Raw genomic sequence first — 65,864 nt, forward strand, 5'->3', positions numbered from 1 at the left:
AAATAAATAAGTGAGCATGATCCAATATTCCATGAGATGTATCCAACTAATAAAATTGAATTAACAATATGTGGTTTAGATTTTTTTTTTTTTTTTTTTTTTTTTTTTTGGAGAGGAATGTGGTTTAGGAATTAAATGCATAAAGTAAAATACAAAAACTAAGCTAAATAGTTAAATAACCGTATATAATAACACTTCATATAGAATTCTATTCATAATTTTTTAAGAAAACAATGAACAAAATCCAAAGCAACCAACTTGTTTCGTTGTTTCACATCAGTGTTGCTACTCTTTATATTTTAATAATATGTATGCTTTAAGTTGGCAATTGGCTGCCAAACACAAAATCTGCATGTACAAAAGAGAGTAGAAATAGACCTTTGCAAGAGTTCTGCTATATGCATGGAATGCCTCATTCTTGTCCCCTGGAGACAAATAGAAAAATAAAAGAATGCAATTTTACATTCCAAAAAACAATCATAATTATAATAAGAAAATGACAATACAAATCAAATAGTTGGCGTGCAATACTCAACCCAGTTTGGAGTATTCATTAAATTAGAAAGTTAACATTGACACCCAAACCAATAGATATGAAAATTTGAAGAAAAAAAAATGACACCAAAATCAAAAGGAATTAAAAACAAATGATAAAATAAAAATTAAAAAAAAAACTAAATACAATTCAGAGAATGAAATCCATTCAAATAAGAAGAAGAAGAAGAAAAGAACATTACATAGGATGACAACCAAACCATGTTTAAGCAAAGAAAATTCCTTGTTTCTTGGCAATACCTTCAATGGCTGTCAATTCTAAGCTAAATGGGTTTCAAACGTCTTTGATCATGCCCTTTCTTTCTTTGTCATTCAACCTTAATCAAAACCAATAACACAAATACCTAAATTAATAAAAATCAATCCAAAATAACAAAACCTAAATCATATTTAATACCAATTTTTATTGTTTAAAGATACCTCTATTAGTAGTGGTTCAGGCAATATATATTGGTGGCAAGAGACTAGGTTGAAGGTGGGAGATAGTCTGACATAGTGGTGGTCCTCAATCTCTCCTTCATAGTGCCTTACGTCTCTCTCCCTCCCGTCTCTTGTGAAATCAGTGATTTCATCGGGTATAAAAATAGCCTATTTGCCAATCGGGAAAAAAGAAGAAGAGGAATAGCTTCTTTGGTTTCCACGTTTGACAACAAAATCAAGAAAAAACTTAATTAGCACAGTAGCTCACTTGACTCGATATATTGAAGTGGTTTTAATGAGAATAGGCTCACATACATTTAGCTGAGCAAAAATGAACTTCAATTTCATATTTTAATTGAACAATTGGAAGGATAATTATGAGGTGCTCTTCTCATAAATGTAGACACATGACACAAAATTGTAACTATAATTTGAAATTTCAATTTGAGTTTATCTCAGTTTCACCTACTATTATTATTATTATTATTATTATTATTATTAGATTCGAAACATCAAAAAATACACATGAAAAGAACTTAACGCAATACTAATACAATATTATATAATATTTTAAATAATTTTTCAAAAGGAAATTTCTACACATATTTCTCTCCTAGGAGTAAACAAGAAAAAACAAAAACGTCTCTATCATTTGTCACTTTCTCCTTCCCAAAAAAAAAAAAAAATGTTACTTTCTCAAGGCAGACAATAAGGACACATCACCTTATTGATTGCTTTCAATGTCCATTAATAATTTTTTCACAAAAATTAAATCTAATTATATATATATATATATTAATAGCAGTCATAAATATTTTGTATTTAGGGGAATATATATGACATCTAACTTTAAATTGTGATTTGTTGCAATTTAATTTTAATTTATCTTATCAAATTTCCTAACTATTCACCTTTAAACGATTATCATGAAAACTTTGCTAAAAATACATTAATTGGTTGTTGTGTTATTGTGCTAACAAAATAAATTCAAAAAGTCAAAGAATACATATGAAAATAACTTAATGCATTACTAATATAAAATTATAAGGTAAACCATGTATTTGCTATTTGGTCTCTATTATTTATACCATATTTTAATCTGGTCTCTACTTCAACTGGAGCTACCTCAACATGTTCTTCTTAATAACTGGATGCATCTCTTGCGGCAATCAAGAAGTATTTTTCTGCTCCAATTAGTTTCACTCTTCTCGATAACATAAGATCGCACTTTGTGGAGCTTTGCAAACATCTTTTACACCACATTCGAGAGCAAAACATGAGTAAATTGTCTATTGAATTTATTCTTGAGTACTATTGGTGCTGCGACGCACAAGTTTATTAAAGCCGAAAGCATGTAGAAAAAGGTGGACAAACTTATTTTTTATCAGAAGTTGTAAAATGCCGACCTTCTCATCATAGATCCCAGCTTCAGAAAGCAACCTAATGTTGCAGGTAGAGAGGGCCCCTCAAACTTTTGAAGCTCTTTCCAGATTGGAAGAAGAAATTGCATTGCTTTAAAGATGAAATCACATTGCCATGACAGACAATACATGGCTGAAGCTAATTGGGAGTGCTTGAAAGAGTCTTTTGAAAATTTCAAGCTTAAATACACAAAGTGGTATTATTGTATATATTTTTATATTGAGTAGGCCTATGTTTGAAGCGTCTTTATTGTATATACATCACTGTTAATTTCTTTAAAATCTTCTCCTCTTTCAATTTGCGTGTGTTAAAATAATTAGTATTCTCAACAACCAAAAAAAAAAAATCTTGAACTATGTTTAAAGCCATCAAACTCTATTTTACTTGGAGCCGTTATTTAGGCTTACTCAAGATTATTTTTTATTCATTGTCTAGTTAACGGAATAACCACCATTTGGTTTCTACAGTTGATGACTGTCTTAATATTTTGTGTGCTTGTAAGCCAATTCATTCATACTTTGACATGTATAATTTTAAGAACTTTCCATCGATAGATCTAGCATGTTCATTACCGTTAATATCCGTTAGTTTGTATTTAATTCTGTCTTAAACCTCACTAATGAAGAATGATCTTTCCCACTTTGGTAGAAATTATACAATGCACTTAGAGGTGTTGGGCTCTAAATAATATTATCACCAATGTTACTAATCCCAAATAGCAATCACACGCAAAACACAAATATTTACATGAAAACTCCTTTTTCTTTGAAGGAAAAAAGTATGGGACAAACTCCGAATCAATTTCATTATTCTCAAATCAATTACAATATCTCTTGTGTATGTCTCACGGCTAAAGAAAAATCTCTCTTATTTTTCTTTTCTCTTACATACACTCTCTTTGTGTTTTACAACTAAAGAAAAATCTTCTTATTTTTCTTTGCTCTCACATGCACTCTCTTTGTGTCTCGAAGGCGGTAACACTTTACTCTCTCCTCCTTGGCTATCTCGTCGAAGGCGGCAATATTCCTTTGCTCTCTCCTCCTTGGCTATCTCCTCGAATGTGGCAATTCTTTACTCTCTCTTTCCTGCCTATCTCCTCGAAGGTGGCAACACTTTGCTCTCTCCTCCTTATCTATCTTCTCGAAGGCAATAACCCTCTGCTCTCTTCTCCTTCTTGCGTTCCTCCCAAGCAAAAATCCTTTTTTTTTTTTTTTCTCTCTTGATTTCACGCTCTATTTTCCCTCTCTCCATAGGGAGGATACTTGGGCCAAAACCATCAAATTCTTTGTATCTTTGTCTATTTATAAGACTCTTTTTTCTATTTCCTCTTGAATTAAGAATACATTACTTTTTTAACAAGGAACAGACTTTCCTTCCACACCAAAGAATAGTCTTTCCTTCCACACAAAGGAAACCTAAATTAATTTTTCCTTCTTCAATTAGAAAACCTAATTAACTTTTCAAGTCACAATTGGAATTTGAGGCAATTTTCTAACAATAGGACCATGTCACCTATGTCCATCGGTCCTCCAGGGTGACCCTTTTATCTTCCTAAATAAGAATCTTTATTTCCTAAGGGAAGAATGACTTTTCAAACCAAGTCTCCTATAGCAAAAGACTTTGGTTTTATCCATTAATCATAAGCTCTAGCCACCTTTTGCCTTTGAACAATTAAAAGAATTTAAAACAGAAACTTATGTCTAATCTAAATCATCTAATTCATCCATCATGGCATCATGGAAATCTATGTTACTTAAAATGGAATTTGTGGTCATTCAATGGTCCAAATGATATTCTTATCCTTGAGTGACTTGAAATTACTTTATTGTTAACTAAGTGTTCGACCCCAAAATGTGGTGTCTACAAAGTTATAGTTTATTATTTGTATACAATTTCAAAATTTTAAAATAGAAATGTAGAAAATAAAGAATCATGTGTTCTAAATACATTTTTTTAATTAAATCCTCGTACATAAACATAAATATAAATATACATACATACATATATATATATATATATGCTAAACAAATGTTATTTTTCTTCAAATGTAAAGATGAAAATATATTAAAATTTTTACATAAATATTTAGGTAATTTACACATAAAATTATATCCTTTATTTTTTTTATTTTTTTTTTTTTTTAAAGTGATTAACAAATGTTCAAATAAGGATTAGAACAAAACAAAATTTGGTCCAATAGTTTTAAGAATTGATTTTTTTTTTTTTTATTCACAAGAACCAAACAATTTTTTTAATTCACCCAACTTATTAACACAAATGATTTATAATAATAAATACTAAAATTTTTAATTCACCATATTCGTCAATATTTTAGAATTCTAAAAATACCAAATTACATCTAAAGGTATAACAATCATTGTGTCTTATATTCGTATTCCTACTTACTATGAATTTAATAGAATAACATGTGTAAATGAAGCTGTTCATGAAAAGCTTTCTCAAGTTTCTCTTCTATGTGTAAAATCCACACCATTTTTATTCAGTTTTAAGAACACTCAAAATAAATAAATTACTAATTGACAACATTTATTATTAAATAACCTACTAGGAAATAAATATTAAATTTAAATGATTTTTAATTTCACGTAATATCTATAGTAAAAATTAAATTTTGGAACTTAAGAATAAAAAGTTTAAAAATTATTGATACGAAAAATTCTAATACAATGTTAACAAAAATACCTATGAGGATATACACAACAAGATAAAGTTGAATTATCTTCATTCATTGAATTTGTTTTAAATTTTTTTTATAGGAATTTGTTTTAAATTGAAAACTCTAAATGTAAGGCCTAAAAAGAAAGTTAAGATAGTTGAATTATCCTAGTATATAGTTTATTTTTAGTATACAATTTGAAAAATCTTAAAGGGATATATATGTTGAAAATAAATAACTATGTGATTGGGATACAATAATGAGACAAAAATTTCATAATTATAAACGTAAACATAAACATTAATAATTTTTTGAACCTATAACAAATATATACTTTTCTTCAAATATAAAGATAAGTTGTAACCACCACATGCCATTGGTGCAATGGTCACTCCACAAGTATGTGTGGGGGGCAAGGGACGGGATTCAAGTCTTTAAGAGAGAGCTTCACACACATATACACTTAGATTAGGCTAGAATAGAATTCTATCTTGTAAAAAAAAAAAAGATAAGTTGTATTGATATACACCAAAATTTGAATTCATTAGGTTGTTTACACTCAATTTTTATTGCCTTTTAATGTATAAATGAACTACATACTATTTGTATGAAAGACAAAAAAACTTTAAGAGTTTCAATTGCATAAATGAATTATCTTCATGGACGATTATGTTTTAATCTGAAAACTCTAAATGAAAAGCATATAAATAAAAGTAAGATACAAAGATCTATGTGCATGTTCAAATGCCTTCTATTTTCTAATATGTATATTTTATGTTGTTATCATTTTTTTTTTTTTATATTACTAAATGAATATTAACATATAGTTTGTTAGTTACAGAATGCCCCTCATTGAGGATAGAGACTTTGTGTTAGGCATAGAGGAGAGTTGAATATAAGGCCAGGGTTAAAAATTGTAATGATTGTTTGATATATGTGTTGATGGGGTGTAGTACTATAATTAAATTTGAGCCTTGGTATGATCCTTGGCTGAATCTTTTTGGCTTGAGCTTGCATTAATCTTGGACTCAAAATTTTTCTGATCATTTACCATCCTCGAGACCAAGCCCCCTCCTGCATGAAGTGCGGTTTGATTTTAGAATCTTTATTCATGTCACAAGTAACATGCAATCACCAAAAACATGCAATATAATATACATATTAACCAAACCGAGGGGTAGATTCTATGGGCTTTTACAATATGGGTGAAAGGTAGCTTTAAGGTTCCCATGATTAGGACGTTATACATCTCAACTTGTGACATAAGGAATGTCATGTTGGTCTGAACGGTAAGGTTTGTCCTTTACAAACCATGACATGAGAAATGATCAAGTGATCATAGGGCGATGGGGTGATAGGTTGGCCACAAGAGACACGAATCTAAGGCAAACTGCGATCCACAGCTACTACTACCTTGGTTTTCGGGCAACACAAAAAATAAAATAAATCTCCGAGCACACAATATGATGCATGTCATGCAAAATATGACATTATGTAAAAAAATAATAAAAAACTATAAGCACACAAATACATGATGATTGGCCATCATATTCAATTTAAAATCTAGACCTCAATATAGCTAGTGGAGTCGCCACTATGAAAGACCACGACCTTGGCCCGCCAACCGGTTCCAATAGGGCTAAACTCATGCGAATGGGTGAGTTCGTGATAGTGTCCCCAAAATGAAAAGCCCACTTGAAAATATATTCCCCCCCTAAATCAAGAATTTTATAATTATGCTGCTTTTTAATTACATAAGCAGCAACTTCTTTTTTTAAAAAAAACCAAAAAAGAAGTTGCTGCTTATTTAATTAAATGAAAAATAAATAAATAAATAAAACCTTATGAATAATACATACTTCGTTAAGCTAGAATTTAATAGAGCGAGACAGCATGCTTTGATTGTCGTGATGCAAAAACTGTGGGGTTTGAACTGGGTAAAAGACAAAAAGTAGTAGTGGTAGTAGTACTGTAGTAGTAGGTTCAATAAAGTATTAGGTCTTATTAAAAAAAAGTAGAATTTAATGGAGCGAGACAGCATGCTTTGATTGTCCGATTGTCCTTGTTGCTCTCATTTCCTCACCTCCAATCACATCTTCCCTGCTTCTCAAAAAAAAAAAAAAAAAAAAAAAATCACATCTTCCCTCATCTTCTACTCAATAAGGTATGGTCTCCGTTTGGCTTCTGAGAAAATGTGTGGGAAAATATGAAATGACGAATGCTGAACCATTCAATCCATTGTTGACAATCTGGAACTGCATGTTTTTAATTTAGTTTGTGAAATATTCAGAAAGTATAATTTAGTATTCCATATCAGTCCAAAACCAATTTAAGGCCAAAATTTCAAATTAAGCACGGACTTGGACATGAATGCAATTCTCCCAAAATCTTAGAATTGGAGTGTCCATGATTCTTAGAATGAAATAGTGTTCAGTCTCTTGGAAATTCAATGAAAGACGCTCAGTTAGAAACTTAGAATTGGATTAACGATAAATGTTATGCTTATTTTCGTGTTGCATTCGTTTTAATTTCGATTTTGACGTCAGAATATATATATATATAAGTGAAGTAATTTTTATTATTATAAAAAAATAGTCTCCCAAGTATGCAGGAGTTCTTGTAATTTCTATTTTGTGCAGGATAAGAATAGAGGAGTTCTTATACTGCACAAGAACTCTTCAGCAGCTAAAGAGCCTCTGTCTGTAGCAGAAGCCTATACCCTTTGAAAATAACTAACTCAATCAATCATTCCAGGAATCAGTGATAAAGACACTCGATACTGTTGGGTGCTGACACCCACATGCCCAGCCCACTCTTTAGCCTAGCTCATTAAATGAGCTTGTTGGAAAAATTGCCAAGAAGTCAGCAAAGTTGATTGAGCTTGCTGGAGAAAGCTTTCCAGAAAGAAGAATTGAAGTGATCCTGTTTTTTCTCTATAATTATGTACGGAAGTCCAGAGCAACATTTATGAAGGGATGTACAAAAGTCAAGCCTAATAAGTGAAGTTGCGATGTTAAGCTTGTGAGACACGTTGAAGGAAGAAAAGAAGAAAAAGGTGAAGAAATAAAAGGAGAGGCAATTCCGCCATTTGGTGCGGAAGAGAAGAGTGAAGAGAAGTCCCAGAATGTGAGGACAGGTGCACTCTTGAAGAACTGCGTGAGTGAGAGAAAGTAAAAAGAAAAGAGAAAAATATAGAGAGAAAAAGAAAATTGTGAGAGATACTTCATCGTGAGGAAGAAAGCTGTGAGTGAAAAGAAAAAAGAGTTTTTTAAACAATTTATTGATAACATAGTTATTGATTTTTAATTTTTTAAAAATTTTGCAAACACGAAAGATGTAAGAAGAAAATATAATTTAATGGTGAATTTGTCAAAATTCACCTCTAATAAAACAATATTAAATTACAACTAATTTTATAACTAAAGTTTATCTTATTTTCAAATGAATGGCTGATAGTCCACTTAAAATTAATTATCCTTAATCCCACATGATTCAGCCTTAATTACATGGATGCATACAAACGGTTGAATTTTGATTCTACAATATCTTATGATCCGATCGAGGCCTATGACACGTTGTTTTAATAGTTGAATCCTCAAGATTCATTTTATGAAAGTAATCAAAGGTCTAAAGGTTAAAATTAGAATCTTGCCCGCAAGATATAAATGACTATTTGCCCCTAAGGTTAAAATAGAAGTTATAAAATGGGATATTTATAGGAAAAATGTAATTTAAAAGGAAGTATTTCAATTTCAATTTTTAGGTTAGATGCCTTGAATATGAAATAATATATATATATATATATATATATAATGAAATTTATGAAGGTATTTAATTAATATTAGTATATGGGTTGAAATGACATCCAGATTTTAAATAACTAGCGGTAAGTTGTTGTTTCAAATCCCTAACATCATAAGTGTTTTTCTTTTAGCAAAATCTATGAAGTTCACATCATCATGTGATATAATATTTATAATCAAACAATTTATACTACAATTATACTTCAAATCCTCAAATCTATATGCAACCTATAGTTTTATACCTATTACAAACTAAATTACACACTTTTAATTGTGTTGATTTAAATCCCATACTTTTGAAACCCTCAATCCCACTCTGTTAAAATTTGTTTTAATGGTGAGAAATGTGTTGTCAATACACATAAATATGGATATTGTCTTTTTCTGAAGACAATTGTGATGCTCTTTTTAAAGAGAGAGAGAATAATGATAGTTTCTTAATGAAATTGTCCTTTTGGTAATGTTTTTCTCTCTTTCTCTATGAGAAAATAATACAATGAGTCAGTACAGTTTATTTTTCCCTTCTCTTGCGTGAGTATTGGTGTCAAATTTATTGTTGAGGCAGAATTTAATGGAGTCAAACAAGATATTATGATTGTTCCAATTAATAGAACTAAAAGTATAAGGTTTAATAACTGTCCAATAAAACTATAGGAGCTTGGTGCCAAATTTCTTGTTGAGGTAGAATTTAAAGGAGCCGAGGGAGACAGCATGCTTTGATTGTCACAATACAAAAAATGTGAGGTTTAATTTTTTTTTTTTTTTTTTTTTAAAAGGGTAGTTGTAGGTTTAATGAAAGTAGGTTAACACTGCCAACTAGAATTAGTTCAATTGGTAAGGATCGAAGTTTGAACGTTTTACTCAAAAGGTCTAGGTTCGAGTCCCATTGCCAACAATCCACCGGTATGGAGTAGCCTCCCTTGCCTGATTTTTTTTTTTTAAATAATAATAATAATAAGGGTCATACTAACGAGTGCTCTTAAGGCAATGATTAACAATCCATTTTAGGAAAGTTTTAACGCCATTTTTATGGGAAATGAAAGTAGAATTTAATGGAGTTGAGCGAGACAGCATGCTTTGATTGTTACAATACAAAAAATGTGGGGTTTAAATTAAAAAAAGAAAAAGAAAAAGAAAAAGAAAAGTAGTTGTAGGTTTAATGAAAGTAGGTTGACACGGCCGACGAGAGTTAGTCCAATTGGTAAGGATTGAAGTATGAACGATTTATCCAAAAAGTCTAGGTTCGAGTTCCACCGCCAGCAATCCACTGGTATGGAGTAACCTCCCTCGCCTGAATTTTTTTAATAATAATAATAATAATAATGGTTATGCTAACGAGTGCCCTTAGGACAATAGTTAACAATTCATTTTAGGAAAGTTTTGACATCACTTTTATAGGAAATAAAAAAATAAAAATAAAAATTCAAAACATTAATTTTGTTTTTCTCTTTTCCTATAAAAACTTTCTTTAAATGAATCATTAACTATTACCCTAAGAGAATTCGTTAGCATTTCCCTAATAATAATAAAAGTAGGTGAATTGTCAACACAAAAACAAATGACGTCGTTGGCCATTTCGCCATTTGGTGCGGAAGAGAAGAGCAAAGAGAAGTCCCAGAGTGTGAGGACAGGTGCAATCTTGAAAAATTGCTTGAGTGAGAGCAAGCAAAAGAGAAGAGAAAAATATAGAGAGCAAAAGAAAATTGTGAGAGATACACCAAGAGGAAGAGAACATTGAGTGAAAAGAAAATTAGAATTTTTTAAACAATTTATTAATAACATAGCTATTTATCTTTAATTTTTTTTTAAATTTTGAAAACATGAAAGATATAAGAAGAAAATGTAATCTAATGGTGGATTTGTCAAAATTCACCTCTAATAAAACGATATTGAGTTACAACCAATTTTATAACTTTAAATTACAACCAATTTTATAGCTAAATTTTGTCTTATTTTCAAATGAATGGCTAATAGTCCACTTAAAATTAATTATCCTTAATCCCACATGATTCAGCCTTAATTACATGGATGCATACAAACGGTTGAATTTTGATTCTACAATATCTTATGATCCGATCGAGGCCTATGACACGTTGTTTTAATAGTTGAATCCTCAAGATTCATTTTATGAAAGTAATCAAAGGTCTAAAGGTTAAAATTAGAATCTTGCCCGCAAGATATAAATGACTATTTGCCCCTAAGGTTAAAATAGAAGTTATAAAATGGGATATTTATAGGAAAAATGTAATTTAAAAGGAAGTATTTCAATTTCAATTTTTAGGTTAGATGCATGCTTTGAATATGAAATTATATATATATATATATATATATAATGAAATTTATGAAGGTATTTAATCAATATTAGTATATGGGTTGAAATGACATCCAGATTTTAAATGACTAGGGGTAAGTTGTTGTTTCAAATCCCTAAAATTATAAGTGTTTTTCTTTTAACAAAATCTATGAAGTTCACATCACCATGTGATATAATATTTATAATCAAACAATTTATACTACAATTATACTTCAAATTCTCAAATCTATATGCAACCTATAGTTTTATACCTATTACAAACTAAATTACACACTTTTAATTGTGTTGATTTAAATCCCATACTTTTGAAACCCTCAATCCCACTCTGTTAAAATTTGTTTTAATGGCAAGAAATGTGTTGTCAATACACATAAATATGGATATTGTGTGCGTTTGTTTGCACTTTTAGGAGCTGAAAACGCGCATATTATAAAAAGTTGAAGAAAAATTGCGTTTGGCTCAGCCCAAAACGCAACTTTTTGATAAAAGTTGCATTTTAAGCTCAGGCAAAAATCATGTCCAAAACGCGCAAAATTTATGGACCTCCTAAGGTCCATAAATCCAAACGCGCATACTGTTACCGTTGGGCTGATGATGAATTACGAAAATACCCATAACAATTCTTCTCTCACGCTTGAAGCCTCACGCCCCTCATCTGATCTCTCTGCTCTCCCTTTGCATGAAGCTCCTCTCACGCCTCCCATCTCAAGCATAATCAAAATACAAACTCAAAAACATAATCTTAAAATTAATAAAACCACAACAATAAAAGCAAAAAAATTCTTGTTCTCATAAAACTGATATAATTTAAACAACAAATCTAAAATCAAAACAACAACAATAGCAGATCAAGAACAAAAAAAAAATTAGAACAACAATAAATGATCAAGAAAAAAAAGAAGAAGCCAATATGACCCCTGGTTGCATGCACTCTGCAGTGAGGAGGAGGAGCAGCGGTGGCAGTGTGGTGGAGCAAAGACAATTTCTCCTCTCTCCATGTGTGTCTGTGTTTGTGTGTGTTTGAACTTTGAAGATAATGACACCAAAAAGGCAAGCAAGATTATGGAATCAAGTATCACAGAGAGAGCTAGAGAATTTATGGAATCAAGTAGGAAAAGAAAAAAAGAGAGAGAGAGAGAGAGAGAAGAAAATGAGAGAGCCGGAGAGCTTCTGGAATCAAGTGGAAGTAAAGGAAAAAAAAAAAAAAAAAAAAAAGAATGAGGAGCTTCTGGAAAGTGGAAGTAAAGAAAAAGAAAAAGGAGAGGATGTGGACAATGGTATACATGTGTGGTGGACAAAATGCAAGAGAAAAAAAAAAAAAAAAAAAAGGAAAAGAAAACGTATGGATGAAAGAAAGGCAAAGAATTAGAAATCACAATTTAAAAATATTACCACAATATTTTCACAATAAATTTTAAGTAATTAGCCAATATTGATGAGTAAAAATATAATTTCAATGATAGGTTTAAATTAGAACTAGTAACAACTTTCCATATAAGATTTTGTTATGATTCTTGTGAAAGTATTGCAAAAAATATTGTGGATGTAACACTTTTTGTTGAAAAATATAATTGTTGAGAATGAATAGAAAAAGAATAAATAAATATTAAAAAAGAATAAATTTGATTACAAAATAAAAATTAAAAAAAATGGGTAGGCAAAAGATAAATGTCACTATTGATTGTCCAAATAGTACAAAAATTTGTCTAACTTGCTGGAGATGCTCTTATATATACATTGTCATTTTTGGTAATTTATCCCTCAAACTGCCACTTTTATAAGTGCTAGCCAAACACTCAACTTTTTCAAAAAGCACTTTTTAATAGATTTTACCAAACACTCAGCTTTTTGAAAATGCACTTTTTCATTATGCACTTTTTGAAAACTCCACTTTTTTATTATGCACTTTTACAAAAAGCTGAACCAAACTCACCTATTGTTTTTTTTTTTTAAGACAATTGTGATGTTCTTTTTAAAGAGAGAGAGAATAATGATAGTTTCTTAATGAAATTGTCCTTTTTTGGTAATGTTTTTCTCTCTTTCTCTATGAGAAAATAATACAATGAGTCAGTACAATTTATTTTTCCCTTCTCTTGCATGAGTATTGGTGTCAAATTTATTGTTGAGGCAGAATTTAATGGAGTCAAACAAGATATTATGATTGTTCCAATTAATAGAACTAAAAGTATAAGGCTTAATAATTGTCCCATAAAACTATAGGAGCTTGGTGCCAAATTTCTTGTTGAGGTAGAATTTAAAGCAGCCGAGCGAGACAGCATGCTTTGATTGATTGTCACAATACAAAAAATGTGGGGTTTAAATTAAAAATTAAAAAAAAAGAGTAGTTGTAGGTTTAATGAAAGTAGGTTAACACTGCCGACGAGAGTTAGTCTCATTGGTAAGGATCGAAGTTTGAACGCTTTACCCAAACGACGGCGTCGTATAAAAATTTGAACCAATAAATAAATTAATCAATCAGAGGAAAACACCCGCGTTAACGTGGGCCGTTTCCACCCTCACAAAAATCTCTCTCTCTCTCTCTCTCACGCATAAATTAAAACCACCACTCATATAAGTCAGTCATTTCACAGACTCGACGTATTCCTTTTCCATTTCCACTCTCATTCCTTTTCTTCTTTTGTTCCAGAACGATACTCCTCCCCAAAAAAAAAAAAAAAAAAAAAAATCCAAATCCACACTCTCACACCAAAAACTCAAATCCACCGAATTTCATTTCATTTCATTTCTAGAGCGAGAAAATCATAAATTTTTTTTAGAGAGAGAGAGGAAAAAAAATGGAAGAGACTTCAACTTCAATGGGCGCACTTGTCCCCTCAGTGAAAGCCGAGACTTCACTGGATCCCACCGCCGAACCGCCGCCACCACCACCGGAACAGCAACAAGCTCAACCGCCACCGGATCCTCCGCCGGAACCGTCGGCGGAAGTAGCGGCGGAGATAGTTGTAGGTGGTGGTGGTGGTGATGAGGTGGACAAGGAGATGTTGTGTCCGATATGCATGCAAATCATAAGGGACGCGTTTCTCACAGCGTGTGGACACAGCTTCTGCTACATGTGCATTGTGACGCACCTCACCAACAAGTCCGATTGTCCTTGTTGCTCTCATTTCCTCACCTCCAATCACATCTTCCCTAATTTCCTGCTCGATAAGGTATGGTCTCTCTGTTTGGCTTCTGAGAAAATATGTGTGGGAAAAATATATGAAATGACGAAATGCTGAACTGTTGAATTCGTTGTTGACGATCTGGAACTGCTATGTTTTATTTAGTTGTGTGAAGTATTCAGAAAGTATAATTTAATTTTCCATGTCAGTCCAAAACCAATTAAGGTCAAAATTCCAAATTCTATAAAGCACGGACTCGGACTCGGATGGTAAATTACCAATTCATCCCAAAAGTGAAATTTGTGAATTTAATCATTTAATCATAATTCTAAAAATAGAAAAATTTTGAAAAATTAGGGCACGACAAGTTGGGATATTACAATTGATTAATTAATTAATTAATTATTATATATTTTTAGGTATATTTTATTGATTTATAGGCATATTTTATGTTTATTTATAAGTTTTCAAAATAAATGACTATCAAAATCTTTAAAAGCTTTATTGTGCCAGTGCTTTACACCTTCATGGATCCATCCGGTGCGAACAGTAATTAGTCTCTTGTTGAAAGCCTTAAAGCCTTTAGGATACACTGTGCGAGAGCACCCAAAAAAAAAAAAAAAAAACTTTAAAAGCATATCTAAAATTAAAAGATATTCTTTTTAAATAAGAAAAAAATATTTTTTTCCCCAATATAATGAAGAAATGCATGCAAAAGTGTCCTAGGCATGTCCGACACGGATACGCCCGGGGCTTTTGAAGTGTCCATGCTTCTTAGAATGAAATAGTGTTCAGTCTCTTGGCATTTGATTGAAGACTTTCCGGTGTAAATGTTAATTTGATCAAGTTTAGAGAAATAAAGCTCAGTTAGAATTGGATTAACGTTAACTGTTATGCTTATTTTCGTGTTGCATATGTTTAAATTTTGATTTTGACGTCAGAATGTGGCTGTGATTGTTCTTATCAAAATTTAAGCTAAAATTGTTAGTTTGATTATGCTTGATTCCTTTCTTTTTATAAGTAAGGATATTATTATTAATATAACAAAAATAGTCTCCCAAGTATGCTGGAAGTATACAGCTGGGGACCATACAATCAATCACGCAAATTACATGAATCTATTAAATCAAAAGAAGAATATATAGAAAGATTGCGCAAAACTGACATCCAATCCAACAAGGTTCTAAAGAAAATTAATTTGAGATCAAGCATAACTCTCTTTGTGTCCTCAAAACACCAATAGTTTCTCTCCCTCCATATGCACCACTTTGAGCAATGGGCTGCCAACCACATATGACCATTCCGTTAATGGCGAAAATGACCTGCCAACACACTAACAACTCAACAACGGACTGCGGCATCGCCTAACAAACTCCAAATAAACCCAACTCCATGGACCATAATTTTTTAGCTATAGGATAGTGGAGTAAAAGATGGTCAATTGATTCCCTAGCATTTACACATATAACACCAATCCAAAAGCCACACATTCTCTTTCCGTAAATTGTCAATCATCAAAATTTTCCCCAATGCTGCTCTCCAAATAAAGAAAGTAACTCTATAAGGAATCTTTGACATCCATATACTCTTCCAAGGGAATGATTGGACACCATTGTCAAGAACCTTGTAATAACCACGGACCGTAAATCCCTTGTTCTTCTCAGGTTTCCAGCACAATTTATCCTGCCCACTTCCTTTCACTGATGCGCCATAGATCATATCCATAAAATTCGACAAAGACTCTAATTCCCAATCCTGCACGGCTCTTAAGAAATTAACATCCCAATGGAGTACCGTGTCTGTATATTGCATCAGATCTGCCACACTAGCCTCCTCATGACAAATCCTGAATAATTCCAGAAAGCACATTACAAGATAATTATCCCCACACCATCGATCCTACCAGAACTTTACTCTAGAACTATCCCCTACCTCAAACTGGAAGTAACTTGATAAAGTAGGCCAAGCCTCCATATTGCATCAGATCTACTGCACTATCCACCCCCCCCCCCCCCCCAAATCACGACCATATTTCACTTCAATCACCCTCCTCCATAACGCATCCCTCTCAAGCCCAAACCTCCACAGCCACTTCCCTAATAATGCTTGTTGAAGCGCCTCAAGCTCCTAATAGCCAAACCTCCAGATGGAAGAGGATCACAAACCTTAGCCCAAATCACCCGATGATATTGATTATGCTTGATTCCTACATGCCACTTTTTATTAATAGTTTGATTTAGGTATTGGAGTGATTTTGTCATAGTTTATTCCTTTATATTTCTCATCAGATGAAAGGACAGAATTAGTTCAATTATATCACTTCAAATAATTGTCCATAATCTTAGAAAATTTGGCTGGCATCTTATGATAACCACCATTTCAGAATCTCATTAACCATTAATAGAATCTCATTAAATATTATATTGTATGCTTTTGTCTATCATATCTATGGTATGTGCTCTTAAATTTTACCCTCTATATGGTGTACAATATCATAGCCCAAATTTTGATAGTGATTTTTTTCACTGTCTTGAGAGCCTTTAAGTCATAGCCAATAAAAACTTTGAACAGAAACTAACAAAAAAAATTTAGAGCTCGTGATATAACAGAAAGCATTTGGACATGCATTTTTTGCAAACAGAGAGAGAGGATATTATTGAGTAGGAAGTAGAACTGAGCTTCACTTATCTGACTGCTCGCTCTTATGTTTGAACATTATTAGTGTCTTACTATTTTGACATTGATAAATTCAAAGTACTGCTTGTTTACTGATCCATGTTGAACCTTGCAGTTATTGAAGAAAAATTCTTCTCGTCAGAAAGCAAAATCTGCATCCCCATTTGAACATCTTCGTCAGGGATTACAACAGGTCAGTTAATATATAGAAATTTTCCACGTTGCCTGCAGATTTTTTATCTTACTGGTTGGGACCTATTTTTTTCGTTTGTCAATTAAATTACTTGTCAGTTGTATCAATGGATGCATTATCACTAACATCTGTTTACATTCACTATAAAAATCTATTCTAACTACATAATTATGCTTGATTCATTATATTTTATTAACTTTTTCTTGTGATCTTAGACAGGGCTGCAAGGTGTCAATTAAGGAGCTAGATGGCCTGCTGTCTCTCCTCGCAGAAAAGAAGAGAAAAATGGAGCAAGAAGAAGCTGAGACAAACATGCAGATCTTGCTTGACTTCTTACATTCCCTGCGGAAACAGAAGCTTGAAGAGCTTAATGAGGTCTTTGCACTTGATTTTATTTATTTGTGCCTTAGTTTTATTTTATTTCCTATTTTTATGTCAATGTTTTCTAGTGGGAGTATCTGGTTGTGGAACCATAAGAGGCATGTGGAGTTGCCACTTGCAGATTGTACCTAATGGGTAATAATAGAGTCAAAGATTAGACCTCTTTGAATATCAGAAATCATCCGTTCTATTGTATATGAGTTTATGAGGCATTGGATTATAGTCAAGTGGAGCATGCTTGAAGAAGTCAGGTGCTTATTTTATTCTTTAAAAAAACTAAGGTATCTGGAACTTTGAATATCTGAACCTTGGGAAGAACCCTCTGAGTGCCATGTGCTGTGATTGTCTTAACTGCTCTTTCCTGCAGTCCCACAAGTGACTATTGCTTGTTTATTCAAGATGCATAAACTAGAATTCTACAGTCTATACATGTTTCCGGGAGGATTGGGGACCCTTTAGTTGTAATTGCTGCATACATGGCGTCAAACATTTTTGTTGTTTCATTGTTAGATGACTGCCATTGTATCATTTGTTGAATTTCGGTTCATGTTTAGTTTGTAAATTGATGGTCTTCTGATTATTGTGTAGATACAAGCCGATCTCCAATTTATAAAGGAGGATGTAAATGCTGTAGAGAGATTTAGAACAGAACTTTACAGGGCAAAAGAGAGATTCTCAGTAAAACTGTGGATGCTTAATGAGGAAACTATAGCAGAAAGAGCGCAGGGTTTGTTTACTGAGAAACAAGGAAGTGGCAGTAACTGCAGTGCTTACTCTTTACAAGGGCAGATGGGATCACAGGACAAGATAGCTGATGCAAAGGTTCAACTGAGCTCCCAATCACTCCAAAGAAAGGATGTTTACAGTGGTTTAGATTTGCAATCTGTTTCTCCATCAGCACCAGCTGTAGCAAGAAAAAGGCGGGTCCATTTACAGGTTAGTGATCTTACAGATATTTTTATATCTTCTAATTGGTACATTGAATTGAGTTATCCTATTATCCTGTCCTTTAGCATCTTACAGCAGTGGCAGCGCCACATTGGAAAAAAAATTACATATAATTTTTTTTAATTTTTTTGTTTTGACCACTTTAAAAATAAAAATTTGAACATTATAAAATAAGCCCAACAGCATCCTGTCAAAAAAAAAAAAAAAGCCCAACAACAAACCAATTCAACACCAACCTTTATCTTGGCCTTTGTAAACAAAAAGAAAAAAACCCAATAACAAACCAATTTGATCTCAAATCTGAAAAAAAAATTAGCAAGCCCAACAACAAAAATGAGTAATTTGTTGATCTTAAATCTCAGTAAATAAAATTAAGTGGACAGTAAAGTATAAACACTAAAAGACAATTAAGTATAATGTAGTGGAAGTGGAGCGTGGGATAGCGGGGAGTGAAGACAATTTTCCTTTTTTAATGATTGTATTGTTTTATTGAATTCTTAATAGAGTGATGCTAAAGATATAACAAATTTCTTCTTAATGAATTACAAAAGGTAATAAGTTGTCAAAGTTGAGTTTAATTGTTAAATAAAAGATATGAAAAGAATAAAAACAAAAATTAATAAATAATAAATTATAGTATTCTAAGTAATAATTAATTTTGGTTTCCAACAATAATTAATATCATTATACTAAGAAACAATATGATCAATGAACTTATAATTTATCCTATTTTCTCTTACTAATACTATGGTTAATATTTAGATAAGGAAATCACTCATACCACAAGATTTATCTCCTATCTAAGATTCATCTCTTAAGAAAACTTGTGTTGGCTTAAAAAATCTTCCTTCAAATCATGTGTTATGAGAAAATATTTTATCTTATCATCCTAATGATCAAGATGAAATAAGAAAATATTATTTACAAAAAGGTCATTGTCAACCTCTTCAACATGAATTTGAATAACCTGTTAGAAAATATTCTTGGAGCCGCCATTGTCTGACAGTGTAGTGGCTGTGGTCCATTAGACAAGATTTGGATTATTAATTTATTATATTCTATTGAATTTTGATGCCAGATGTAGGCTTTCTGTTCTTTCGGAGGGAAAGTCCCTTAAGCTGCTTTATTGATACATTCTGTTGGCCGAACACCCTAATTATACCTTCTAAGAATAGGATGCATGGATACTCGATTTTGCTCAAGTACCCATATCTGTACCCAATACTTTTGGGATATCTCTGCATGTGTCCCAGCATTTTTACTTTTTTAGTTTATTATTTTTTTTAAGTGTTGATACGTCCGGGATACGGCCTGGATATGGATAGTGAGAAATACCCAAACTTATGAGGATTTTTATTTTTTATATATTAGTTTCAATGTTGAACACTTATTTAGTTATCTTTTATTTACTCTTTACTCTTTTGGATCATGGTTTGTATTCTAAGTGTTTGTTTGAGAACAACTTATTTAGCTGAAACTGAAAGTTTTTTGCTAAAAATATTGTAGATAAAGCTAAAAGGTAGTTAAAATAGTACAGTGGGACCCATGAATAGTACAAAAAAGTGCAATGGGATCTATGAATAGTAACAAAAATAAGCTAAATAGTAAAAAAAAAAAAGTTGCCTTTTTAAGCCATGCCAAATGCGCACTAAACATCATTTAATGGCCATGGATTCACTTTATTATCCGTTATTATTCTTAAATTGATACATTCTTAACAATTTATTAAAAATAAACGCTTAGCAATATATAAAAATAAAAATAAAATTTAATAATTAGTTAATACATGTATTCCCACCATATCATATCCTAATATTTCACAAATTGCTATATCACCATATCCCGTATTGTATCATACCCGTACTTATGCTTCTTGAATAACTACTACTGAGACTAAGACTGCTTAGAAGTTGGCAGATGTTGCCTTGAGAATTTGTGTAAATTGATCTGTACTTTAGATGAATGGCCTAGTGACTTCAATATTACTATGATGGTTTAGATTTAATTTTATGCATGTAATTTACTCTTTCTACCCTCTCTTGCAACAGTTCAATGAGCTACAAGAGTGTTATTTGCAAAAGCGGCGAATTTGGAACGGACAATCAGACAAGCAGGAAGAAAGGGACCCAAATACCTTAAGTAGAGAAGGTTATAATCCTTCTCTTGATGATTTTCAGTCTGTGCTGTCCACCTTTACACGATACAGGTACCAACATTTTGTGGCATTGATTTTAGTTTTTGTATTCATTTCCTTGTTGGGAAACATTATTTTCTTTAGTTGCTTATATCACTTGTTTGTTGCTTGATATAGTCGATTAAGGGTCATTGCTGAACTTAGGCATGGTGACCTTTTTCATGCTGCCAATATTGTGTCAAGGTAAGTTGAATGCCTTATATATTGTACACTTTCATTCAAACCCTAGGGTCAGAAAATCTGCTCAGAGTGATTCTTCTTTATCATCTGAGGTTTGTAAACTATAACCATTAATTATATTTATATTACTTTGACGTATTTAAACATGAAGTTTTCATGGCCATAGTCATTTGTAAATGGAAATTTAAATGACCTACCAAATCATGCAAAAACTACAAAACAAGCAAACTGAGTTCTGGAATTTCTAGCTGTCAATGCAATGCAATGCAATGCAACCAAGTTCTTGTTATTTAGCGTCTCTTAACACTTTTAATTATTGAATTTCAAATCCCCACCATATTTGTTGCAGTATAGAATTTGATCGTGATGATGAGTTGTTTGCTACTGCTGGTGTTTCAAGGCGCATCAAGGTTTTTGAGTTTTCCTCAGTAAGTGTTGGACATTTTATTTTGGGTGTGTATGATAGGTCTGTTGTTTCTTTCAAACAGCACTCTAGGAAGTAATATGGAAAACAGTCTTCCATGCCATTTAGGCCTGTTGTTTCTTTCAGACAGCTCTCTAGGAAGGAATATGGAAAACAGTCTTGCATGCCATTTCTTTTACATATTTTTATTAACATTCTTAAATACATTGGCCTAGTTGATCTCAACTTTCTACTATCATGTTTTTGTTGCTTTCTTACGTTCTATAAAGCCATTGAGCTCTAGCTCAAATGGCATCTCCTCTCCTTGTAAAGCAAGGTGAAGGGTGAGGTTGTGGGTTTTAGCAATAAAAAAAATTATGTAAATTGATACAGCAGTATGTTGTTTATTTATCTTGCTGGGGAGATCATTTATTTTTCTATTTGGATTGATCAAATAGTCACTACCATTCATCTTGGGAATATTAATTATTGATTACTGTTGCGATCATCTAATTGCTTAAGCTTAACACTCTTGATTTAGGCTTCTTCGAATAGGGAGTTAGGCACTTTGAGCTGATGAGTACACCTCAAAAACAAGCTCCTTAATTATCATAAGTGGCACCTCCTCTCCTTGTAATGCAAGGTGTGCAAGGTGAAGGGTGAGGTCATGGGTTTTAGTGTTTTACCAATATAAAAACATACATTTTAATATGAAATGGATACAGCAGTATTTTGTTTATTTATCTTTTCTTGGTAGATCATTTATTTTTCTAATATGATTGATAAAAAAATCACTACCATTCATGTTGGGAATTTTCAGCATTTATTACTGTTGTGACTATCCAACTACCTAAGCTTAACATTCTTGATTTAGGCTTCTTCAAATAGGCACTGTGAGCTGCTGTTTACACCCCCAAAAAAATTCCTTAATTTGCACAAATTGTATTTTTATATTTATTTGGTTGATTTACTATTGCCTTTGTGATTGCTTCTAGGTGGTGAATGAACCAGCAGATGTCCACTGCCCTATTGTAGAGATGCCCACGCGATCCAAGCTGAGTTGCCTGAGCTGGAATAAGTACACTAAAAACCATATTGCTAGTAGTGATTATGATGGGATAGTGACTGTTTGGGACGTAACCACTCGACAGGTAGTAATGCTTCTCCTTTTCTCATTTAGTCACTATGTAACATATGATCTCAGTTATCCCAACAAATAAAATGCTCCTACAACTTGATCTGTGTACATGCATCATATAATTTGGGTCATCATTCCAAGCTTCTAGTTGTAGACCTTTTCTTTAACATGAATATTTTCCTTCCAGAGTGTGATGGAGTATGAGGAGCATGAAAAACGAGCTTGGAGTGTTGATTTTTCACGCACTGATCCCTCAATGCTTGTCTCAGGCAGTGATGACTGCAAGGTACTTCAAAATGGATAATTTGGAGTATATTGTGCTACTTGGTGAGCTGTATAGTAATATGTGTTTTAGATAAAGAGAGAGATTTGATAATTGATGAGTTATAGGTGTGCCATATTCAAGGTAGCATAGATGAAATAGAGATATAAATTTGATAATTGATGAGTTATAGGTGTGCCATGTTAAATGTGTGGACTGTCAGAATCAAATATTATTAATATATTCAAGGAAGTCTGGGAGGTTTCTTGAGTTCAAATAGCCTATTATTCAATCAAGGACAAAGGACGTTACAGAGATTTTTTTTTTTTTTTTTTTTGGGGGGGGTTGGGGGCGTGTAGGGGGAAGCAGTGTTGATACTGATGGACTGAATTGTTCCAACATATGATCTCAGTTATCCCAACAAATAAAATTCTCCTACAACTTGATCTGTGTACATGCATCATATAATATGGTCACAACTTCCTTTTAGATTAGAATTTAGTCAATCCACTTGCATTATCTTCATGGAAAGAGTCCAATGCTTGGCCATGACATTGCCAAGATGGTCTATTTATATGCTCCTGATTGAAGTGAAATACACATTTTTCAAATATAAAATTTAATAACTTTTAATAGAAATATTCATAACATATAGTAGGAAAAAGAAATATCAAACTCAAAATTTGTATATATTTCCTATTAGGCAAGTGCAATTGTATGATGTTTGAAAGTTCAAATTTTACTTATTTTATTTCAATTCTTAAACTATTTATATAGTTAATTGAAAACAATTATCAATGGATAATAATATAATCTAGATGTAGAAAGTTTAAACATAACATTTTATATAATTCTCTTATGCTTTATAATATATAACCATGATAGTTATGATCAAATGATGTATATGGTTCAATCAAAATACATCTAAAAATCAGAGACCAAAAAGCACAAGAATGGTAAATTAATCTTGTTTGTGTCTTTTGACATGTAATTTAAAAAACTGTTTATGTAATACACCACCCTAAGAATGGTGGTTGTATAGTAAATTATGGTTCATGTTATTTCTTTCAAGATCAAGCAATTAATTTTAATGATTCGTATCTTTTTTAGCAATAAAATAAAAAAGCACACCTAAGTGTGCTTCGTGCTTCTTCAAAATGCACCAAAAAGCATGCCTAAAGTATGCTTCATTAAATGAGGTTTTGTTTTTGCCAAGCGAAGTGCTCAGACCTTGGGGCTTCAAGCTTTGAGCTTTAGGTGCGCTTTTAACATCATTGTGGCAAGATAAATGCATCAAATCTGTATGCCAAGCCAATTATGTTCCTGTGAAAAATGTTTTCTTCTGTTTCATGCAAACTAATACACAGAAACACTATTATCCGTTTTAGGGTCCTTAATAAGAAGATGAGCTAGCTGCATTTTCACATTAGTCATTTAGCCATGTCCATTTGGAAGTGCCAGCTCTCAAGTTGGATTATTATTTCTTTGAACTCATAAAATATTGATGTGGGCTTATTTTGGTGTTATGCTTAAAAAGTAGCCTCAGCTTGAATTCATTTAATATGGTATTATACAGGTCAAAATTTGGTGCACACAGCAAGAAGCAAGTGTTCTTAACATCGACACGAAAGCGAATATTTGTTCTGTTAAGTATAATCCTGGGTCAAGCATTTATGTGGCAGTATGTTTCCCTCAAACTTTTCTGCTTTCTTCTTTTTTTTACATTTTTTTTATCTAGATACAAATTTCTTCAAATTGTTGTTGCTAATATTTCACCTTTTATTCTTTTTCTTTTATTTAAATGACTGTTGAAAGAACAGTGGTTTTTTATAATGCCTTCCCGACTCACATTTGATTGAAATTCAAATCAGTAGAACTCATAGATCAGATTTGGCAACCTAGCTGGATTAAATCCAAATATAACCTCTAATACTTGGGAGTTATGCAGGTGGGTTCTGCAGATCATCACATTCACTATTATGACTTGAGAAATATCAGCCAGCCACTGCACGTGTTTAGTGGGCATAAAAAAGCTGTTTCATATGTAAAATTCCTGTCTAGCAATGAGCTTGCTTCTGCATCTACTGATAGCACATTGCGCGTGTGGGATGTACAGGAAAATTTGCCAGTAAGTTCTCAGGACACTATTAGTTATTGTTCAGGTTTTAAATGTCCATTTTGAGCTCCCAAGTATGCGCACTCTTGTTTTTTTCATTTAATTTCATAATCTCAGTCTCTTTATTAATGCTTCATTAATAATTCACATTGTCAAATTAAATTTTGAGACTGTTGAAATTAACAATATTTGGAGATAATCTAGACACAAGTAGTTGTTGCAGCCAGAGCAATAGTCTGTAGGGGATTGCAGAAAATAGGAAATTATATTTTTTTTAGTCATAATTGTTCATGGTAGCTTTAATGGGGCTGTGACTGCATTAGATTTAAATTGATATGGCTCTGTTCATGACACTTTCTACTTCTCTCGAAAAAAAAAACCCCTGTTTTTCTATCTCAATGATATCCACAGTCCAAACTAATTACGAGAATTACGAGTTTACAAATTGTTTTTCTTTTTTCACAGCCGCGCACATATAGAGGCCACATGAATGAGAAGAATTTTGTGGGTCTCACAGTTAATAGCGAATTCATAGCTTGTGGCAGTGAGACAAATGACGTGTTTGTTTATCACAAGGTTAGGAAACAATCCATCTAAAGAACATATATGTTATGAACTCAATCTTGAAGTAACTCAATTTTGATTGTTACTTGCAGGCTATCTCCAAACCTATGGCGTGGCATAGATTTGGTTCTTCAGAAATAGATGATAATGATGATGATATGGGATCATACTTCATTAGTGCTGTTTGTTGGAAGAGTGATAGCCCAACAATGTTGACTGCAAATAGCCAAGGAACAATTAAAGTCCTTGTTCTTGCAGCATGAGGAATAAAAAACACCTTTATCTTTTTTGAAATCTTCATTGTATAGAATTCAATCTATCCTCTAGGTATTAATCTTGTATATAGTATTGATTGTGCAGTGGGCAGGTTAGATTGACGGCCCCATTCTTGAAGTTTAAAACCCATTTATTGTGCCGAAAAGTCAAAGAAAAACTTGTATGTCATTACTTCTCTGAGCAATTGCAGATCATTTACGATTTATAACTTTTTTTTCCTATGTTCTCCCTGATGAGCAGACACTTCAGGTAATCTTTTGGACCAAGAGAGCATCAGGTTAAAACATGAAATGATTTATACAAAATCGAAGTTCTAACATAAAGTAATCACAGCTAAGTATCAGATTTAGCACCCAAAAAAAAAAGGTATCAAATTTAGGTCCATTTAGAGTTGCCCTATTATGACCAATGCTAATTGAAAAATCTAGTATTCGGCCCACCGCCCATGCCATGGGTCCAATAACATGCTTTACATTGAAAATTAACAAATGGGATCAGAAAATTCCCTGCATACCCTTAATATAACGGTCAGTTGGTCACTGGCTCACTTCACAAGTATATGTTAAGTATATGTTAAGTTTTTGTGACATGAGGGGAGTAAGGGTCAGAATTTAAGTCTACAGGAGAGAGTTTTACATATATTTACACTTAAATTAGGTTAAAGTATGATTTCTATCTCAAATTAAGGAAAAAAAAATGTCGAGGTTCAAGTCTATAGGAGAAAGTTTCACACATTTAACACATCATTGCTGAGCTTGAGCAGCACCCAATCACATGTGTTTAAAACCTCTTCACTCTTCTGCGTGAATAACAATTTGTAGGCAGATCATGTGTATCCCAAATTGGGGTGGAACTATGTAGACCCCCCCCCCCCCCCCATTTTGATTTTTTTAATATATATAATTATTTTAATGTTTTCAAAATTTGGTCTACAAAAAAAGAGTTGGCCTTTCCAAATATTTGAATTAATCCAATGATGCTCTTAAAAAAATAGTTGGTTTAATAGTTATAGAAATATAACTTTATTTTTCACAATTCTACATTTTATTATAAAATGTGTTTTTATATCTGTTAAATATTTGATAAAGTTTGGTACCAAACATGTTTGATAAAGTTACTGATTGATTAAAAAAAAAAATTGTCACTAAAACTACACAAGAAGGTTATGTTTGGCATCAACTTATAAACTCAGATTTTAGCTTTTAAATTATGTACAGCTTTTTAAAACCTCACATTTTCCAACTTTTTCAAATTTTTTTCAAGATTCAAGTATACTCTTACACACTTTCAGCAAAAATCTAAATAAGTTGTTCCCAAATAGACACAAAATGTCTCTTTAATTGCCACATACTGAGTTAGAGTAAAATAACTTCAAATATGTTCAGAGCTTAACTTATTCCTCTAAGTTTTGGACCATTCATGTTTTTAAAAATTTCATTAGTTCAGTTAAAAGATTTTTTTTTTTATTTACTTTAGTATAAAATTTGATAATTTGTATTGAAAATGAAACTTTTTAAGAATTTTATTATGAAAATGGTAAAAATTAATTTTATGAATGAATGATCGCCATCACACATAAGTTTGATCGAAAATACTAAGCTTTTTTTTTTTTTTTTTTTTGTTGGGTGTGTATATATATATAACAAATCAAATAAAAAAAATGTGTGTGTATATATATATATATGTATATATAATAAAAAAGAGTGTGTATATATGTGTGGGGAGTTACCTTGATAAATATATTAGTGCCACAACTTGGTCCCCAAGCAAAAATTTCTAGCACCACCTTGATCCAAAAAATAATAATAATAATAATAGATATTAGATTTTCGACAGAGAGAGTCAAATAACGTATCCTTAGCCTCCCCCAATAATTGAATAAGATAGAACATAGCCTTTTAGAAAGTTCACATTATGCGTGACACCAGATTCTTACAACAATAACAACAAAGTCATTGTACACGTAAAGCATAATAAAAGCATATTGTGGATCTGTGAGTCTGTGACACGTCTTGACTTAAAAATACAGCCAAACTATGAGGCATGGTGCTTGTGCCTCCTAGTGAATACAATAGAATACTGCCAAATAAGAGGCACGTTGCTAGTGCTTCCTAGTGACAGAATACTGCCAAAATGAGAAACATGAATCATCACGCTTCTGCCTCTTAATGCTCCCAAGAAAACTCAATTGGTCCATACACACACACACACAAAAAAAAAAGAAAACACTGGTAAATAAAAACATGGTAGGGTATTATTGTATACATAAACTTGGGGTTCTTTATATCAATTTGCTGGGTTTAGAAGTACAATTTGTGAGATCTATGTAATTCAAAAATCTCCCCCTCTAAAGAAGAACTACCATAAAATTGTTACCTCACAAATTTGAAAAATATAGATCAACGAATCTCCCCAAATGTTGGAAAAAGATCTTATTTATTTATCTTAAAATAAAAAAATATCATTTTCAAAAGAATTATCAGTTTCACTTTAACTTTTGAATAAATTAAACTTTGGATTAACTCAAAAAAAATCTTAGAAAGATTTTGATTGACACTTCTTCTCGATTACTCACTCCATAAAATTCTTTAATAATTAGTAATAACTACTGGTAAGAACAGAATTTTAATATCTTACATATTTTACAAAACATCTATGTATACTTTTTTGTCGTATATTTGACGCGTGAACATATAAAAATCAACCGACGCAAACAAGCAAACAACCTCAACCAAAAAAAAAAACAAAGTACAACATCTTAATCATCCTATGTGTATCCCTCTCCTCTCATGCAAATGTAAAATCAACCGAAGCAATCAAAGGGCACAAAGTGTTTTCCCAACTTTCGAATTCCTAACAAATTGAGTTTGACATTTTTGGCACCAAATTCCCAGTCAAACCTCAAACCCAATCAAAAACACACAATTGTCTTATTTTCATTGGTAATTTTTTTTTTCATTTTTCATTTACTTCCCCCAAGTATAACTGCCAGCTTAGTCTCCTTCCTCACGAGAAACCCCACTCGAACTTTCCTTACTCTCCACGTTTCAATTTGCTTATAAATACTAAATCTCAACAAACCCATCATTTCTGCGAAGATAAAAGAAAGAAACACACAGATCCCAAATTATTCCATATCCCACGATTCTCTCTTGTATATACTAAAAACTCCTCTCAGATTCCCTTACTTTACAGTACTTTTTTTTTTTTTTTTCTCTCTCTCTCTCTCTTTCAAAATTTTTGGCGCGAAATCAATGGTGATTGAGAGCTTGGGAGGAGGAGGAGGAGAAGGAGAAGCGCGCCACGTGATGATCGAGCCGCCGCCGCCGTCGTCGATGATGTTTTCATCCGGCCCCGCCGTCTGTAACTCTCACGCTCCGGCGCCTCCTTCTCCTAGGACTCCTCCGTTGACCGGAGACGATGATTCCGACGGAGACGGATTGGAACTGCTGATTCCGCCGCTGAATTTCTCGATGGTCGATTATGGCATCTTCCGGTCCGGTTTCCCCGATGACGCTAATTTCGGCTTCTTGAAATCCCTAGGCCTCCGTTCCGTTATGTAAGTAAAAGTAAAAAAAAAACGTTTCGTGAATTTTTTTTTTTTTTTTTTTGAATTGTTTGCTAAGATTTGATTTGATTTTGATTAGATCTTTGTGTACGGAGCCGTATCCTGAAGTGAGCAAGAAATTCTTGAAAGATAATAAGATTGAGCTGTTCACGTTCGAAATCGATGGTTGCAAGGTTCGGTTTTTCATAGTTGTTTTACTTTGTGTTTGTGATATCGTTGACTCTAATTTTCTGTTTAAATTTTAATTAGCTAAATTTTAAGTTTAGTTTTTTTTTTAGTGTTAGTTACTTGTTTAGTTATAATATAATTTATAATAATGAATTAATAATGATATTAGTAAGGTAGTGACTGGCACGCTATTTTGTTGACCAAAAAATGGTATTTATTAACCAGGCATTACTTTAAAGGATTTATAAAAAAAATTTGGAACAGTATAATTTATCGACGAGTGGTAAAAAATTTCACAATTGTTAAAGATCATTCATGGTGTGATTGATGTTGCCCTCTTTATTTACTCATATAATAAATGCAACTATGACGTGCTAATCTCTACTTTCGTAGTTGTTATTTGGGTCCCAATATACCTCATAAAGTTTTATTGGAGAAAAACTATTGGCTTCTTGACTTGATTAAAAATGGTTGCATGTTATATTGCTTGACTTCGTTATGAAAAGTAAAAGTCTTGAGGTTCATTTTTTTAAAATGATTGATTTGTTTGTTTCATGAAATATGGTATCATTGCTTGAAGTGTTTTTTGAAAGAAACTGAAGAATTTTTCATTGGTTAGATGAACTAAATCATAGAATTGAAAATTGTGGAAATCTATTGAGGTTGTTGAAAAGATTGAATATGCTTTGGGGTTTTTGCTAATGTAACCAAATTTTGTGCAAGTTGCTTGATATGTACTAATAAATCCCCTTAAGAGGTTTGTAATGCTGGTTCTTCCTTTGAGCTAGTAATTATTGATAGAAGCTTTTTCTTACACACAGTATGTGATTTGTTAATACCATGGCAGGAGCCTTTTGTAAACATTCCTGAGGAAAAAATCCGCAATGCACTCAGAGTTGTTCTTGGTATAATCATTCACATTTAAATTTTTATGTCCAAATTATAGAATAACCTGCTCTTTTTACATTCTGGTAATGCACGTTTTATCTGCTCTGCCATGCCAGATGTGACTAAACACCCAGTCCTGATTCATTGCAAGAGAGGGAAGGTATCATATTGTGATTGATTTTTATTTTCTGTTTTTTTCATTCAAACTCATGTGCTATTATTCGGTTTGTGCAGCATCGCACTGGTTGTTTGGTGGGATGTTTAAGAAGATTGCAACGATGGTGCCTGTCATCAGTTTTCGACGAGTACCAGAGGTTTGCTGCTGCTAAGGCCAGAGTGTCCGACCAAAGGTTCATAGAGTTGTTTGATCTTTCCAGCTTGAGGCAGTCCCCTATATCATTTTCATGTTCAAGGAGACACTAACATAGCAGCACAAAAGAGACATGGTCCAATGCCCAATCGTTTCATAAGGGGCCCCCATGTTGTGTGTTCTTCAAATAATTAGCTTTCTTTTTGAACTCTCTCAACTATCTTTTTTTTTTTTTTTTTTTTGAGAAAAACTCTCTCAACTATCTTATATCTTGTGAATTACCTCCGTTTCCTAATTTATTAATGAAATAAGATAATATGTACAAATCTCTGTCGCTGTGTGTGAACACATCCCTTTCCCTGCAGCTTCATCAACATAAGCTATAAAGAGTTGTTTTTGTTGGGCATCTGCCCTTGTAGGCAAATTGGACACAAGCTATATGAATTTTAATATGATTTTGACTAGTTTATGAAGGTCCCTAATGCATATGCCGAGATTAGATTCCACTCTCCATCTCCTAATGTTTCAAATATACCCTAAAATCTATAAAGAAGTGTATTTTCTTCCTCGCAAGATGCATATTTTATTTTATGGCTATAATTTTTCTCTATTCAGTGCATAAATTTATTTATGTAATCAAGAACTTATTAAATTATGAACATAAAGGAAATAGGATTTGTGTCCAGTGTTACTGGACACATTCCACGTGTCAATTGGCCACTGGACCCAGGCCAGTTCTACTGGACAATTTAACACGTGTCAACTGGCCACTGGACCCAAGTGGCAACGAACATAAAACAGGTCAAAACTTCTCGGTTCATCTACAAACCAATCAAGAGCCTCTTTAAAGACAATTTCACAAGGCCGAAATTACAACAAAATATCAAACACAAAACAAAAGAACAAAATTTTGCACTTTTATAAACATATTTAAAATAAATAGATAAATTCATGTTAACCGAAAAGTAGATTGCCAAAGAGGGCATCAGTATCCACAGCTTTCCGCACGGATATGAGCTCTCCGATCGGTTCAAAGTGAAGAAATATAAATCTGTTTTTGTACATCATTTGCTCTCTTTGCAATTCATTCTCAAATCTCAAGATTCAACCAAAAGAAAAAAAAAATTATAAATAAATAAATGTGGACGAGCAACAATCAGATCGCCAATCCATAAAATGACGACTGAAACGATATCTCGGCCGTTGATTTTGTTCTACCTCGGTGTTCTCCTCAACGCAGAGACATACAAACTGTCTCTCATTTCTTTTAAAACAGAACAGAGGCTTTTGATTCCGACAAAAATTAAGAACAAGAAAACAATGAAAAACCTTTGTAAAAATTAAATAGACCCATTTGAAACCCTAACCCTAAAAACGAATTTGAATTTTGAAGCGAGAAAAGAAGATTGGCAGGGTTGTATAATTTTGAGAGCTTATATATATAGAGTGGCTGCTGACCTTTGCCTCCGCTTCCAGATCGTATCCTTATTTACCAACCCTAGCTACTTGTCATTGTTCAATTACGACAATGCCCTTACGCTACCACGTTTGTAGGATTTTTTTTTTTTTTTTTTTAAATAAAAAATAAAAATTGAAATCACACCTTTTTTTTTTTTAAGAAATTAATTCCACGTTAAAACATAAAATAAAATTTAAACAAATAGTTACATTGAGTTTTAATATGTCCTTGAAAAGGATAAAATTTTAAAAATCAGTTAACATCTGTATGTTTATGATATTCAAAATTTAAATCTCTCATCCTTTGTTGAAAATTTGTAATTATTGAATTTTTTTAAAAGATAAAATTATTGTATTTCATTTATCAAAGCAATCATGTATTTCAATTTAATTGAAAAATCTAAGATATTGTACATTTGTGTATACATAACTATTTCAAAGTTTGTTTATCAAAAAAATAAAAAAATAAAAACTATTTCTCCACCTAAGATAATAACAAAAATCTAAGATATTGTACATTTATGCATACATTAAATCTCTTATTTAACTATCAAAGACTTTACCAATTGAGCTAGTTGAAACCCACAATAAATATTGTTTAGTGTAGTGGATCACTGGATTGCTTTATCTAAAAAACAATGAGTTATAAACTATGTAAGAGCTGAAAAATGGCCCCCAGGTCCACTTAGAATAGTGTACTAGGTATTTCTGGCCCAACACAATTAATTTATAAAAGAGTGAACTTGTTAAGTCAACTATAATGCTCTATATGATCCAAGTATGAAATCAATGAAGTTATGACTCTTAATACGATGAAAAGAAGCGCAAAACAAGTATAAACTCTTCCTCAAGCTTGTCTGAGAATGCAATGTTCATATATTATTTGATCAAATCTTGATACAAGTTAATACTCTCTTCCCTCTTGTTCAAGTTCTATCATTCCAACCCCTTTTTAAAGAGAGCCCCTTCCCTTATATAGTCCCTCCTAATGCATCTGAGCCCTCCACCTATGTGTCTATGGGTAGTAATTGGGATGCTTGTCCCATTAAGACCTTGCTGGAGGTGGTAAAGAGTGTTGTGAGTTATGGAACTACTGTTCATGTGTCTTTTCCTCATTAATGCAGTCAACTAAGTTGGTGCAGTGCATTGAATGTGGAGGTGATGGCTACCTTCCCCAGATATTTCCTCTCTTCTTTTCTTGCATGTCTCTAATGTCTTCCATGGTGATTTATCTTTTGGTGCAAGTGGTCAAATGAGGCAATCTCAAGGTGCATTCATTCCTTGGGCTCTTCAAATGATGGGTCTGTTCATTTTCCATCCTCGGACTGAGCCCACGGGCTTTAGATTGTGTTTGAATCATTCCCTCCCACAAACTATAAATTAATATAGTCTAGCATTATTTTATAACTCAAAAAACTTAATATATATTATGATATATTGTGGAAAAGTATGAGCTTTCAAAAGTTTATATTACATCGTTAAAAGAAGCTAACAACTAATCAAAGTATTTCATTTTATATAAATATTAAAATATAAATATAAATATTTAATTTAACCACACATGTGGAGCATGTATAGCATGCATTTTTTCTGCACATAATACTGGCATTCAAGTTTCTTAAAAAAAATAATAATAATAAATTACAAAGTTGGTCCCTATCATTTACACCATATCTCACTTTGGTCCCTATCTTTTACACCATATCTCAATTTGGTCCCTAACATTTCAATTGTGTCAATTTGGTCATCAACCTTTTTACTGCTTTGTCAATTTAGTCATTGTTGTTACTCTTTGGATGGAAAAAGTTTATGTGTCAAACAAAATAATAAAAACTTATTTTTCATGCCATATCATTTGCCTACTATATTGCCACCTTAGTTATTAAAAAAAAAAAAAAAAAAGTTGTCAATTCTCAATTACCAGAAGCATATGTTTGAAATCGTGGCAGCTTAATTCCAAATTATCTTCTTCAATGAGATTTAGGAAGGAATCAAGTAAATTGTTTCTTGCCTTAGAAACCTCTAATAAAGTTCTTAGTACTTGTTCATTGATGATACCTTCAAAAATCTTGATCAAATTGCCATAATAAATCGTCATCCTTTGCCGTGCACCTTGTGGGTCAATTAAACAAAGTATTGAGAAATAGTTTGCAATATTAGGCTTTCCAGCTAATTCCATGATAACATATACAAGCTCGTGGAAACCTTGAGCTGATAAATCTAAATTATAGGTGCCAAGTCAATGGAAAAATTTGAGTTTGATATGACATTAATTAAGTATCGTAATAAAGGATGCTCAATCAATATCAACCACTTTCCCACTTTTGTTGCAACAATGGTGATTAACCAGAGAGAGAGAGAGAGAGAGAGAGAGAGAGAGAGAGAGAGAGAGAGAGAGAGAGAGAGAGAGAGAGAGAGAGAGAGAGAGAGAGAGAGAGAGAGAGAGAGAGCTTACTTTTAATTTGAGTTTTTTTAACTGACGTGGCAATTCATTTACATGAAAAATACTTTTTTATTATTCCATTTGACATATTAACTTTTTCCATACATATTAACTTTTTCCATCCAAAAGATAACAGTAGGGATTAAATTAGCACAACACTAAAAAGGCTAGAGACCAAATTAACACAATTAAAAGGTTAATGAAAAATACATTTTTATTATTCCATTTGACATATTAACTTTTTCCATCCAAAAGATAACAGTAGGGATTAAATTAGCACAACACTAAAAAGGCTAGAGACCAAATTAACACAATTAAAAGGTTAAAAACCACATTGAGATATTGTGTAAAGAATAGGGACTAATTTTGCAATTTACCCAATATATATATATATATATATATACATATATATATGCATTCAATTCTTACCCAATTTCTTTAATTATTAAATTTCCATTCCATTTCAACTTTTTATTATTATAACTTATTGTAAGTGAAAAGAGGAGTTTAAAAATTTGATGTCTTTATTAAAAAAAAAAATACAATTTGATCTAAAGATTCTTGAGAATATTTTTTAATTTAAAAATAAATAAATAAAATATTTTGGTTTACTAACTTAACCCTAACTCTTCTTAAAAAAAGAAAAGTAAAGAAATAAAAAGACCCTAACTCTTATTAAAAAGTTCGTATCCTCCACTAAAATAATAAAATCTCCCTTGAAGCTCTCTTTGAAGTATAGAGTTTAAAATGTAACTTGATTTTTTTTGGCCCCGAAATACATGTGCTTTGGAAATTTTTTTTCAAGAAAAGACTAGAGAATACTAAATCAAGACTCAGGAGACACCAATTAGCTCGTGGAAAGTCCGCTACAAATATTTAAGTATTATATATATTTAATTAATAAATTGTTTAGTGTAGTGGATTGCTTTATCTAAAAAAGTAATGAGTTCTAAACTTTAAATTAACATAGTTTAGCATTATTTTATAACTCTAAAAACTTGATATATATTATGATAAATATATTGGGGAAAAGTATGAGCTTTTAAAAGTTTATATATTACATCTTAGAAGAAGCTAACAAATAATCAAAGTATTTCATTTTATATAAATATTAAAATATAGATATTTATTTTAACCACGCATGTGGAGCATGCATATATAACATGCATTTTCCCTGCACAAAATATTGCCATTCAATTCTTACTCAGTTTCTCTAATTATTCCATTTCAATTTTTTTTTTAATAACATATTGTAAGTGAAATGAGGGATTTAAATATTTGATGTCTTTATTAAAAAAAAAAAAACCATTCGATCTAAAGATCCTTGAGAATATATTTTTAACTCTTATTTAAAAAAAATGGTATTTCCTTTTATATAAATATTTATTTTAACCATGCGTGTGGAGCATGCATAACATGCATTTTCCTTGCGCAAAATATTGCCATTCAATTCTTACCCAGTTTCTCTAATTATTAAATTTCCATTCCATTTTTTTTTTATAACATATTGTAAGTGAAAAGAGAGATTTAAATATTTGATGTGTTCATTAAAAAAAAAATACCATTCGATCTCTAAAGATCCTTGAGAATATATTTTATAAAATTTTATTTGAAAATAAATGAATAAAGTATTTTGGTTTACTAACTTAACCCTAACTCTTCTTTAAAAAAAAAAAAAAAAAAAAAAGACCCGAACTCTTATTAAAAAGTTCATATCCTCCACTAAAATAGTAAAATCCCCCTTGAAATTTTTCCTTATGCCCAAAAGCCCATTTATAAAATTCTTAGTCCATACCCATTTATCGAGCCCAATTTTTGAGATGGCTAAGTAAATCCATATTTCTAGCATCTGACATCAATTCCCGGCTTGCCAACAACATTAGGGAACTTTCATTTTCCTCTTCATCCTTTTCAGTTGATGTCCTTTCCAGACATTTGCTGTAGTATTAAGAAGGCATCCTCAAATGAATCAAAATTGCACCAATCTGCCACAATTTCCTACTTTAATGTATCAGGATGACCTTATTGTGTTCTCTCAAACAAAAACGTAAGACATTTTTTTGAGAAATAATTATAATATGCTGCTAATCTCGCAGCTTGAACCATTTCCCACCTAGACTCCCAAGCACTTTGTACATGGGGAGGTGTCAATACAGCTACAAGGCCTTTGGTAGAACGTAAGACTTGGCAACCATTTAATCTTTGCATTAATCAATTTCAATCCTAGAAATATATATTATGGTTTCCTTCCAATTTCCAAAAAGCAAATTTCAAATCAAATTAATCCTCCTTTAATATATATATTTTTTAATACAAAGATACATCTCTACCTCCAAGATATCGAAGATAAATAGGGAATTTAGGATCTAGAAAGGTCATTGATCCCAAGAAGATAATGGTGCAAAAATTGGTTGAATTATAGGCTATGTTTGGCTCAATGTAAAATGTTTTCGGAGTTTAAAATATTTTTAAGTGAAAATATTTTTCTGAAAGGAAAATCTTTTCAAATGTTTTGTTGCATCCCAAAAAATGCTGGAGGAAAATATTTTAAGGTGTTTGGTTGTGTTCCTGAAAATCCTTCAAATAAAATATTTTATACTAGTCTCGCATATTTTCTCAGATTCAAAATAAATATAATGATAGAAAATCTCAATATGTAAACCAAAGAAAAAAAAAAAATTCAATCTTTCTCAAACTAGACACTAATCCTGAGAGAGGGAGAGAGAGCAAGGTTAGATCATGAGTGACATGGTGGCAAAGTAAGGAAGAGGGAGAAAGTTGGAGGAAGAGGGAGAAAGATGGAGGAAGAGGGAGAAAGAGGGAGGAAGAGAGAGGAAGGAGGAAAAGTTTATCTTAATCGGTGGTGAGAGAACCGACCATGGACAGCGGTGGAGTCGGGCTGGAGTAGTGGTTAGTGCTCTCTCTCTCTCTCTCTCTCTCTCTCTCTCTCTCTCTCTCTCTCTCTCTCTCTCTCTCTCTCTCTCTCTCTCTCTCTCTCTCTCTCTCTCTCAGTAGAAGCTGAAAATGGGTGTAATTTGTTTGAAAGTGAAATACAAGTATAAATGGTTTTATACTTAAGGGGGTGAAATTTTACAATCAACTATAATTCATTTTTAGTTTGACCGAGTTTTCCAACCAACCTAAACACAAACGATGGTGTAAAATATTTTCCATATTTCTTTTACACCCAAAACAAACACAACATAGTTTCAAAAATGACACATAATGGGTCAATATACTCACCTCTAATATCTCAGACTCAGAGGTTGTAAATTCAAAAATATAGCTGCTCTATAAAGCTCATCTCCCGTCTAAAAAAAAAAAAAAAAGTAAATAGAGGCATTTGCTTCTCTATTGGCTATGGTACATCCATTAATATCTAGTATGATCATGGAGACCTTAACTTGCAATCCCATCTCCTCGGTTCCCTTTGTACCCTATTTTTCTTGAATACTAGTTATAGGCCCGTGCGTTGCACGGTTTTATGAAAAAGCTTATAAAATAAATGTATAAATAATTATATATTTTAATAGATTCAATATATATAAAAGAAAAAATTATCAAGTGTAAATAATTATCTCACTAAAATAAGGGGTAAGATTTCTTCCTAAAACTAAATTAAATTGATAATTCCAAATTGAATTTTAAATTGATAATTATTTAAAAAAAAGTACTAAACAATTGATAAATCTAAAATTAATATAATCTTGATAATATTATAAATTAAAATTTAAGTTGATAATTAAAAAATACACATGTAGAACATCTTGATAATTTGATGCAACATTAAAATCAAATAAGAAAATTGTTAAAATTAATCTATTAATTCTAACCATATTTATTCATTAATTCTAAGACCCTAACCCTAAGCATATAAATTAGATCAAAGCTAAGAAAATTAATTTAAACAAAAGGCAACCAATACACAAAACCTAATCAATTTAATAAAAACAAAATACAAAAATGAAGAAGGAGCCTTTAGAAACTTGACAATGTTTTCGATTGTTTTGAATTCATTAATTAAAATCACATGAAGACAAAAAACCAATAATAGCACTAAAGAAAATAAACAAAATGAAAATAATAATAATAAAAGAAAAAAGAATGCATACCTGCATTGTCATAGGATTTATGCATTCACATATTGAAATAAGTTTCACTTCAAAAAGGATATATAGGGTTATATATATTAGTGGAGTTCCATTTGAAATATAATTCATTTAAATCTAATTGAAATTAAAGATATCTAATCAATGTGTTTGTTTTTATCCCATAAAAATTGGAATTAAAAAAAGGTCATATGAATAGAATAAAAAAAAAAAAAAAAAGCTGATTCAACATAACGTAACATATAAAAAATTAAAAAAAAAAGAGAGAGAGAGAAAGAGAACGTGGTTGATAACTATAAGGAATTTTGATATATATATATATATATATATATTTTAAATGTTATTAATGTGAAAATTATCAAATTAATGGAGATATATACTGTTTTTTTAGAATAGATAGAGATTATCAAATTATTGGAGATATATAATATTTCTTGGGATAGATTTATATTAATTACCTCTTGAAGAATTTGGATTGTGCTTATTTCTTAATAATCAAGTTTTGTAGCTTGATATTCTGATAAAATAATTTTAATTTAATAATATTAAAATTTAGAAAATTTAGATGATAAATATTATCTAAATTAAATTTTTGAATGTTAAATATTATCCCCTAATTTAATAAATATATCCTAACAAATAAAACAATGTTAATTAGATGATAAATATTATCTAAATTAAATTTTTGTATGTTCAATATTATCCCTTAATTTAAGAAATATATCCTAACAAATAAAAAAAATAATGTTAATCTAATTTAATTTAATGATAAAAATGAATTAGAGTCCTGATAGTATACTATTCATTTTTAGTTCTTTAAAAATATAAAAATTTAATAAAAATTTTGCAATTTGGTGAAGCCACATGGTATTTTGATAATATAATTAAATTGAATAACAATTAAAATGAATATTATGTAAGTTCAAGTTGGGCATTTAAAAAAAAATATATATATTATAAAATATTTTAAAAACTATGGCAAATTGTAAAAATAGTATAACAATTATTAATGAAATCTCTCTCTCTTTGTATATAAGATAAAAAATATATATCTATTTTTTAAAAATCTAAAAAATAATTGAATTTTGTATAATTAAAAAATAAGAGAGTTGCATGATCCTTTACCTCTTGAAACCTTGCTTCCAATTAAGAAATCTCAGCAAGAAGTCTTGTGTAATATTCATCAAAATCCTTCCTTCTTTTTAGCACATTTTTTTATGAAAGAAAATTAGCACATTAACACATTTGTTAAAAAAAGAGTGCAACACCAAAAACATGTACAATAAACTAAGTCAACCTATCCGAAATAAAATCTATTAACTGAATTAGCGTATATACAATAGCTTAAAAGTAAATTTTTCCAAACTCAAATCATTCTAAAATGAAAACAATCTAAAACTCTAAATATGAAATTAGTCTTTCATTTAAATATTTTATATGTTCTCTAATCGTCTAACACTTCTATTTGGTCCTCCACTTTCTCTTTTTTTATTTCTTTGCAAAACAGAAAAAATACAAAAGTTATTTTCTTCTTAAGGAAAATAAAAATAGTGTGAAGTTTTAAAAAAGAACCAAATAATATTTATTTGTGCAATTGTACTTACTTCTTCACAATCTTTCTTTTCTTTACTTCGACACAGATTTTTTCTTCAATTGCTTCATTTCCATTGTTAGCCCCTCTTTTTGTTGTTTCCTATAATCAATTTGATGCAATATGTCATTATGTACTAATATGTTTTTTCTTCAATATATTTTTTTGTTCTTATCTTCTAAAAAAAAAATCATGCAATTTAAGAAGATAAGAACAAAAAATATATATATATATATATATCTATAAAAATTTATGAAAGTGTGAAGCTTAAGAATATATATTTTTTTTCTTAATGGATGAGAAGAGGTTAAGTTGATATTAAATTATCAAGTTTTTGTGTCTATCAAACTTTATCTAAAGAAGTGATTTCAAATTAAAATTTTTATCAACTTAGAAATTATAGGAAAAAAAGATAAGAACAAAAAAAAATTATATTTATTTTTCAAAAATCTATTAAAATTTCTACAATTTGGTGAAGACACATGGCGCAACCACGGTGTCTAAGCCCAACTTTTATTATATATAATATGATATGATATGATGTGTAACCTTATTCACGGGGGAAAAAATCTACCATTTTAAAAAAAGAAAAGTCTTTTAATGGAAAAAATAAAAGATGTTGACAAAAATATTTCGAAATAACTTTTTTTTTTTTTTTTTCTATAGTACTTTTTAACATCTTGAAAAATTACCACAAATACTTAGTGCTCACCAACATAGTACTTTATGTACTAGGATACATTTTTCACAGATTACATCAATAGGACCAAAAAAAAGAAGAAAAAGAAGTCAAAAACCCTGAACTGAAGTAGTAGCACCAATTTTTCTCTAACACTTCACTTCAATAAGTGAACATATGATGGAACACTGCACCACAAATACCCTTTTGTTTTGCTAGAACACTGTACTAGGTAGATTTTTCACATATTATTAATTTCTTACAACATTACAGAAAAAAAAAAAGAAAAAAAAAATACCGGTGGGATAAATGGACAACGATTTATATTGCCACTTGTCGAATCAGCAACATAGGGATTCATTTGGATCCCGTGGACCCTGCTGGATGTGATGAACATGTCCGATTTAAGGAGATTGATCTAGAGAGTGAATGATCAAACAACATTGGACGTATCGAACGGTCATCCTTGACCAACTGCAAAACTTTGATTATCAAAAATGACAAAAGATTCTGATCCCACCATCTCTAGCTCTAGGGTTTCATCCACAGCGTCTTTCCTAAACCCTCCTCAGTCTTTTCCCTTCACTTCCATTACCAATTTCTCTCTCTCCCATACCAACTGAGCTCCAAAACCAAAACAAACGTATCTCCCAACTAAATCCCTCTTCATCTTCAACCCAACCCATCTTCTGGGGCAATCAAACAGAAGCTAAAATCTTCACAGAAAAGCTTGCATCTTTGAGCTTATTATTTGTAAATTGTAAGTACCCATTTCTCTGTCTTTATTCATAAACACAATTTTATATATATTTTTTTCTTTGCAAGCTTGCTGCTTTTTTATTCATTTAGATACATATAGATAGATATTTGTGTGTGTTTTAGAGAGAGAGAGAGAGAGATTGAAATTAAATGGGGAAATCAGGGGGTAGGAAGAAGAAGGGTAGTGCAAACCAAGTTTCAGGCGATAATTCAACTGCAAATGCTAATGGTGGTGTTGATTTGGACTCATCAATCTTTTTGAAAAGGGCTCATGAGCTCAAAGAAGAAGGGAACAAGAGGTTTCAGAATAAGGACTATGTGGGTGCTCTTGAGCAGTATGATAATGCTCTTAAACTTACCCCTAAAACCCACCTGGATAGAGCTGTGTTTCATAGCAATAGGGCGGCTTGTTTGATGCAAATGAAGCCCATTGACTATGATACTGTGATTGCTGAGTGTACCATGGCGCTTCAGGTCCAGCCTCGGTTTGTCCGGGCTCTACTTAGGAGGGCTCGGGCATTTGAGGCGATAGGGAAGTATGAAATGGCGATGCAGGATGTGCAGGTGTTGTTGGGGGCTGATCCAAATCATGGCGATGCTTTGGAGATTGCACGAAGGTTGAGGATGGCATTGGGTCCTCGCCAGGATGCACAGCAGGACCTCCAGAGCCGCCCATCCCCTGCTGCCCTTGGGGCTTCTGCAGTTCGTGGTGCCCCAATTGCTGGTTTAGGGCCGTGTTTGCCTGCCCGGCCAGTAGGAAAGAAGCCAACTACTACAGCAGGGGGATCAGTGGTATCGCTTAATAATAAGCCAGAGAGACCCCAAACTGTTCTACCCAATGAAAATGGTCCTGAGTCTAAAGCCCAATTGTCGAAACTTGTGTTGAAGCCTTCAGGTGGCTCTTCAAAGCCTGCTAATCCAAGCAAGGATAGCCAGAAGGAACAATCGTCTTCTTCATCAGTGTCATTGCTTACTCATGGGCAACCTACAGAGGCTGCAATCCAATGGAGGCTGTTGAAGCTTGTTTATGATCATGACATAAGGCTTTCCCAGATGCCGGTGAAATGCAGTTTCAGAGTTTTAAGGGAGATTGTGAGCAAACGGTTTCCATCATCAAAGTCAGTTTTGATCAAGTATAAGGACAATGATGGTGATTTGGTGACCATAACCTGTACAGGGGAACTCAGATTTGCAGAGTCTTGTGTGGATAGCCTCGTCCCGAAAGACCCTGAAACAGATAAGGCAGACTCAATTGGGATGTTGAGATTGCACATTGTGGAGGTGAGTCCTGAGCAGGAGCCACCATTATTGGAAGAAGAGGAGGAGAAGGCTATGGAGAGTGAGGGAAATAAGGGAGATGATAGTGGCTCTAATTCGTCACTAAGTGAATCTGTGTTGGAACCTGCTGATACCATAATTGATAAGCCAGAGAAAGAAGCTCAGAAGGAGAAACCAGGAGCTGCAGAAGATCCTGAATGCAAGGAAGTGGAGATGGATGATTGGTTGTTTGAATTTGCTCAGCTTTTCCGCACCCATGTTGGTATTGACCCAGATGCTCATATTGATTTGCATGAGCTTGGGATGGAGCTTTGTTCTGAGGCACTTGAGGAGACGGTGACAAGTGAAGATGCTCAAGGTCTTTTTGACAAGGCTGCGGCAAAGTTCCAGGAGGTGGCTGCTTTGGCTTTCTTCAATTGGGGAAATGTTCATATGTGTGCAGCTAGAAAACGCATTCCCTTAGATGAATCTGCTGGAAAGGATGTAGTGGCAGCACAGCTTCAAACAGCTTATGACTGGGTTAAGGAAAGATATTCTCTGGCCAGAGAGAAGTATGAGGAGGCACTTCTTATCAAACCTGATTTTTATGAGGGATTGCTTGCTCTGGGGCAGCAGCAATTTGAAATGGCCAAGCTTCATTGGTCATTTGCACTTGCTAAGAAAATAGATCTCTCAAGCTGGGATTCTGCAGAAACGCTCAACCTTTTTGATAGTGCCGAGGAAAAGATGAAGGCTGCAACTGAGATGTGGGAAAAGCTTGAGGAGCAGAGAGCAAAAGAGCTAAAAGATCCAAGTGCAAGCAAGAAGGAAGAGTTATCAAAAAGAAGAAAGAAACAAGGAAGTAATACTGAAGGTGAGCCCTCTAGCCTTGGCAGTCAGGGTGAAATTTCAGCAGATGAAGCAGCAGAACAAGCAGCTGTGATGAGATCACAGATACATCTCTTCTGGGGTAACATGCTTTTTGAGCGATCTCAAGTCGAGTGCAAACTAGGGCTGGGGGGTTGGAAGAAAAACCTGGATGCTGCTGTTGAACGCTTTAAGCTTGCTGGAGCTTCTGAGGCTGACATTTCGATGGTTCTGAAGAACCACTGCTCTAATGGAGATGCATTGGAAGGAGGTGAGAAAAAGGTTGCAAAGTCAGACACAGATGTGACTCATGAAGTTAAGAGTGATGTGGTTGATCAAGAATCAGGAAAGTGATATGGATTGATATCATATACCTGCATCACAGCTTGCCTTCAAGTATCTCATCAATCATGATCATGAACTAGAGAAAGGATGTGATTTTTTCTTATTGAAATGGTGGCTATCTAGAAATCTTTCCTTTTGGTACTGACAAATCAGGTGCCATCCTTAAGCAGCCGTTTACTCAAAAGATTTTGTGCTTTCAGTTCTCCATGCTGATTTTCAAGGTGAAATTTTCTAAAACATTGTTTGAATACGGATGAGTTTTCAATAAACTATTTCATTTGCTTAGGGTATGATTCTGGCCTTGCCATTCTGAGTGCCAATTTTGTCTAGATCATTGTTTGGACTTTTTTCATTTGTTATATTTCATAATTTGTTTTCATCAAGCAGTTTCTTTTGTGAACCTTTAGGCTGCAGAACTGTTGATGTGTATTTTTCAAATGTGTAGAAAATGAATACTGTGAACTGTGCAACTGCCTTGCCCTACCGCACCCCAAATGAAAAGGGGAAAAAAATCTGGCAATAAAATTGAGGGAACAAAACCTCAGCCCTATGATTTTTTTTTTTAGGGGGATAAAGTGATGATAATACAAGTGACCGGTAACTCCATCCTCCCACATCCATTTTCTTGCTCTTGAACAGGAGGGGAGAGGACCACTTGGGCTGGTGATCACTTACCCGTATATTTTAGTTTGAAATTTTTTTTAATATACCTGTGAAAGATCTGTCATATGATGTTGCATTGCACTTACAGATGATGACATAGAAAAAAATAGTGTGATGTGACCTAATCTTTGAAAGTGACTTATAATACTTAAGAAGAGACATTTAGCAAAACAAGAATGGTAATAATACTTAAGAAGAGACTTATTGGTGTGAATGATTGATGGCTGTTTTATGTTTAGATTATTCTGGGTGCATGGTTATGATGCGTTTGTATGTGATGTCACTAAAGTGGGAGGTAAGGTATATGCCTCTTACCTCAATTCAGGTTTTATGGGTTCTGACACGTCTGGAAATCAATGTGGATTGTGCATTGAACCTAGGTGAACTTCTGGCTTGTCATTGAAAAGAGAAACCTTTGCATCCTACTTGGTAAATATAATTAGGCAATTGATGTTTCATTGGTTGAAATATTTAAAATATGCTAGTGTGTTCATGCAAGATTTCCAGTGAGAGCTTGCTGAGATCGATAAAAGCATAGTTGGGTTGAACTTTATTCAACTATATGTCTCCTATCTTATTATTCCATTCCACTGTGTTTGGGGCCAGATATTTTATTAAATCACATTCTTCCTTGCCTATGAGACAAGGTTTGTCACTCCTTATCTCATCCTAACACTGTTGAGGTTGGTTTCTGATAAGCATAGTTGAGTTCTCTCGTCATTGGGTGTTTATTTGTTACCTGACCATTTTTTCATTTGTCAACAATGGAAACTAAACAAGTCAAGCATTTTGAAAGAATGAAGCAGGGGTTTTATATTTCTGTAGAAACTGCAAACTAGTCTTTCTCACAATTGCTAATCTTAATTTATATCTTACTCTTGCCTTATAAATCTGCATTTATCCCTCTGGTATGATGACTATACCTTTTTGATCAGTTGTGCTGCTCAACATTCATTTCATGTAATTTTTATTTTCCACAAGTTAAAGCATTGAAAACCAGATGCAACACTGCTCGCGGCCAACGTAACATCCCTTAATCTAGATGATTATTCGACCTGTAAAAATAATAGATATGGCCGGAATAAATTTGATTCGAGACCAGCTCTAGGAATTTGTTTCCCTACCTCAGAAGTCTGTTGTTTCCACGTCTAGTGATGCGAGTTAGAATAAAGCGGTAGCAGTGGTTCAAGTCACCTGCACTTTTGATTAATGTATTTCAGTTATATGGTTCCAGCATAGTAGTGCATCTAGTGTTCCTCTATGCATCAACTCTTACTCCAATCCTAACTTAATTTATTCCTGCTGCTGGTTTTTGTCTCCCTACTTAGAGTTTCTTTCTGAAGTCTTGGAATTCTTTATACTATCTGGTTTCTAAGACTGTTTTCATCAGAGCTGATGTGGGATTTTCAATGTTTTATTCTTGCACTTTCTAATAATCGTGAGGAATTTGATTTCAAGGATTCTGAAAACAAACAACCATCTTTTTATTTACAACATTTCAATTAAGAAAAGGATAGTGCTTTGTGAATCCCAGCTATCCAATTACATGAGGGTTTCAAGAACCTGGGTCCCCTCATATTGGTGGCAAGAACTTTTAACAAAAAAAATTAGTGGTATCAATAAAATGTACTCCTGTTTGTGTGCCTCTGGTGGTACGGTAGCAATTACTTTACTATGGCCTTGGGGAGCGAATCTTTCTTGAGCTGGGGCATGTTTACATTTTGTTAGTGGTCCACTTGCAGAAGATAGATTTTTTATTTGATATTTAAAGTCTAAAAAGGAAACCACATTTACGAGGCATATCATAGTTATCTTAAGGAGACTATGATAATCATTGAGCATTTCCTTCTTATAGGATATACCTTATTCTTTTATGCAATCTGCCTTTCCAGGGCTGAGCTTCTTTAAACTAAACAACTCCTTTTAAGCTTGCACATTAGAGTCCATTACCATAGTAGGACCTGAAACTAGAAAAAACAGCTTGGAACTTGTTTTTTACCCTTTATAGATGGTCTCCTTATTGTTTATTAATTTACACATTCCTTTAAATTGATTCTGATATGGATTCCCAAAATATGTTCTCAAGCATAATAAGCCAAACTGAATCTTAAGACACATCAAAAGTGCTAAGTTATAGTCATTTTCTAAGTAGTTCACCTAACCAACAGTACCAGCACATACGTGACGAAATAGGACCTGTAAGTCCAAGACCTTAACTATAAGTTCCATGCTAGTCAAAGCATACCTAAACAACAAACTTATCCAGCAAGACTCATCACTGAGACTTGTTGCTTATTAACATAAACACACACTTAAAACCAGTTACTTCTTTCTGTCATGAGAGGACTCAGACGGTGGGAATAGGACCCAAATTAATGGTGGATTCCATGGCCTTCATGGCTTCAAATCTTGGTTCCTTGGCCTGGAACTTCAGGCCAGCATAGAGATTCATGTAGTCTTCGAACACGAACTTTGGGTATACTTGGCCTTTTTCAGCTTCTTTCTCAATCAAAAGCGGTGCTGGATAGATCACAGCATCACTGCCTGGGTTGTAGAATGATGCAATGGACATTCTGTTACCGTCCGGTTGAACAACCACACGGTGCATCACACTCTTGTATTTGCCATTGGTAATGACCTATAAAAGGAACAAGAAGGAAATTAGCACCATAGAATATAAAATCACCCTCATAAAGCTAAAGAAAAGAGGGCACACATTCTCTTTATTACATTCTAAAACCATTTCAAATAACATATTTATTAAAAGATAACAGCACATGAATGATATTATAAGTGGAAATGACCTATGAAAGTTAGTATGCTAAGGAAGGACAATATGATAAAGTGGCAAACAGGTTGGGTTGGCCTTGGCCAAATATACCTCAAGTTGGTCACCAATGTTGATCACAATGGAGTGGCGCATTGGGGGAACATCAATCCATTTGCCATCCTTGAGGAGTTGGAGGCCACTGACCTTGTCATCTTGGAAGAGAAGGATGATGCCGCCTGCATCAGTGTGGGCCCGGAGGCCCTTGATCAGGTCTGGCTTGGGGCAAGGAGGGTAGTTGCTAACCTTGGTGCCAAAAGTTGGGCCCTTGGACCCATAAAAGGCCTTTTTCAGGTATCCTTTCTCCAACCCAAGATTCTCACACAGCAAGTCCAAGAGTTGCTCAGCTAGTTTCTCTAATTGAAACGCAAATTCCTTCATTGCCTTCCTGAAATTGGTCAAGCAACAATAATTGTGTCAAGGATAGCTTGCTGGCCTTCACCAAATTAAGAAAACGAGTCAGAAGCAATACATGAAATCAATACAGAGTGACATAATGGTGTCCATATATATATGTCTTTTTTTAGTAACACCTGTCATATATATTTTGTAATACAACTAGTATGAGAAAAATTAAGTGTAAAGTTATAGTTGTAACCTATAATCTTCATCAAGATCAGGGATTTCAGATATGTTTGAGACAGGAAGGTGGCGCAAGAAAAAGGTGCTTTCCCAGTCCAAATCATTGATTTCAGACTGAACAGCTTCTAGGCCCTTACTCTCCACCATTTCCTTGAACCTCTGTTCCATACACTTCCTGTAATGCTCCTTTGTCAGCTTCTCCACAGAGTCCATGAAATCATGAGAAATGCCATGATTGACCAACTAAAAATGATGTCCAAGACAACAGTTAGTAAAGCTTTCTACATCATAATTGCTTCAAAAGAATAGCAAATAATATAAATATATTACTATACTAGTACCTCAAAAAAGCCCCAGTTCTCACAAGCATCTTTTATCAGTTCCATAACTTCTCCTCTCCCTTCACCATTTAGCTTCTCCAAGTCAATAACTGGGAAAGTCTCCATTCTCTCTTTTCTTTCTTTCTTCCTTCTCTCACTCCTGCTGCTCTCACTTTCTTATGCTTTGTTGAAGTATGATCTCTGAGGGTGGCCAATTTATAGGCGCTAAAAGCAGTGTCAAAGAAGTAAAAAAGCCATCAGGGGTGGGGACTAGACAGTACTTCACCATAAAAAACAATTGCCCACTTAGAAAAAGCAATAATTTTAATTAATTTGGTAATAATTAATACTTTCTAGATTAGAAAAAAATGGAGGAAAAACTACATTATATCATTTTTAACTAACGTGTAACTAATTTGAAGATACTTGCTATTAGAGAATATAGAATAAAATAATTTTGGACTGAATTGAGATTGTTTTTAAAAATAACACAGATTATTCCTCACAAGATATTTAAAAATGTACCACACATCGTGAGAAACTCAGCCAATTTTTAATTAATTTTAAAATTTATAAAGATTTCATATAGTCTTTTTTCACCCTTCCATATAATCTTGTCATATTAGTTTTTATTTTTTAAATGGTAGAATACGTACGTAGTTTTACAAACAATCATAATCCTTAGAAATACCTATCAATAAATAAATAACATTTTTAGAAAAAACACGATCTTACTAAAATAATAATATATTAGTATTATGTTTGTGAAATGCACAGCTTAATTAAATATTAATATATGTAAATAAATCACAATTATATTAATAATTACTGTGTCATTTTTTTACTTTAAAAGAGTCTTATTTAAAGTAAATTAGTTATCTTTTTTTATTTTTTATTTTTACTTTAAAAAAGAGTCTTATCTAAATAAATTAGTTATCTTAATAATTAATGAGTTAGATGACAAAATCACATTCATTTCATGATGTGTAATACATACGAATATTGAGTTACTTTGTGAAAGCACAGTATGTTGAATGTAAATTTTACTATATTAAAAATTATAATATTTTAAAGTACTTGAAACTTTTGATAATAGAATTTAAAATTTATTAAAACTTGTGGGTTCCAGTTAGCTCAACTGGTAAAGTCTCTGATGGTTGTATAAGAGATCTGGGGTTCAATCCCCGCCTACACCAAAAACTGATTGGTGTCTTGGTCTGATAATAAAGAGCTATTATCAGGAGCGAACGCCATAGGTTAAAACTCTCTCAAAAAAAAAATTTATTAAAACTTAGGTGTTAGTTTTACATAGAATACACTATTAGCAACGGAGTTTAATCTAAGGTTGATTATCTTAATAATAAATTAGAGTATAGGCACTTGTCGCAAATTAAAAAAAAAAAAAAAACCACTTGTGCAACTATAACTTCTAAAAACCGATAAAGTTTAATTGAAGTTAAATTTTCTTAATAATAAATGAGAACTAGCAAGGCCGGCCCTAGGCTTAGGCTTAGGCCAATTAGGCCATTGCCTAGGGCCCTCTACTAAATAAATGCCCCAAATTTGGAAGGCAAAAAATGTTTTTTTTTTTTTTTTTTACTAAATATTTTTGAGAGATACTAAAAAAAAAAAAAAAATAGTTTACATTTTTTTTTCACCATTAAAAAGACCCAAATAATTAAGTAATACTAGAAATAGAGATAAAATAAATTTAAATAAATAAGTCTTACAAATAGACGTGTTACTAAGCATAAGTTTTTTTTTTTTTTTATATATATATATAAGATAAAAATTCTACTATAACCTAATCTAAGTATATATGTGTGTGAAGCTCTCCTGAAAACTTGAACCCCGGCCTTTGTCCTCTACACCTCCACAAGCACTTATATTTGTGGAGTGACTACTATGCCAAGGGTGTGCGGTGGTCTACATAATTTTTATAATTTGCTGTAACAATGAATATGATAGGTGGACTTTAACAAACTATTGAATACATTTTGAATGAATTTTTGTGATTGGTGGTATATCTTTATAATTCTCATGTTGTAAAATTTATAATATTTCTAGCATTTTTGTAAGTCTCATGTCATTGATCACATCCGTTACAACATCAGTTTGTAGTAAAATTTGTTATAACTTTAACATTTTCTATAAAAAAAAATCATATTAAAATGTAGAAAGAATGAATTTTTTTTTAAAAAAATTATTATATAAAATGCTAGTTAAATATTATTTAAGTGATAACATAAATGCTCCATTTGAAAATTTTGCCTTTGGCCTCTGAAACCTTTGGGCTAGCCCTGTGAGAAGGTAGATACTTGTCGCAAAAAGAAGATAACCATATAAGAGCATTCACAGCAGTTGAGCTATTTTTTTAGCTATTTGGCACCACAAAAAGTCACTTTATCTATTTTACCTACTTATTTTACAAAACATCCCGCAGTAGTGGATTTATTTTAACTTTCAACACAATAAAATAATATAAACATCACAATAAAATAATATATCTACTATAATAAAATAATTGCAAAAAAAAAAAAAAACCCACAAACCAATCATCTGAAGGTTCTGAAGAACAATAAGCAAACCCAAAACCCCAACCACCTCCACTGCCACCCACAACCCACAACCACCTCCATTGTCCATAGGCCACCATTAACACAACCTAAATCCATCAAATTTGCAACAAAATCATCTCAAAAATCGACCAAAATCGCACATAAAAACAACTAAAATTCAACAAACCCACAAATCCAACAACAAAAAAACCCAAGGACAACCAACAAAAAAAACCCACACCACCGCCACAGCCAACAACAATTGCCCACAGTAATGGCTTGGGACAACCCACCACCACCACGAACACAGACCACAAATACAACCCATGAACACAACCCAATCAACAACCCACCACCACCACCACCACAAACCCACCTCAACAACCACCACCCACAACTCTGATTTCAAAAAAAAAAAAAAAAAACCCACCACCACCAGACTTAGGTTGTCGGTGGCTTGGGACTTGTGTCGGCAACAGCTTAGGACTTGGGTTGCTGGTGGCTTGGCGAGCAATGGCTAAGGAGTGGTGAGGAGTTGGAGGAAGAAAGAAAGAAAAAAAATGAAGGTGGAGAAGAGAAGGGCTGGGTTCAGTGAAGAAGAAAGGTGATGTAGAAAGAAAAAATAGAGAAAAAATGGTTGGAGGAAGGAACAAAAAAAAAAAAAAAAAATTTGAAAGGGAGAAGTGTTGGGTTTGGTTCGGTGAAGAAGAAAGAGTGAATGTGAAAAAGAAAGAGAAAAGATTAATTTAATAAAAGAAGAGAGAGAGAAACCAATTAAAATATAATTTTTTTTTTTGCCTTTGAGTTACAGTGCACATCTATCTTTAGAAGTGCACTGTAGTTGAGAAGCCAATTTTTTTTGCTATAGCTCTACTGCTGCAGCTCTACTTTTGTGATTAGTGGTGCTAAAAATACCAATATAGCTATTTAGCACCACTGCTGTGAGTGCTCTAATCACAATTTCTAAAATCCAACTTTAATTATATTGTAAGCATATGAGATTTAGTTTCATCTTTGAAAAAAATAAAAAATAAAGTGTGAAAGCTTAATTCATGAAATATACATAAAAGCCTACTCGCAATTTTTAGAATCTAGCAGCTGCTAGCTCCAACGTTCGACCAGTGAGCTTGTATGGTAATTTTTAGAAGCTATCCAAATTAGCAAGCTGCAATTGGTTGATTCTTCTACATTATCTGCCTATAATAATTGTTAATACTATTCTGTCTTTTTCCTTGTAATAAAATATTATAAGAATGACGTAAATAATGTGATCATGATGTTGTATATATAATACCATGGATTAGCATAGTTTTATGTTTTAATGTTTCTTATGTGAAGCACTTGGTTTTGCATAAGAATTAGAGATTGAGATATCATTAAAAATAAATAGTGTAGTCGGAGAGATAAATAAAGAAAGAAACAGGAACACTTAGGGCACCCCGAAAGCCCACAAATATATATAAAATTAACACACACATATATATATATATATATATATATATATCTTTTTCTAAAATATATAAATGGAATTATCTAGAGGGTAAAAGAAACAGGACTAGTGGAGCATGAATGTGACCACATAATAATGGACCCCTACCCTTTTATTTGTGACTAAGGCTTTGTGAGTTTGTGGGCATGATGGCCAAATTAATTGGCCATGATCTATGCGTGGTTCTTATTTTTTTGGTGGGTGTGGGTCCTGGCTTATTGGGTGGCTGTTCAACTCTTTGCTTTCTTGAGACTTGACCAACCCCACATCTCTGACTGCTATACTTTTTTCCCATGAAGGCACCGTTCTCTCAATTGTTTTGGATTTGCAAAAATGAAGAATATATATGAACGTGACATAATTCATGTCGACAGCTAAAAACTAAGACAGAAATAATGGTTTTTTTTTTTTTTGGGTTTTTTAAAAGCATCTATAATTGTGAATGGTGTCTATCAGATTCCTTGACAAACTAGTTCTGGTTCAAAGAAATGGGCAAGCTTATTTTCTCTCATATTCAAATGCTTAGGTGCATTTTTCTTATGTACGGTGCACAATCAAACAATTTAACGCATTTGAGTCAATGATCATATCTCATTGTTTTTGGTTTATTAGGGGGGTAGAATCAAACAACTAAATATATTTGCTTAAAATGTTTCATATGTTATAGCAGTTTATTAATTTCAAATGCGAGACTAGACAACAGGCCAAAAGGAGGGAGGCGCCTCCCCTTAATTCTCTCATTTTAGTTTCTTTTGGTGTGAAAGGAAAAAGAAAGTTGCAAATAGCTATTATACTAATATTTGTGTCTAATCTGTGATTAAAGTTTAAAAATTGCTGATGATCACTATCAATCAAGGATTAAGATAAGAGTAAACTATCTTGAATCAGTTTAATTTCTCTTTGACTAGGTATCCGTTTGGATACGGATGATAACTTGAGCGTTTACGTTTTGGTTTTTTTTTTTTTTGAGAAGTGCGTTTCTGTCTTTTTCAGTAGATCCCGTGCACTGTTCACGGATCCACAAACCTTTTTTTTTACCAAAACTTTCATTAAAAATGGTTTTCATAGCACTATTCACACATTTAAAAATTATTTTGCTACAGTATTTTCAGTTCTCAGCAAAATAAAAGGTATCCAAACATACTCTAAGTGTTGTTGTTAACATCAGGTACCCCTACCATATATGTTATCCTTAGACATGGCATTGAGTAACTCTTTGAGTTTTCGTGCCATTATTAAATTGATATAAATTTATTCATGCACATATTTTATATGCAAGTGCAACCAACCAAATACGTCAGTTAGAGTACTATCAAACACTCTCAAACAAAGAGAAAGAAGGAAAAAGAATAGTAACCAACCAAAAAAAAAAAGTGTGAAATGAGAAAAGGTAGGGAAAAGACTATGTACCAAGTACCAACTACACTTCCTTTTTTTTTCCATGTTTTATCTTAATTTTGGCAATAAAATTGCATTATTGGTACCCAGTAGGAACAAAAGCAAAGCATGCCATAAAAGGTTGGAGGCTAGGGGAAGCTAAAAAGAAGGAAAGGTGTGTATTTGCAAAGATGGTGAAATCTGCAAGAAAACGTTTTACATTTTTTTCCGTGGGGCCTCTCTTATGGGATTTTAAATGAGTGCAAAGGGCCAAAGGAGAAGGATGATTGGACATGGCATAGGGAAAACAATTTCAGTGAAAATTGGGGTAAAAGTTGTGCCCATGCTCAATGATCATGCGCGTTAAGGGCACTTACCTAGGGCTATACTTTATGGGAAAAAAGTCTAGTTTGTGTACCAAAGGTCCAAAACACACGTAAAGGTCTCTAATTTTTGCAGAAATGTCAATTGAGAATAAATCATGAACGTTGTTACATTAAATGATTAAATTCACATTTTTTTTAGTGCTTAAGCGTGTTTAATAGTGATGCAAAGCAACTTGATTGTTATTGTCATTTTTATACTCATTTTGAGCTTGATTTAGAATTACATCAATAAACTTCATACCCTGAATACATCCCAAGAAAAAAAAAAAATGCATGCCCTCCTCTTCCTTACTAGGAAAACAAAATGCCATTATCAAAGTCTTGGCTAGGTATTCAGCTATATAATAGATAAGTGTACTTATTGAGCCTAGCTAGTGTGGTCTCAATATTTCATGCAAAGCTATAGCGCGTGGGACTTGAATTGCTAGAGTCCTAGGCATATTTAGGGCAATTGAGGCATGCACTGAGTTACCACGGGAATTGTGGTAAATTTGCTTTTGCATGTTCCTAAACAATGGGCTTTAATTCTTTAACAATCAGAAAAGCTATGGGCTTCTGAGTTGACCAGTATTTGACGTGCTTCTAAACCTAGACTTTAAACTTTCGGTCTTCAATCATGTCAAAAGGAAAGAAAAACCTTCAATCACATGCAAAATGCTTGGCATTTTCATAATGTCAGTGCTAATTAGTCTCTGAAAAGTTGGTCTTAAATTGTGTTGGAATCTAATACAATTAGTTGTAATACTGTTGGAAACGTACATGGAAACAGTTTGAAGATTTATAATTCTCTGACACAAATTCCCTAGTTTAATCGATTCGATTCTATTGGCAAATTATTGTCGTACGAGATGGGTTTGGTAGTGTAGTGACTACTGACTAAGTCAATGACGGGTCAGTGAGAATGTGGGTCATCTGTTTGAAATTGATCCTATTCCAACCACTCTAAAGCCAAAGTTTGAATGGACTATCCTACAAGCAGGGAATAATATTATAACAAGATAGGATGATTTATTCTATTCTTTGGTCGTGTTGAATGCCATTCTGATCGCGACCGTTTTAGTAGTTGAAAAGAGACCAACACCCCCCACAATGTTAACCTTTTTGACTATTCTAGAGATTGGAAAATTTGATAACAAAAACTAAGTCAGAGGGTTCAACAGTTGATTTTTGAGACTAGAAACAAAATAATTACATAAATACTATTTTGGGATTTGTACTTAATTAATATCTTTCCACTGCTTGTTTAGTGAATTATATATCTCCTTCATCCAAGAACAAAATTGCTTATAGATCAAGTACAAAGGTGATGTTAGATGCAGACACATAAATGGTTGCTGCTCTTAACATATAATTGCTTAGCTTTGGTGAAAGATTCTCACATTGAGTCCATTTTATTTCTCAAAAAAGAAAGGAAAACTTTTTTGCATCCATTATGTTTTTAAAGACAAACTCAACATAGCACATGTACAATCGGAAGAACATAATGGGTTAGAATGTTGGTTTTGGATTTAGATTCTATGAATTGTTCTTTTGTTGGTGACATGCATGTAGTTTGCATCCGGTCTACATCATAAACTTTAGCAATTTTTAGATACTCTCATAGCACGAAAAATTGTACTCTCTCCTCTCACATTTATAGTGAGGTCTACTTATTAAATTCATGGTATGATCTACCATGAATGTGAGAGAAGGAAACTTCATTTCTTTGTGCTTTAGGAATACCTAAGAATTTTCCCATCAACATAGCATAGCTAGCCTACGACTCCCTCTCACTTATTGTTGTGGCTTTTACCCAGGGTTCCATCCACGTGGGGAGAGGAAAAAGACTCATAAAAAACATGAGCGAGTTTCTTTGAAGAGTAATTTGGTAAATTTTTGGGATTGAAAGATAACCCACTGTTATGTGTTGAGAATTTGTTTGTTATGTGAGTGTGAGAGAGTTATTGAGTGTGATGGGGTATTGGGATTGTGAAATTGTGTTTATGAGAGGTTTTGTTTGTGTGCTGATGAGATTTGTGGATGTTGTTTGTGTGAGTTGTGAGTGTTGTGACGTTTGATCAATGTTGTTATAATCCATATCATTGATATTGGATTTTTTTTTTTTTGGCGTTGCCCATGGACGTAGGCATAGAGTTGGTTGAACCACATTAAATCATGGTCTCTTGTGGATGTTTTATTTTTTGGTTCATATGAATGTGCTTCTGCTAGCTCCAAGTAATAATAATTGATGTTAGAGCTTCTGCTATTTCATAACAAAAACAAATCAACTCGAGAGAACTTGGAAGGAGTGAGGATAACCTCAACTTGACCTATATTTAGATGAGTAATCGACATATTAATTGCATTCTAACACAAGTAGTCGCAACAGTATTCTCCATTAACCACAACAATAAATGTTCAGGAAAATAATCCTCCTAAAGATCCTTTTTTAGAAAAGGAAAACAAGAGCATTGGTCTACATGCATTCGAATTTCCAAAAATAATATGCTTTGAAAAAAAGAATTCATTAACATTTTAAGTATCAAAGGATCAATGACCAATACCTTCATGATAATCCTTTTTCCAAGTATTCATTACCCATATACATCAGTCGTACAATAATGCAAGGTTCTGATTCATCTAAGCTCATCCATGTAGTCATCAACATGACATATAGAGCACTTCCATCTTCTTCTCCCTTTTTTTTTTCTTTTTTGGTGTTAATGGGATCTTTCTAGTTTACCATTGGAAATTTGTTTTATTGTCATTGATTAGAAGGATGCATTATCATTATAGGATTTAGGTCATTCCAATAAATTGTTTTCTCAAATTCTCACAAATGTATAAGAAGTGACAACTTGATTAGAGAGATCTGGTGTTTGGTTACTGGGAAGAGACAATTTCTGGAGTTCTTTTTGTTCCATACCTACTACACATGCAATGTTTAGTAGATCACAAGTTGTCGGGGATGTGAATCCCATTTCAGCAAATCCTTTTGGCTCTATCCATGTTCATTTGGACCATTTCCTGTACATGTACAGCTTGGGTGGAAGTGTATAATTGAATTGTTTTACAGGTAGAGAAGTAGATCATCATAAAATTATGAGTATAATATTACGACAACAAAGAATGCACTATAGGTGTATATATATGAAAGTATTTATTATTAATTATATTTTAAGTTAATGGTTTATCCTTTGTCCAAAAGGTCCAAGACACAACAATATGACCAAGACAAAGGTAAAAACTAAAAAAATTGTTGCATATCTCCAAAGACTCCAATCAAAATTATTCTGAATTTAACAGTTCCCTCATAATTAGAACATTGTTATTATCCAAATTAAAAAAGAAACACATCATGGAATTAATGGCTCTATTAAAACTATGTGATACTAATCTTTAAGGATCTCTTCGTAGCTCGAAAATCAAATAAATAAGTATATAACTATATAGTTAATATACTTCTAGTTGAAGGGATGAATGGTTAGTTGATTACTGGTTAACTCTTTTGTAGTAGAATTATATATTTCTTTGTAAGAGTAAAGTTCTCCATTTCGCATAAAGCCATGGCATGTGGAATCAAGGGTTTTTAAACTATAAGATCCTCCAACTGATCTAAATTAATTAAAACATGGGATATGATTTTGGCCAACAACCGTTAGATATTTTTTTTTTCCCTTTTTTTCGAATGAGATGAAAATAATTGATGATCTAGTTAGGCGGATATTCCTTTTGAAATGAAAATAGTAGATTTGGACTTGAGCACCAAATCCAATCTAGACCATGGAATTGATTCAAAACATTTTCCCAATTTTTTATTTATTTTTTTTATAGGCATTTTCCTAATTTCTAAACATAGGATTAAGTAAACGTGTACGCATAATATATAAATATATATATATATATATATATATTTTATATATATATATATAAAATATAGGTTGATAAGGTGTCAATTTCTGTTCGAACAATAAATTATTACTGGCTTAGCTTATTATCTGATGAATATTGATCAAAGAAACTTGTATATTTATAATGGTTTTCCATTCAAAAATGTCCAATTACCTGCAGGAAACTTGAGTAATAAGGCAAATTAAGCTTCACTATAGATAGTGTTGGGAAATTTCCGTTGTTACTTATAATGTGAATTGACCAAGTTATTCAATCAATCCAATTAGCCATTTTTAATTCACAAATAATCAATGTAAGCAAGTAATGGGGCATTTCCCTAATTAATTTCAGACATTGGACATTTTGCTGGATATTTTAAAAAGAAGGGGCAAAAGCCCATAACGTGATTAGAAAGGAGACGTCAATATGGTAATGAAGTGGAAAACCCAAGGAAAGGCTAGAAAGCTATTCAAGAGAAAAACCACCACGTGAGAAATCTTTCCAAATAGAACAAATAACTATGAGTAATGCTAGAAATAAAAACTTTTTTTACAAAAAAATTTACAAACCGCTGATGTGGTGAGCAGTTATTTATAAATAAAAAAGTGATGTTAATAGTGAGTTTAAATGAAAACCATTAAGAAATTGGCCCAGGTCAACACTTTGTAAAAATATTGTAAAATAGTTTGTGATTGTAGCATTACTCAATAACTATACCAAGAAAAGTTATTACAATCTAAATTAAACCTTTACCTAGACTCTACAACATGTAGACCAACTAAAAGCAAAAACCTTCTACTACTCCAAAATCATTAAACTCTATAGATATGAATGCGTCACAGATGACACACCCACGATTATGACCAAAACCATCGCCCAAAAACCTCCTAAATATCTGTACTCTGAAATTAACAACATTGGGTAGTTTCTTAAAAAAAAAAAAAAAAAAAACAACAACAACAACAACAACATTGGGTAAAAGCTAAATAGTATCAATAAATGTCCAATACTCTTTTTGATCTTGGTGTGTGGTACAATAAACCTCCCAACTCGTGAGATTACCTTTTTTCTTAAAAAAAAAATGGTCCCAACCCGTGAAAGATGGAAAGAAGAGATTGAATGTTAGTTAGAAGGTCCTTAATTTCCTAAAATTTGCATTCGATTCCTTGAAGATGGTATTCACAGCATGGTTATTAATACTTAAAATTGGTATATAATTCAAAAAAATCGTACCATTCCATGATCAGAAATCCCTTACACGATTCAAATTGTATTAAAAAATTACATAAATTAATAGGATCAGGCTGAGATATTGGTTATGCCAAGTTTCTCATTAATTTTGAAAATTACTATTAGACATTGCATATACAATATTAATTTACTATCATTGTCTGTGAAATTCTACTAAATACAACACAAAATAAAAGAATAAATTGGTTCAATAGTATCTCCTAAATTGAATAGAGATGGGTGTATGGAATCGTTTAGCTCAATTACAGTTTGTTACATTCAAGATTTTCACATACAAAATATTTAAATATAAACAGTATAAAAAATATACTTATTAGTTCAGAAAAAAAAAATAACTGCAAAAATCTAAACAATTTAATTTGTATGAAAAGCTAACAAAGGCAAAATCTAATTTTGATTCTAACCAATTTTTTCTAAGTTTTGGTTTTATATATGTTACCTAGGTTTATTTATATTAGACCACTCGTTATATATTACCTAGGTTTATTTATATTAGATCCCTCGTATTCTACACTGAATTAACTCACCTGGTACAAAATTTTTTAAAAATTTAGATTAGATGGGACATGTGGCGCAAAATTAAACTCTAATTAAAATCCAATTTTTACACTAAGGGTCTATTTGGGATCCGCTTATTTTGCTGAAACTGAAAACTTTTTACTGAAAGTACTGTAGATAAAGGTAAAAGTTAACTGAAATAGTACAGTGGGACCCATAAATAGTACTAAAAAATGCAGTGAGGCCCATGGATAGTAACAAAAATAAGATGAATAGTAAAATAAGTTGATAAAAATAAGTGTTGCCAAATGCACACTAAATTAACTCACTTGATACAAAAAATAAAAATCTTAGATTAGATGAGACATATGACACAAAATTAGACTCTAATTGAATTTCAATTTGAAATCTAATTGGATTTTCTATTAGTTTTAACTATTAATATATACTAGCTTGTAACCCTATACATATGCATGAATATACTTAAAAGATATACATTAAGATTCATAATAAATTCTTACATATATAATTTAAATATTATTGATATTCATTCTTATATTTTTTTAACTCTTTAAAAAGTCTTGTAAGAATATTATTAGTTAGAAAATATAAATTGTCCATTTAAAATATTTTTTTTCTATTCAATAATTCCAAACTCTTTGGTTTTTGTATGCAATAGCTTACTTGGATAGATATTTATGATGTGGTCTCACATTTGACTCTAAAATTAAGAAATAAAACTCTCTCTAAAAATAAATAACTTAGGACACATGGCGCAAAATTGGACCTTAATTGTAGAATTTAATTGAATTTTCTCTAATCTATATATACATACATGTGCATGGATACACTTAAAGATATACAATAAAATACGTATACATAGTATAATTTCTATATATATAATTTAAATACTATTAATAGCTATTCTTATATTTTGTTAACTCTTTAAAAAGTCTTGTAAAAATATTATTAGTTATAAAATGTAAACTATCCATTTTGGGTTTGGACTTCTCGATTTTTACACTTAATAATTCATTTGGTACAAAATTTAAAATTAATCCAATTAAGTTATGTCTCGATATATAAATAAATAAATAAATAAATAAATAAATAAATATATATATATATATATAATGTCTCGATATATGTATTAACCAAGTTATTCAATCAATCCAATTATGCCATTTTTAATTCACAAATAATCAATTTAAGTAAGTAATGAAAACTTAAATAATGTGATTCCCAAGGTGAAGCCAATATGGTAATGAAGTGGAAAATCCAAGGAAAGCTATCCAAGGGAAAAACCACCACGTGAGAAACCTTTCCAAATAAAACAAATAACTATGAGTAATACAAGAGATACAAATTTTTTTATAAAATTTTTTACAAATTGCTGATATGGTGAGTGGTTATTGGTAAATGAAAAAGTGATGTTAATGGTAAGCTTAAATGAAAACCAATAAGAAGTTCGCCAGATCAACAATTTGTAAAAATATTGTAAAAGAGTTTGTGACTGTAGCATCACTCAATAACTATACCAAGAAAAGTTATTACAATCTAAATTAAACCTTTACCTAGACTCAACAACCCGTAGACCAACTTAAAGCAAAAATCTTCTACTTCTCTAGAATCTTTAAACTCTATAGATATGAATGCGTCACAGATGACACACATGCGATTATGACTAGAACCTTTGTCCAAAAACCTCCCAACTCGTGAGATTACCTTTTTTTTCTTTAAAAAAAAAATGGTCCCAACCCGTGAAAGATGGAAAGAAGAGATTGAATGTTAGTTAGAAGGTCCTTAATTTCCTAAAAATTGCATTCGATTCCTTGAAAATGGTCTTCACAGCATGGTTATTAAAACTTAAAATTGGTGTATAATTCGAAAAATCGTACCATTTCATGATCTGAAATCCCTTACACGATTCAAATTGTATTAAAAAATTACACAAATCAATAGGATCAGGCTGGGATTGGTATCTAGACCATAAATTGGAAGTAATTATCAATTTTGAGGATTAAAAATAGAAGCAAAGTAAAAGGAGAAGCTCATATTCTACATATCAATGTTAAATTGGTCCAAAACACAGAGCCTGCCCTAATCTTAGTAAACGACTTTGTCAATTACTAAGTATTGGGTTTTAATGACTTGTAAGTAATTGAGAATATTATGCTATATAAAATTTCGATACCATCAATTAACGATGATATTATAGTATTATTTATATTACATTAATTTCACCCCAGATAATATTTCCTTTCTTCATTAGAATCGGCCTATATATGAAAAGATTTACCCTTGTGATTCCTAAAGATTATTACCAAGAAGGCTCTGTCGAGTGTCGTGTCTGATAGAGAAGTATCGAAGTTGAATTTGAGCCAAGCCAAGCTGAAGTAGTTGCCCAAATTTCGTTATCTAGAGGGGGATGAATGAGAGAGGACCACGTTGCTAGGTGAGAGTTGTAAGCTTGTTGATTTCATGGGATTGGTTGGCCTCATGGTTGTCGTAAATTTTTTTATTTGTTGTATACTAGATGTGATCACAAAGTATAATAAAAATAAACCCCAAGATGTTGCTCTAGTAGTTTTCAATGTATCTTGAGATCTATGAGGTCTTGGATTTAAACTATTTATTAGCATTTTGGAGTCGCCCTTGAGAGATTTTTCTATAACATCTTGTGTGTATAAAACGGGAGAAGTGCATATATCTAGGGAATACTTAGGGTGCTCAAAAAATTTGGCCACCCAAATAAGTAAAAAAAAAGTAAAATAAGAAATAAAGTGATCTAGGCCTCCTTCCTTCTCATAGTGCCATGGTATTTAGAGGTCAAAATAAAGTAATAAAATAAGAGAGTGAGACAAATCATAATTGAAAATAACTGTATTATGAAAATGTTATAACATCTTCTTATTGTCATTATATTTTCACAATTGCCGAGATCTTAGTTCCTTATAGATCAAAATGAAATAAAATAAAAAGAAATGCTATGTCCTAAACATTTTCACAATAATTTCACGACAAATTTTATGTGGCAAGGTATTTTTGATGGATAAAAAAATGATATCAATAGTGGACTCAGTTTAAAACCAATAATAACTTGTCATTTAAAATTTGTTTTAAAAATGTTATAAAGGTAGCATTTCTCTCACATTAAAAAAATATATATATCTATTCAGATCCTAAAAATTAATGTATTGTGATATTTTGTTGTATTCTTAGACTTCTTTTTTAGTATATATAGTCAAATTGGGTGAGCCAAAATTCACAGTTTAATGCACAATTTTCTTGTGTTTTGTTTTTTTTTTTAATGCATAATTTTAAAACCAGTAATAATTTTTCACCTAAGATTTGTTGTGAAAATGCTGTGGATGTAAAAAAAAAAAAAAAAAAATCAAACTGGGACCTACCACAGCTGGAAATAAAAAAATATTACAAAAATGTTATGACGTTTTATTGTGTTCCTAAACTTCTCTTTTGTGTGAAATTTTGTTGTGTTCCTAGGCTTCTTTTTTTGTTTAGTCAAATTTGGTAAGCCAAAATTCATTTTTTTAGCCACAATTTTCTTCAATTAGCATTTTATTTTATTTTTTATTTAAATGCACAATTCAAAGTGGTTAGTCCAATTTAAAACCAGTAACAATTTACTACCTAGGATTTATTTTGAAAATATTATAGACATAGCATTACTCTAAAATAAAATAATAAAATATCAGACTAGGACCCACCATAATTAGAAATAAAGGTATTGTAAAAATATCTTAACATTTTATTGTGTTCCTAGACTTCTTTTTTGGTTTAGTCAATTTGTTGAACCAAAATTCATTGTTTTATGTATAGTTTTTTTAGGTTGATTTTTATTTTAACACATTGTTTCAAGTTAAAAAAAAAAAAAAAAAAAATTGTTTTACACACAAATTGACGAAGTAGCACTTTCCTCCTTCATGTTTGGGGCAGTTTCATTCCCCCCCTAAACTAGAGTTAAATAATTTCCTCCTTTATATTTTGTAAATGAGCATATATCCCTATTGTTACCCTCTTAGTTAAACCCTAACGAAATCTTATAATTCCTAAAATATTCCATTGTGTAATGTCTAAAATACTCATACTAAATTTTAATGTTCCAAAAAATTTCTTCGTTTATTTTGAATTTTATGTGGTAGACTGGTAGTCATGCTTGGAAAGTTAGAATGATGATATATGGTGTTCTATTTGTTATCTAGAGAACACTAATTTATTAGGTTTAAATCTCTAGACTTATAATTTTATCTAATTGAAACTTTGATGACATATGTCTTTTGTTATTTTTTTTTTTAAATTTCTTTTCCTTCTTAAAAGGGTGTTCATTAAAAATAAGTAAGTTAAACATCGTAGTTAGACTCATAAAATAAGACGATAAAGAATGAAGTATGAATAATAAAATCTTCATCGTAGATGATTGCAAGAATTTAATTTGATGAAGATCTTCAAAAAAACTATAGCATATATCATCATTTATTGCGAAAATTTAAATATTGTAAAAAGATAATGACATTCATTATCATTCTTTGTAGCATTTTTTGGTGAGTAGATATTACATTTAGTAAATAGGTTCTAAGAAATTGTTATAATAAATAAATATTCAAATAGCTATTTTAAATTTAAGTACATGACTTCATACATATCCAACCAAAAAAAAAAAAATCTATATTAATTTTCTCATTAAAAGGGCAGCACGTGCCTTGCATGTGCAACCCACACTAGTGTTATATAAAATTTCAATACCGTTAGTTAACGATGATATTATAATATTATTTATATTATATTAATATCACCCCAGATAATACTTCCTTCTTCATTAGATTCGGCCTATGTACGAAATGATTTACCCTAGTGATTCCTATAGATTATTACCAAGAAGGCTCTGTCGTATCTGATTGAGAAGTATCGAAGTTGAATTTGAGCCAAGCCAACCTGAAGTAGTTGCCCAAATTTCGTTGTCTGGAGAGGGATGAATAAGAGAGGACCATGTTGCTAGGTGAGAGTTGTAAGCTTGTTGATTTAACCTACTGGTTCATGGGATTGGTTGGCCTCATGGTTGTCGAAAATTTTTTTTATTTGTTGTACACTAGATGTGATCACAAAGTATAACAAAAATAAACTCCAAGGTGTTGCTCTATTAGTTTTCAAGGTATCTTGAGATCTATGAGGTCTTGGATTTAGACGGTTTATTAGCATTTTGGGGTCGCCCTTAAGGGATTATTCTGTAATTATCTTGTGTGTATAAAACGGAAAGATTGCATATACCCAGAGAATACTTAGGTGCTCAAAAAATTTGGACACCCAAATTAATAAAAAAAAGTATAATAGGAAATAAAGTGATCTAGGTCTCCTTACTTCTCATAGTGCCATGGTATTTAAAGGAGCATCATTTTGGACCAATCCCAATAAGTCTGTAAGGGATATGAGGTAAGTTGAAAGGTCATTCAAAACTAGGACAACTAAGGGTAGATGGGGGGAGGGGAAGAGGGAAAAAAAAAAGATGCCTGTGACATAAAGGGCATGAAATTCCAAGAATGTTGGAGGTTGAATTGAGAAATACTCTAGTAGGTTTTCCCAATCTATTTTCCACAATAAGGAGTTTTAATCTCTCATTGATTTTCCCTCGGCTCCATTGGAGTTTTAATTCAGAAGCTCCAAGAGGACTATTGGGGTCAATGGCTATGATGTTGTAAATCTGAAACTAAATGAATTACCAGAGTTTTGGGATCCAAATTAAGCTGTCAATATTATAGAACAAGATCCTTTATATTTCAAGTCAACTGGATGATAGAAATCACTTTTATTTTGGGTTAATGAGGTTGCAAATTTGAAGCTCAATGAATTACCAAAGTTTGGGAGCGAAATTAACCTGTCAATATTATGGAACAAGATCCTCTTTGTTTCAAGTCCTCTTCATGTTACTCATTTGATAGTTA

At 32.1% G+C, this 65,864-nt stretch overlaps 4 protein-coding genes and 1 non-coding gene across 6 annotated transcripts; 3 read left to right on the forward strand and 2 right to left on the reverse strand.

The window, feature by feature from the left end:
* Nucleotides 1–13,769: 13,769 nt before the first annotated feature.
* Nucleotides 13,770–25,812, forward strand: LOC126726995 (E3 ubiquitin-protein ligase COP1-like). Its single transcript, XM_050432438.1, has 13 exons — nt 13,770–14,361; nt 17,105–17,182; nt 17,402–17,557; nt 18,152–18,499; nt 20,560–20,717; nt 20,823–20,888; nt 21,235–21,313; nt 22,284–22,439; nt 22,614–22,712; nt 24,265–24,369; nt 24,637–24,816; nt 25,270–25,380; nt 25,461–25,812. The coding sequence occupies exons 1-13, from the start codon at nt 13,987–13,989 to the stop codon at nt 25,629–25,631; spliced, it is 2,082 nt and encodes a 693-aa protein (XP_050288395.1). The 5' UTR covers nt 13,770–13,986; the 3' UTR covers nt 25,632–25,812.
* Nucleotides 25,813–28,624: 2,812 nt separating this feature from the next.
* Nucleotides 28,625–31,042, forward strand: LOC126726996 (probable tyrosine-protein phosphatase DSP4). 2 transcript variants are annotated; one of them, XM_050432440.1, is made up of 5 exons: nt 28,630–29,203; nt 29,292–29,385; nt 30,228–30,285; nt 30,385–30,428; nt 30,503–31,042. In XM_050432440.1, exons 1-5 carry the CDS (start codon nt 28,899–28,901, stop codon nt 30,689–30,691), a joined length of 690 nt encoding a protein of 229 aa, XP_050288397.1. In that variant the 5' UTR covers nt 28,630–28,898; the 3' UTR covers nt 30,692–31,042. The 2 variants fall into 2 exon arrangements, with proteins under 2 accessions (XP_050288398.1, XP_050288397.1); XM_050432441.1 differs by lacking the exons at nt 30,228–30,285; nt 30,385–30,428 and having other exon boundaries at nt 28,625–29,203.
* A 675-nt stretch (nt 31,043–31,717) lies between these two features.
* On the reverse strand, nt 31,718–31,848 carry LOC126732038 (small nucleolar RNA snoR111). Its single transcript, XR_007659224.1, has one exon. It is a non-coding gene; the product is annotated as a small nucleolar RNA snoR111 (small nucleolar RNA).
* Nucleotides 31,849–41,307: 9,459 nt separating this feature from the next.
* On the forward strand, nt 41,308–44,469 carry LOC126726997 (protein CLMP1). The gene has a single exon (XM_050432442.1). The coding sequence runs from the start codon at nt 41,768–41,770 to the stop codon at nt 44,093–44,095; it is 2,328 nt and encodes a 775-aa protein (XP_050288399.1). The 5' UTR covers nt 41,308–41,767; the 3' UTR covers nt 44,096–44,469.
* Nucleotides 44,470–46,850: 2,381 nt separating this feature from the next.
* Nucleotides 46,851–48,678, reverse strand: LOC126726998 (1-aminocyclopropane-1-carboxylate oxidase). The gene is made up of 4 exons (XM_050432443.1): nt 48,500–48,678; nt 48,175–48,401; nt 47,631–47,964; nt 46,851–47,387 (listed from the first exon to the last, which is right to left on the reverse strand). The coding sequence occupies exons 1-4, from the start codon at nt 48,602–48,604 to the stop codon at nt 47,097–47,099; spliced, it is 957 nt and encodes a 318-aa protein (XP_050288400.1). The 5' UTR covers nt 48,605–48,678; the 3' UTR covers nt 46,851–47,096.
* Between the last annotated feature and the right edge of the window lie 17,186 nt (nt 48,679–65,864).

Source organism: Quercus robur, chromosome 5 (genome assembly GCF_932294415.1).
Source record: "Quercus robur chromosome 5, dhQueRobu3.1, whole genome shotgun sequence".
In the NCBI taxonomy this organism is placed as follows: Eukaryota; Viridiplantae; Streptophyta; class Magnoliopsida; order Fagales; family Fagaceae; genus Quercus; species Quercus robur.

Excerpts from the sequence above, each read along its gene's own strand:
- LOC126726996 (XM_050432440.1), top strand. The coding sequence starts at position 28,899 with ATGGTGATTGAGAGCTTGGGAGGAGGAGGAGGAGAAGGAGAAGCGCGC. Across the intron at positions 30,286-30,384 it reads TGCACTCAGAGTTGTTCTTG|ATGTGACTAAACACCCAGTC; the intron begins GTATAATCATTC and ends CTGCCATGCCAG. Across the intron at positions 30,429-30,502 it reads TTCATTGCAAGAGAGGGAAG|CATCGCACTGGTTGTTTGGT; the intron begins GTATCATATTGT and ends CGGTTTGTGCAG.
- LOC126726997 (XM_050432442.1), top strand. The coding sequence starts at position 41,768 with ATGGGGAAATCAGGGGGTAGGAAGAAGAAGGGTAGTGCAAACCAAGTT.
- LOC126726998 (XM_050432443.1), bottom strand. The coding sequence starts at position 48,604 with ATGGAGACTTTCCCAGTTATTGACTTGGAGAAGCTAAATGGTGAAGGG. Across the intron at positions 48,402-48,499 it reads AGAACTGGGGCTTTTTTGAG|TTGGTCAATCATGGCATTTC; the intron begins GTACTAGTATAG and ends CATCATTTTTAG. Across the intron at positions 47,388-47,630 it reads ACATTGGTGACCAACTTGAG|GTCATTACCAATGGCAAATA; the intron begins GTATATTTGGCC and ends TTCCTTTTATAG.
- LOC126726995 (XM_050432438.1), top strand. The coding sequence starts at position 13,987 with ATGGAAGAGACTTCAACTTCAATGGGCGCACTTGTCCCCTCAGTGAAA. Across the intron at positions 14,362-17,104 it reads CTAATTTCCTGCTCGATAAG|TTATTGAAGAAAAATTCTTC; the intron begins GTATGGTCTCTC and ends TGAACCTTGCAG. Across the intron at positions 20,889-21,234 it reads GCTGCCAATATTGTGTCAAG|TATAGAATTTGATCGTGATG; the intron begins GTAAGTTGAATG and ends TATTTGTTGCAG.